Here is a 72,089-nt window from a genome sequence, read left to right as displayed (position 1 = left end):
TTTTTTTCCCTATAACTGTTGCTATGTCACCAAAAGAAATGTTTAGTCTTATTTTTTTCTTGGCTATTAATGAACGTAGCTTTCTGGCTACGTTCATTAATAGACATTGGTGGTTGGGCTTATATATAAAAAAGATTTAATAATGTTTATTCTTTTGTGTCCAGTATATTGGTTACATTTATAGAATCGAATGGAAATCATCGGAATCTTCAACGATATTATCAGTCCACGTAACACTTTCTTGATCTTGTTTGAAAATATCGGTATCTGAATTTCCTTTCCGTGGATGGAAGTTATTATTTTTTCTTCTCAAAAATAAATTCAATACTAGAGAAAAGAGAATTAGGCTCATCGGAAAGCAGTGCAGTACCCTTTGGCATAAGGGTATAAATTCAGATAAGAATCTATACCCGTATGCCAAATTGTTCATGTAAGTTCACCAATAGATTCTGATAAGAATCTATTTATTGAGACTGATGCTGTAACTTTATCGCAGATGTTGATACACAAAGAGCAACATCGACTTTGTCTAGAAAATAGTGAAGCCGTTTATGCCTTATTTTCGAGATCCACTAACACAAGATCATGTGAGAGGTCTTTGTTCGCCAAGAGGCGATTGTGATCTCGAGACAGTGTAAGATCGACGGAGTACGGATAAGCACATTTCCGATGTCTGTTTTTATTCGCAACAGAAAATTTTAGTGAATATTTTGTAGTTTCTATTAGTTAAAGAAATAAGTTTTCGATTATACAAATTAATCCTGATCCTCCGTTCCTTTTTGGAGTGGGGGCGATAAAAATCGTGTAGCTGCTAACTTAAAACATGTTAAGTATTGAGATCCGAATAGGTAATGAAGAGTTCCAGGCAAATAGAACTCAGCTCTTAGCTCATCCAGGAGAGAGTTTTTCTTGGCTTTTCAATGGATCTACTTTGACGTATGCTGAGGTGTGCAAAAAAACGTCCCGATGTTTAAAGCATTCATATCATTCTGCTAAACCTCATCCGATAAGGTTCTGGAATAGTGACAGGAAAAATGCTGCACGATATCTCACGAGTTTCACAGTGAATGACCTTCAACTTACATTTGCTGAATGATTGTCATTATATGCGGCCATGCGCTGCTGGTTATAAAAATCCTTCGAGGGGTATTCCATATAAGGGAGAAGTAACATGATAATTATTTGACTTTTTTATAATTCTACTTCCAACTCGATTTCTACATCTCTAATTATTCACTCCGAATACTATCTTTTTCTTTCTTTCGTAGGGCATGTCGTACTTTTCTGTTTGTTTCTCATTTTCTTTCAGTTTTCATATGCGCGCTTTCCCTTGGAAATTTTAGAAAGAGCTCTATTGTGACACACGTAATGGTAGCTCCTGCGTCTAGATACCGTTGTTGTTCATCTATTTGTGTCATATGAACTGCGAATCCTCGTTATGCTATTAGGGAAGTTTGACGCATATTCTAAAGTGATTTGAACCTATCGCCCCCAGATAGTTCGAAGGTTAACAGACCATTTTATGACTTACGGTAACAACCTGTCGTTCAAACTTACTGGAAATGCAGAGAACGGGAGATTCTCATCTAAACCCTTCACCTTAACCGGGAGAGTGATGTTACATTATCAGAGCATTAGCGATGGATGCCTTCACTACCACAATTTGCCATCTACCACCGTCTGATCATGTTGTCTCCGATGCAATTTGGATCCCCTCCCGAGAAGATATACTGAATCCGGTAAGCGAATTCTACCAGGAATGTGGAGAACCTGCATCTTTTGATAGCTGTTATTAGCAGCACAGACGGCGAGGAATCTGATACTTACAGTTTATATGGACAACATATTCCTGCATCATCTCCATGTACATCAAACTCCTCCCATTAGAGCAGCAGTTAGGTAAATATTCAAAGAAAAATTGGACACTTAAATGTTGTCAACGAAGTAGTTCCTATATCCCTTATGGAATGCCCATTCAAAGTTAGCACGGTTGTTCCTCTTTGCTATTGATGCAACATGTCAGTTCACCAAACCTTTCCATGGTTGAGAGAAAAGCGTTTCCTTCACAGAAGCAAGTTAAAATGTGATTACATTCCTTATCCTGTGAGGTTGACGTCTGCAGTTTCTCCGACAGGTTCTCTTCTTTTATTATGGTCCCTCAGGATATGTATTAAAAGTTTCTAGGGTCTGTTTTCCGAGGTTCTGCTTTTTATTTCTATGTTATCAACTACAAAAGGTAATTGGCAATTACCTTTTGTAGAGCCGATTGGGTCCAAATTGTGAACAGAGCTCTTATCTCCATGCTGAAAATGATCTCTCAGATTTCCCTTTTTGCTTTTCCTCTCAGCATAATTCACCCATCGATTAGAGATCCCTCGACACTTCTGTGCATGTCAGAAAAAGGAGAATTCATTCCGATAATAGGGTAATCAATCTGTCTTCGAGGATGAGTTTGTTTATTATTACAGGTCGGAATATTTAGCTTTTCTTTTACGAACGTTGCTGTTTTTAAAGTGTAGCTATTTTGCTTGTGTAGCAGCTGGGAAAATGTACGTAGAGTATTAACAAATTTAAAAAAGGTATAGCATAAATCAAAAATTTAACTAAGTTTATTTTTAAGAAAGTTTTCTATAAAATAAAAATAATTATACATAAAAAAAAATTTTTTTTTAAATGAACTTCGGTATTCTAAACTTACAGTTGAGAGAACTTAGACACTTTAATGTCCTAATTAATTATTTATGATTTGTTGCGACTCTTTTAACCCATGCAAAAAATACCATTGTCAAATCCTTTTAATCTTCAGAGTCATCTGAATCAGTGTCCGATTCGCCATCATTTTCACTTAAACTGATCACAAAAGGTTTGCATAATCCTTCGATAATTCCGTATCTGTCGCAATACATATATTCCAATGAGGTGACATGCGGGCAATATTATCCCCAGTTTTAAAATGTAATACTTTCAATCGCCTGTTCTGAAAGCTTAAAAAGTTTCGATATGTCAATATCCCCAGTTACGTCGCGATGGCTAATGAAACCTTTCACTTCTGCCAAAACATACTCAATAGCATTAATATCGCAATAATATGGTGGTAGTCTCGAAGCTAGAAATGTTCTTTGAGCATCGTGTCGAATTTAAATAGTTTAGTTGTGGGCGAGTTTCTTTGGACCAAATTAAGCAATTCAATTTTCGCATATCTGGGGAATGAGAAATGTTATTTGCAGAGAGCCAATCCATAATAACTTGCTTCTTATTAGACCAATTTGCAACTTTGTTTAATCGAATAGAGTGATATGAAGCGTTATCAATTAAAACAACAGCATTTTAGGAAGGTTTGGAATCAGTTTTTCTTCTTACCACTTTTCGAAGATCGTAGAATTCATTTCTACATGGAAATCTCCAGTAGTTGAATTGGCTTTGTATAGTAAGTGTGAATTCGGCAAAAAAACCCATTTCTCCACTCGCACACAAAATTATTAATCGCCGAGAGGCATTTCCGGTTTGTAGCACTCCACATTCTTCTTTAGACTGCCACCATTTACCGTAAGTTATATTACTATCAATCCAAATTTCATCCAGATACACAATCGGTCTTTTCTGCTTATTGAAACGTCTTATTGCTCTCAAATACTGCGTTCTAGATTAAGCAATATCATTTCGCTCCATGATAAGTTTCCTTTTATTCTGGGACTTTTTAAAACAAAATCCGATTTCATGGAGTATTTTCCTTAAAGTTTCTCTTTTCCAAGGAAAATTAATTTTTTCTATAAGCACAGGAATCAATTTCGGAACAATTAGCAGTCTTTTCTCGACCACGTAAAATTCGTGAATAGTTCTTATAACGTCTACATCTAAATCATTCAAAGCTACGGTTTCAATGGTTTTCTTTCTCTGGCGCTTATTTTAATTTAAATCAACGCAATTTAAATTTTGCCCACCTTCACCTTTTGATTCCCTACGAATTCTTTTAACAGTCGACCCCGATACTCCAGCAGTGGCACGTTTTATGACTTGAGAAAGGGGAACAAGTAGACGGCCTTCTAACGATCCTTGTTCGCAGAATGTCAGCACATTATTCAATTCTCTTTAGAAAGAGCTACTGAAAAGTTTAACAACAGAACTTGCTGGCTGTATTGGATCCATCATACAAATTAATAATAAAAATATAATGCAAAAAAACGACAACAAAAATCAAGCTAGTAATAGTACAGCGACAGACAAGAAAGCATGTGATTTCGCATGTTGGCGACCAATTCGTACATCCTTCACTTTTTTTTCCTGTTCAGCATGAATCGACTATTCTTGACAAAATGCCAAGGAGAGACCTACAAACAGTGCGCGAACTATAAATATTTTCAATATCTTTTGACTCTTTATTTTCAAAACATCATATGAATCAATATAATTTCCGTTTTATATATATAATCTAATGAAAACCTTCCGATATTGTATGCTGCTAAAAGATGCAATTGAAACTAGAGTGGTTTTTATTTTAAGCCAATCGTAATTCTGAAATAATTCTTTCTGTTTTGTGAAGACCCTTGACATTATATGTCTCGACTTAATGTTCTTTGATACTGCTGCACTTAAAGGTTGGCAAACTTTTCTTTATTTTATTTTTTCTGTTTCTATTTCAAAATTAAGAGCCTCAACAACTGACGGAAGCGAAGTAGTAACTGTTCTTTAAACTATTTTACATATAAGAAAGAGTAAGAAAAAATAACTATTATCCAGTGGTCACGTTTAATTTCAAGACAACAACAAAAAAAAAACGTAGAGAAGAAAGATTACAAACAAACAATGTGGAAAGAAACTTCAGAGCAGACCAGAGAACCTACTTTGCTGCGTACATCGTCAGATTCTGTTGGCTCTGCTCAGTTGAGAGATATTGCCCGAAACGTATGATTTCTAGTGTTAGTGGAGGAGTTCGGATGACATTGCATAATCTTCATCCGATTCTTTAGTTAATCTACAGTTCAATTGCGTGTTCCATGTTTATCAAATCTGATTTTCAATAGTGAAGTATCTCGGTTTAAATGAAATTGTTTATATGCAGTTCTTCAGGAAAAAACCCTTCTGGTGCTCGAACACTCCCTCAGTTTTACCATATCTGCGATTAGCATGTCATACTTGTAGCTACACGTGCGTGATATTGAAATTAAAAAATTAAGTAAATATTGCTTTATTTTATACCAGGTTTTGTTGCTATTTCTGTGTAGAATACCTGTTGGTTACTGCGATAATAATCGTAGGAAGTGGTAGAAGACGTAATATTCAGGAACGGAATAATTGGAGGTTGTAAACTAATAAATAACGCAGAAAATCTGTACATGAAATATTTTACGAATATTGCAGATGGTTACTTATTAGAACTTGAGGATCAAAGCTACCTTTCATTTCAAGTATCTGGTAAAATTCTTTCCTAAATTCTCCTTATAGGCCAATCCAGAAGACATAGTGGTTATGTGTACAATTGCTTCCTCTTCTCTGTCTGTTATATCAAAAATGTTGATGACATAAAATAAGATGGAGGAAAATCTTGTTTTTCGCGTTGTTGCTTTGGCTGTAAAGGCAAGTGGTAATTTTCCATTCTTTTATACAGTCAACAATTCTCCATACTGATTTCTGATTTGGTAGCAGGGGGTCTTAGAGAATGTGATTCCTTGGGGTGTGATGTTAAACTGAATTTCTCCATAGTTGTGATACTGAGATCTGCAGTGTGGAGTTGGTCAAAGCGTGCTACATCGTCCCCATACGCCTGTGTTGAATTCTTCAGTAAGGGAGATGAAATGTGTATTTATTCCTCTTATTGAACAGAAAGTTTCTTTTCATTGGAACGACTCTACAGTTAACGCAAAGAACTCAGGCGATAATCCTCGGATCACTTTTTTAACCTGATCGGGTGTTACACAAACGCATTAATAGTAGACATCCTTCTAAATAATTCCACCTCATATGTCATCTAGCATCTTGTAATAGAATCCCTCCAATATATTATTCGAAATCTCATCAAGCAAAGTGCATAACTTTGCACTCTGACATTCAATTGATAGCGTTATGCTATCAATTGAATTGACAAAGATTTCAGGAGATTGCTCATTTTTTTACCGTTTTCACATGACTGCATATTATTGGATTTGCATGGAAGGCAAATCGTTCCAATAATTTGTCTTCTCATTTTATTACAACCGTATGTCCACCCCCCAATAAATATGAAGCACCGAATAGGTTTTGTTCTCCTCCATTCTTTTAGAACATTTGACTCATCTTAGTAACTCGAAACCGGTTTTTCTCCACCCTAAAATAGTATTAGTAAAAACTCCCTAACAAATGGAAATGCACTGACATCAAAAACAAATCAATGGTTATCCGTTAGACAGTTCCAGCAAGTAAATGAAAGAGTCATATAGCATAGGTAGAAGAAACACCAGCTAACCGTGATCCCGTCTTGTGCTTTGAACCTTTGCGAGTATTCTCCCTCAGCAGAAATCTTCTGTGATGGACGGAAGCACACCGCAGGACATGGGATGGCTGTGTCCGCACAATTCGTCAAATGTTTGGCAGGTAACAGGAAACGATATTAGTTGAGGCAGGACTTGACAGACGGACTTCTCCAGCGAGAATTGTACGAAATGACTTCCAAACTTCCACGAAAATAAAATCGTTACATCAGTGGTTCTTAAACTATGACTCGTGATAAATCCAGTGATTGTAAAGAACATTTTAGAGATCGCAGTAAAAATTGATAAACGTACGTAAATTAAATATTTACTACAATGCTACTGAAATGATTACACTACTACCTTTCATTCTATATTTAGTTTGTTTATTGCAGAAATAAACGTGTAGAGCAGCAAAAATTTTTTTTAAAAAAATGTTCAAAGAATACAAATAATATAAGACCAGAGTATAAAAAACCTAATGGTCAAGCAGTGCTGATGGAGATTACTAATAATTTCGTTTTAAGAAAAGGGATATATCTATCTCTCCGTTCCATCCTATTCAGACGGGTTGGGTTTCCTCCTAACAAGAAGTCACAGCGAAATAATGCTGCCAGCCCGCCACTCCTCTGTTGCATCCCCTATTGAAGGTATTCATGATTGTAGTCCGTCTGTGTGCACGAGGACGGTTTGCTTGCAGGCGGGATGAAAAAAACCTCAGTTAAACTGGGGAGAAAAACCCTGCTGTCCACGCCAAGAATTGGCTATAGCTGAGAAAGATCGAACCTCGGACACTCCTTCCCCAGGCATATGGTCGCGAAGCGCACAGCGAAAAGTCTAACCGCGCAGTCAAGAAAAGGGATAGTAGACAGGAAATGTCAGATGAGTGATGATCGTAGAAGATGACGGTTGAGCTTTGGTGAGAAAAACAGATTTGGAAGGCCGTATTTACAGGTTCACATCATTGTCATTAATGGCCGTTGGTAAAGTTGATGTGGAAGTTTTTTTTTAAACAGAATTTTTATTTTCTGTTGCATTTTTGGATGTATTTTTTGTAATAATGACATCCTATGGAAGTTTACTTGTGGGTTTTTGTGAGAGATTCTTTTCTTAAATCTCAGGAAACCTAAAATTTATTATAATATCTGTTGTGAAAGTGGATAGTTTTCAGAATTGCAGCATGTAGCAAGGTAGAACTTGACTCCTATACAGAAATTTTCCAGACTATTCAAGCTTGGTTTTGACAGTGTCCATAAAAGTGCAATACATGACTTCTTTCATCTACAATTCAGCAAGGTAAGAAGAGGAGGATTATTCACTTCAGCTAATATGGAAGCCCCTATAGTGTTTCCAACGGGTTAGTCCCCGTATACTAATTAGTGACCTGTATTGAACCCTCAAACGTAGGTGATGCTTGCTTTTTGTTAATAAATTAGTGTGAGAAAAGTGCCTGGAAAACCACATGTATTGAAAGGGGGAGGGGGCAGGAACTGGAGATGAAACATAGAAATAACCACATCACGCCTCCAATACGAGGACTATACTGTTGTAGAAAAAATTATCTACAAGCTAGAGGTCTAGTTAGTATTTCCTCCATCTAGAGAAAATATACTTATAAGGCAATATTCGTCTCGCCAGAGCCCCGTTTGTGAAAACAGACCATACACGGGAAGGTGGGGTTGACTTGGCTGGGAGAGGCTGTATATTGCGCTTCTCCAACCCATTAGCGGCCCGAAACAAAGGATGAAATGGCATTAAGCCCAAAGGCAGCCTATCATTTGGATACGAGAATGCTCAAAGATGACCTGGAAATAGTAATGCAAAATTTCCTTATGAGACTACCATGATAATATCCGGAATTGTAAAATTGGATTCCATCGTTAATTTGAAGTAACTTTCAAAATGGACGCAAAGGTGTGTTTATTTTCCTGTATGACATATTAGGTAATTGTCATTCAGAATATTGTATTTCAGTTGGAAAACTTGTCTCATAAAGAATCTTGATGTGGTGGAGAATGCGCAGAGGTGAGCGACCAATATTAATCGCTGGAAAGAGTGAATAGTTCTTACAAAGAATGAAGTTTAATTGTTTGTTATATTTGTTTACACTGTTTATAACAAAAATAAAAAGCCATGTTAAAAATAATTCTAGTTATCGCAAGTGCCTTTGGCACACACGGAAATGATAAAACTCTGTAAGACTTGGTTAAATAATTTTGAGAACAGTAATGACAGAAAATATACAATTTTTCACCATCGGTTTGTTTTTCAACAATACTTTGCCACTACCAATAAGGAGATTTTTAAAAAGGCCCTAATACAAAGAAAAAGTGTAATAATATGCTATGATTTGCAAATTATTACAATTATTCGGTGCCAGTTCACGGCAAAGCAATTGCTTTGAAAAATGTCTGATGTTAAGAACATATTTAAATATATGTGAGCATTGCGATATTCTCTCAACAAGAGCGTGTGGCGATGGAAAACAGTTTTATATTTTATTTCATTCGTGAACAGTATACAAAACACGGTTGACACCAGTTCTAAGTTATCATACAGTCGGAACAGATAAAGAGCGATTGATCAAAGATTAGAGACCACTGGGTTACGAAGAGTTCTACGAACAATGAGGGAAGTGAATCAATGAGTTCAGTAACAGAATCATATTAAAAGTATTGGAGTAAATTAATTTTGTATGAAAGTGCTAATAGAATAGGAATAATGTGAACTAAATCATGTAATATTGGTCTAAAATGAAAACTAATGCAAGATAACATCAATGTACAGGAAAACAGTGGTCACTAGTGTATAAACAAATTAAAATCGAATTGTTGCATTATATAAGAAACCAAAGTAGGAATAATAAATTAACTGAAAATAAAAGTTATACGGAATAGCTTATACTACGTTGTAGAAAGGGAAGCTTCGAGAAATATTATAACTGTTATATTGACCCCGTATGAAAATTCAGCCCTAATCTTATAAAATGGGCTAATTCACCTTCTAGATAATTTCCTTCGCAGTATTTCCGAAAGCAAAAAACAAATATCACGACTACAGGAGCCTAATCCAAGAATACACTCAATTATCTGATATAAGTTTAAATTAACAAAAAAGATGATAACAGAGTTTGTAAGTGGTGGGGATGAAACAAGAATGTTAAGGGAATAAAAAATCTACAACTCCCATTATTTTCCTTAAAATTGGTGATGACAACGGAAACAGAACAGGAACTGCCGCATTACTTTTTGATTATAAGAAATTACAAAAAGGGCGTAACATTCTATAAAACATTTCGAATAAACGACAGAATACTCTCAGCTAATACCTGAAATGAAAAACCTTAATTTGGTATAAAAATATACACGTCAATTTTATATAAAAAATAACAAAATCTCTGCCAGATAATTGGCGTTGTTTTAATTTATCATATATTCTATAATTATAAGCGTCGTCGTTATAAGAATCATATGTCATGAAGATTATCACTTTTCAATAAGATATCGAAATAAAATAAGTAACATATGTAGAATAATTAATATGAAAACTAACATTAATTCATTAACACATATATAATTAAAATTTGTATAATAAAATCTAAAATATTAGAAAACGGATTCAAGCTATATATATATATATATCTACATACCGGAACATTTATAAATAAATAAAAGATAATTCTGTCCTAATCACAAATATAATAATGATATTCAAAAAAAAAAAACATTCATTAATAAACCACATTTTTTTAATAATAAAACACCAAATTTTAAATTTTCAAAAAAAACTGGAAAATACATATTTCTTTTAAAAGACAAAATCTAAAATAGCTTTTGTGATGAAACCTATATCAAATTTTTAGCAATTGCTAAACGTCGGACTTCATAAATTCTTATGATATAACACACGTCTAAATTTTTATTCAACATCATTTAGGTCCATTACTAGGGAGTATCACTTTGCGTTGCTCTCCACTGAAGGATTCGTTGAATTATCTGGTGAAATACCATTTCCCACTTTCTGCTGCATTCGTCTTCGCTGCAAATAAGTCTCCAAAGAAATAACTTTTTTCTTTTGTACTTTTTTTGTCAGCGTCTCAACATTATTTCTTGGTTCACCTGATGCCACCGAATACCCCCTCAGACGAGGATCTTTCCTGATAATCTCAGGTGGTAACTGTTGCAAAATATTTCGGTAATCAACTGCGGAATAAAGCTCATGCTTAATTACAAGGGAAGACGTTGGTAATAAAGGGATTAGTTTAATATTTTCTACCGATATGTTATTACCAGGAGTGTTTCGACTGGGCTTCGAAACAGCGGAACATTCACTGCTCGATTTCGTTCTACATGTTTTTCCTTTTAAGAATCTACGAAGACGAGGATCTCGTTTTGCTATTACAGGATGAATTTTATCCAAAATATCCTTGTAGCCGCTTCTTGCAGGAAGATCAAGTTCAAATAGTTTATACACTACTTTCGAGGAGACCATTTTCTTACTTACTTTGCAGTTCACCTCTTTCTTAATAACAAGAGATTCCTTCTTTGAACGCTCATGTTTTACAGTACTTGTGGTAGGCCAAGAAAATGCTGGGCCATTCGAAATGATCTCCTGGATTTTTCCTAGTATTCTTTCGAAGGGCGATTCCACTTGGCACATTTTCAAAGTGCCATTATTCACGCTTTCAGAAGGTTTAGGTTCAGCAGTACCAGTGACAGATGTGTTAGAAAAAACGTTAAGGCTAGTCTTTTCAGACACGATTGGATTCTTACGTACTATCCCTTTCGGCAGACTACCATCTCCTGCTTTAGCCACATAAATTTCAGACGAAGTACACTGAACTATTCTGCTTTTCAGTTCAGTGGATTTTTTCTGAGGTTGCAAAATGGCTTTCTTATCAGAAGATCGAATAGGATTTCTTTTCTCGGTAACTTTCTTCTGGTTACGTTGAGCAGCACCAGTCGTAAATATAGAAGAAATGCTAAGATGAGTATTTTGAAACACGGCAGCTGTCTCAGGAACGAGACCCCTATGAACATTATTATCTTTCGCTTTTTCCGTGCGAATTTCAGTCGAACTGTGCTGACGTTTTCTGCTTTTCAATTCAGATGATTTGTTACCAATTTGTGAACTTACCTTTCGATCAGCAGATGGAATAGGATTCGATTTCGCAGTAACCTTTTTTAGCTTAAGGAGATGCCCAACGCTCTTCGACATACAGGAAACGTGAAGGGGAGCCTTTTCGGACACAATAGCTGTCTTATCATCGATATTTTTCTGCCGAATGCTACCTTCTGCTTCGACCATACCAACTTCAGCTAAACTACGCGGAGGCTTCTTGCTTTTATGTTTGTGCCCAGACTGAAAACTTGCTTTCTCATCAGTAGATGGAATAGCATTTGTTTTCGTAGTAACTTTGTTAGGCTTAAACTCAGCAGCAGTCTTAGGAGAAATGCGGAAGTGAGTGTTTTCAGAGACGACAGATTTCGTATCAGCGATATCTTTTTGCGGAATAGTGCGTTCTGCTTGCACAGTACGAATTTCAGCCAAACTAAGCTGACGGTTTCTGCCTTTAAAATCAGACGATTTGTGCCCAAATTGCAACCTCACGTTTTGATCATCAGATGGAAGAGGATTTGTTTTCTCAATAGGAACTGTTTTATGTGTACAAGACCTGCCGAAATTAATTTTTTCAAACATGTGATTTTCCTCAACGATGCTTTTGTGCAGATTATCCTCTTTTGATTTACCCACAATAATTTTCGAGGGACTACGTTGAAGTTTTCTGGTTTTACATTCAGAGGATTTTTTCCTAATCAGCGAATTTGTTTTATGCTGACCAGAAGTAATAGCCTTTGTGTTCATGCTAACTTTCTTAATCTTAAGACAAGTATCAGTTATCATTTCAGACTTGAAAACTTTCTCATTATCGAAACCTATCTTAAGTTGACTGCTTTTGATTTCAGAGGATTTGTGCGGAATGTGCAAACCTACCTTTCTTTCAACAACTTTCTTAGTCGTAGGGTTAACAGGAGCAGTCTTAGATTTACAAGAAACACTGAGGTGAGTTTTTTCAGATGGAATAGTTTTCTCATGAACCATACATTTCTGCAGATTAGTATCTACCGCTTTGAAGATTTGAGACGAACTACAGTGTTTCAATTGAGATGATTTGTGCAGATCATTTGAATTTCCTTTTTGATCAGCAGATGGAATAGAAATTTTCTCTTCTTTTTTCCTCTGTAAATAACATTCCAAACTGATGGCCCTTTTAGCCTTCTTTGCGGGATTTTCCGAAGACATTAATTCTGCCCCCAAAAAATAAAAATAAAAAAAAAATAAAGGAATCTGAATTATATATAGATAGATTTGCAGATCTATGAGAAATGTAGTAAAAGTTAGGATGAAATTACAAATAATTGAAAATTCGTATCTTACCTCAATTTTCACTTAAGAAAAACGTCTGCGTGAAGAGAAGCGTCCGACTGCGACGAGTTTAACACAAGATATGAGCCGTGGTACAAAATATATGACTTGCATCATCCCAGTTCTCATATGTCCAACTGACCAATAGGCGATAAACACGTGACTAGGAGATTAGTCACGGTTACCCCCTGAAAACGTAGAACCCTAAAGCAATGAATCAGACAGTTGGAAATAAGACTTCATAAGGAAACTATTGAAAGTAATATAAAATACAAAGCACGTTATAATATAGCAACAATTTCTATTTAATCTAATACATACTATTATATTATGTTTATATTAAAAAAAATTATTCCCTATATTTAATGCGTATTTCATGTTAAATTTATTTTAAATTTGCGCAAGAATTCATCTCTTTTATAAAAAATTTCTGAATATATAAAAAAATCTAGTTATAAGTTTTTCGTAATAGAAGATCTTTTTGTTATTTTTAAACAAAACGTAATTTACGCGTTTAAGTGTTTGAACGTGAACGGCTCTAGCATCAGTACCGTGATACAGTGAATTACGAAAACTAATACAGATGCAACTAAGCGAAGAAAATCAGGTTTCCGTTAGCGGTAATTTGAACTACTTACATTAAGCGAAGAATGAATGAAAAGTGAATGTCAAAATATCTTCCAAATCCACCAGCACTGTAACTTAAGTGTATAATCTAAGTATAATCATTGCTCCTTAAAATAAGTGCTTTCAATATCTCTTTATCTTGGAGGCCCCACCTAGAGAAAAGCAGCTCAACCTCTATTTTGAAAATGAGGGGATATGTTATGTTTCAATTAGGAAGAAGCAACAAACTACTCGAGACAATTTATGTTCACAAAGTGCTTGTTTTGAATTAGTCGATCAGCTTCTTCAGAAAGTTATTCTCGAGTTTCCTAAGGAAAAATTGCAATCTTTGTATGCCATCGTCTACATAACCTTCCTTTGAAAAGGGAAAGTGAGTGCGGAAATATTTTAAGGAACTTTGATGAAATCGAAAGATTTTGAAATTATTCTAATTAAAGCTAAGTGATATGATAAATTACTGATATTGATACTGATAAATACTAATATATACTCGTCAGTAATAAGTCGGAAACATTATCAATGGGGTTCACATCCTGTTTCTGTGTGTCCAGAACTAGTATGTGAGGTGGTGAATGTCGCTGAACCAGTTTTTGCGCGATGGACAGTAGTATTGTCGCCCGTGAAACAACCGTCAACTGATAGATAAAAAATCAACATTACAGGATCAGTAACAATTTCCAGATTTCCTTGATAGATAGCCGAACTTCCAGCAGTATCAAGTTCCACCATCTCCAGTACCTTGAGTTGTGTTTACAAGGAAATCCTAGGTTCATTACTTCATTTGGGTAGTGCAAAACTCTCAGGCCACCGTCGATACAGAAGGAGGAATAGAATGAATCGTGGAACCACATGACTTTTGTTTCAGTACCCAGACACGGAGTTCCCGACGCCAGTGTGCACAAACTTTCTAGTTCATGGCAGAAATCATTGGTTTCTGTATATAGGCATGCGTGCCAATACAGATCCTCTGCACATTTGTTGAGGTATGAATCGAACAGCCTTCATTAAATGCGAAGGTCAATTCCTGTACACAGGAAGTTTTGTTTGTCTGTAAACGTTTTCTCAGACGATGGCAGTGTCTTTCCTGACAAATTGTTTTAGGACCACAGTTACGCCTCTAACACAATGAATGTTTTTTTTCACTAAGTATAGAGCCGAGATATCTCGCCTTTTGAGAAACCAGTCAGCCCTCCTGTTTTCAAAATCGTGGCTGCAGCCAGATGGTCTCCCACAATATGCTTTTTATCGAACTCAAAAAACTAATGTTTTTACCCATTGTGTTCGAAACTATGGATCAGCAACATACTTAAATATATTCGCCTAGAACATGTGCTCATGCATTTGACCATACATACAAGTAATTTGTATGTATGCATGCTGAGTAAATCTCTTTTATATACATGCTCATAAAGTTTTCTAATTCATTGGCTGGTGTGTGTATGTATTTCAAAACAGAAATCGAAATATTCCAATTCCTTCTCTACTTGAAGATACCGAATATTATCATTATCAAATTCCTGCCATGTAACTTCAAGTGTTGTATAGGCTAATATAGTACTATATGAAAAATTTATGTTATTACTAACTTCCTATCTACAATTTTCCTCCAAATCAGTCTGTTACTTGTTAAGACGCCATAATTATTAGATCTTATATTTCTATCTTCTAAGGCACTTTTATCGTATCAATTCACTTATGTCTTGGTCTTCCTCTAGGTCTTTTTCCTGGCAACCAGGAAGAGAACACTTGTTTTGCTAATCTTTCCTCTTCCATTCTGTTTAAGTGACCATACCACCTGAGATTGGCTCTGTTACGCATTCCTGGATGCTGACAATGTCACGTTCTTTCCTAATATCTTCGATTTTAATATGATTATTGCCATTCATGGCATCTCTTCATGACCCTAATCTTTCTCAAGACTCATGTACGGTCTTTATTCTTTGGTAAGTGTTTTACTTCTGACCCAGCTCTCAGATCCATAAATTAAAATTGGTTTGAACACTGTCTTGTATACACTAATTTAGTGTTTTGACTAATTTCTCTTATTCCATATACATTTATTCAGTTGACTTCCTACCATACCAGCTTTGTTGATTCTGTTGTCTATTTCCATATTTAAGCTTCACTAAAAATCGTGCCTAAGTAGCTGAAATGTTTCACTTGCTCCACAGGTTCTACATTTATGATGCAGTTGATAATTTCAATGCTTCTACCTATTTTCATTGTCTTTGTCTTTTTAATGCTGACTTTCATACCATATCTATTACAACAGTTATTCAAGTTAGTCCGGGAATCTTGTAGCGGATTTATTTAGAAGTATAACATCGTCCGCATAAAGCAAAGAGCTGAGATTAACATCTCCAATTTTGAAGATTCCGAAGATCAAATTGAAAGAAATACCGTGACGTCCAAAGAAAGATTCTGGTAAAACAGACTTGTATGAGGTCAACAGATGAATTGCAAACAGCATACTACCGTTCATGAGTAGCTAACTGAAAAGGAAGAATGTTCCACCAATACTGTAAATAAATGACTTCACTCTTTTTATTAAAAAGTTAACTGATTGTTATAAGGTTTGGGTAGACTAAAATTACCTACTTTGACAGAGAAATCTTTCAAAAAATACAGTGGACAGTATTAATTTACTGCGGTCCGTTAAATCACTCATATTGCAACATTCTACACTGCAATTTTCGTGTAAAGCATTTCTTTGTGTAAGGAAAATAAAACGGTTCTGTATTAAGAAGCTGCACTCTTTTGTTATCAGAGGATCTAATACTATCGGGTGCAACGAAAACAAAATGCCTACCTTTTCTTTAATGAGTGCAATTAATAATTGAGTCGCTCACTTTTTTTCATGTGTTTTTTTCCTTTCTTTCTAACATAAAAATCTTGTTAGCAAGAATTTTACGTACTTCTAAATGAGAAGATAACACTGTTTGTCTGCTCTTTTAATGCTTAAGACCCATCACATTGGATCTTAAGCATTCAAACCTTTTTTCTTTGGCTGAAATGTGATGTCAGTGTAAGAATTTTCTAAATTCTTCCCAATACCCAGGCAAAGGGAAATATAGGAGGGAACTATTCATGTTGTTTTTTCCAGACGGGCAGCAATGTAACTTCATCCATTGAGGTTATATTCTCAAATTTTTATTATTTCCTATTCAGGATAAGGCGACAGTCGATCAAATGCCTTCAGCAAAAGCCGCAAAAATTGGGATTTAAGGGGTTAATTCCAAGCGATTAATGAGATGAGCGGTACGACCGTGTGGGGAAATTCAGAATTGTTTACTTTAGTTATACTGTCGAACCGTTTTTTTGTTCACAAATCTCTGAGGTCTAATACAGTATTTTCATTTCCAGTACGACGGTGCGTTTTTTTTTTTTTTTTGCTAATGTTCCATAATGCTCTGTATTCTGCTTGTGTAAGATTTTGAGGTGTGGAGCAAGCATTTTAAAGAACTAACGCTATTCAAATCCAGGCTACATTTGTAATTATAGTCTAATTTGACTTTTATATAACAACTAATACGACAAGAATGAACACACGACATAAGAAAATACTTAGCGTGGCTCATTTGCATACACAACTGATAGCGCTGCTCTTTTGTATATGAAAAGCACACTCTTCCTTACTCTTTATGTAATGCACTTGAATTTTTCATGCGTTTCTTTTTTTTCCCTTTGTCACTCGACATATCGCGATTTGTCTGTGTGTTTCTTAATTTATGGAAACAAGTGTATTACTAAGGGAAAGGTATGGCTTGTAACGTTTTTCGATGTTTTGTTAGGTATAACTTCTTTAAAAACGAGCATGGTGTCTCTCACCAGCGCAGTTTGATACTTAAGTTCTATCTCATCGAACTTACAGGACTTCTCTAGTGTATTTGAGGGTAACCTTTTCTTTCAGTCACTACTTTTTTTCATGTTCTCACTAACGCCTAAAGCTCGTTGGCAAGAATTTGGAACTCCAAAATTAGAAGAAAACTTAGTTCGAATTTCCATACCGTTTGTTTTGTAAACAGACTGTTTTCATTTCGTTGAAATGTGATGTCAGTGTAAGAGTTTTGTTTTGAATTTATTTAGTTAGTTTCCTACGGAACAGGGAAAGATAGGAGGGAACTGTTGATTTTTTTCCAGAAAGAGCAACACCAATTTAACTTCATCCAGTGAGTATTTCTTCTCACATTTTTACACTTATTTCCTATTCCGGATACAGTTTGACTGTTGATCGAATGCTTTCGGCGAAAGCGTAAGAAATTGGGACGTAAGGGATTAATGCGATGAGGGTTGTGATTGTGTGGGGAAATTCAGAATTGTTCACTTTATTTATTCTTGTTCACAAATCTCTAGTGTCTAAAACAGTATTTGCATTTAGAGTATGCTGTCATCGTTCGTAATGCTCTGTATTCTGCTTGTGTAACGGTTTGGTGGTGGTCAAGCATTTAAAAGAACTAATGGCCAACTAAATCCAGGTTTGCATTTAGCGAATTATTCATAGTGTAACTTGACTCTTGTATAACACTGATACAAGAAGATAAAGCACACGAAAACTAATCCTGTTCTTTGTTTTAAGTATCGATCCTTTCCTTGAATTGCGATTTGACTGATATTTGACAATGCAAACTCTTCGCTGGTCTGTATATTTGAATTATACCTTGATAGGAATTTTTCGTAGAAAATACAAAACAGTGCGGCTAATATATTTTACATTGTAATGTTTCGCTTCCGATTTCGTTACATTAACTGTCTTAGATGATAAAACAATGTGCAAATGCTGTTCAGTGAGTAATGCAACTCTGTTCGTAGATAAAATCTAAACTCCGTAATAATAAAGACCAACCGAGATTTGATAAGTAAAAGATTAACAACATTAACTATTCGAGCTTAGGAATTCCGATTTGTTACTTCTTATGACTCTTTCTACAGCAGCTAATAACGGTAGTAGGAAATGCTGCAGAGAAGGTTCGCAGATCCTGAAAGGAAATTCTCTCACCAGTTGTAAAAATATATTTCTAAAAAGTAGATGGAATAATCCATTATGGCATGGCAATACTTCAGCATTGAAGTACTTTGTAGGAGTACTTTAGTAGAATTTCGCAAAAATGTGCTGAGGTCATTTGCGATCTGCAAGAACAACCAAACCCTTGACCGTTTCCAGACTGATGGGTTTGGTTGGAATTACAACACGTTTATCTGCATTTGTTGGATTAATAACTAGTAGTTACCACGCTGTCACTTTCGTATGAGACGTGCTTACTAATTGTCAGTTGAAAAGCTCTTATAAAGAATATTCTAGTCCCGATTCGAACCTAGGTGTTTCCATTCTTATGATGCACACATGTTTGCTAACATGTAGCTAGAGTTGTGTATCTGGCGTACCAGGAATGGTGTAATAATCAGACAATTGCAAGCCAACAGCAAACTTTCCTTCTGTGGATGGGAACAGTCATTGATTCGTGTGGTCAGAGAAGAATGGTAAGGACGGTGATGGTGACAGGACAGCTACAACCAGTCAGATCACAACTCAGTACCACAATGGTGGGCGGTAGAACCGTAACTTGAATGGCACAATTCGTTGCACGACATCTTGGATGGGATACAGAAGTAGAATACTATTCTAGGTCCCAAATCTCTCAACTCAGAACAGAAATATGCACCTTTCTGTTCCGAACAGAAAGATGCTGTTACAAATAATCCACAAATTTGGCATGAATATCAGCACATATGAAACAGATTACAGTCATATCCAAGAGTTACGTCCCGTTGGTTCCAGAAAATTGGCAAAACTCTAAAATGTCTGTAAGTCAAAGCACTGTTGAAATTTGAAGACTCTGCAGTTATGACTGAAATTAAAACCGAAAGACAGTAAAACTGGTTTATTGAATGAATTCGTGTACTGAAATGACATCTGTTGCTGGTAAGGCAAAGTCATATCTGTATATGTCTTCTATGTTTGATGAGATTTGGTTGATGTTCTATTATATAGTGAAACCTATGCAGTATTAATAACTACAAATTCACACGTATACCACAGGAATTAAATTTTAATAATATGTAGATATTTCGTCTTGAATATCTTAAAACATGATCATTACAGTTATTACAAACGATACTAAGAATTACATTCAAAGGAACAGTTACTGCGCATGCTTACATTGGTAAAATTTAGTCTTTTTTACGTAAAAATGGATGGCATTGTGGGTGTTGCCTTCACAAAAGACTCATTTATGACGAGTCAACTTTTCGCTTAAATTACCTGAACTGTAATTACCTGAGAATATTGGCGACAGAACATACACATGCAAACATCGAACATGAAAAACCATCAAAAGTGAATGTGTTTTGTTTAATTTCTCACAGACAAATTTAATGGGCTTTTTTTCTTTGACAAGGCAAATAGTAACTGGATGTCATACCTCAATATGTTACAAATCTGGTTGTTCCCTCAACTTGAAGATAACTTAACTTTTATGCAACATGGGGCCCCACCTCTTTCAATGTAATTATTTCCAATGCAACTCTTCCTAACCAGTGGAAGGGTCGAAGTGGGAGAGATGATCTTGTACTGTCAAAGAACACATTTTTTTCTGATATACATATATATTTGTTTATGAGTTATGTTCTTCCCAGCAATATAAACATGATTTATGTCATCTGACAGGAAAACTGGCATATATTCATTCGTGTGTAGAAGCATAAGTGCTGTCATGATGGAGGCTTAATGGAATTTTTACAACAATCAAAAAAGAATTAAAATAGAATTTAATACTTCCTATATTTCGTCCTAGTCACTAGGACATCTACGGGGATTACGAAAACAGTTAATGTAACACACACACACAAATAATAAACAATACTGAGTCCAACCACGTGGGTGACACTAAAGTCCTATCTAGTTGGAGCGCCCTCCAAGGGCAGTAGTAGGTGGCCTGGAACGTAAGGTGGGACCTGTGGTGATGAGTGTTTCCCAAATCTTCGGAAGCTTAATACAACCGTATTTATTCAGATTTGGTTAGTTTTTGAGAGCTGTTGCTGCTTCCAAGAGAAATCTCTCTTTCTTAAATTAGCTGTGGCGGAGCATGGTGGATTTCTTCCAAGATTCCCTGTGGGTGGTATCCAAAACATGGTCAGCCAAGCCTGAATGGCCATAGTTGTGTTTGCAGATGTAAGACTTGTGTTCCTCTAGGCGGATGGATGCTGATCTGCCTGTCTGTCTAAAGTACGCCAGCTTACAGGAACAGGGTAAATTGTAAACTCCAGGCAGAGAGAGAGGAGGGAGCTGATCTTTCGTAGAACTGATAAGGGTAGCAAGTTTGCGGTGGGGCTTATATGCTGTGCTTAGCTTGTGCTTTTTTAGTATCTTGGCTATTTTTTCGGATGTGTCTCCCGGGGAAGAGTTCTGACAAATAGGCTCTAGAACCACGTGATGTGTGGCAGGTTGCTCTGTCCTGTTTAAATACCACGTCATCCATAGTTTAACAGTATTCCGGCATCAGTCGTTGCTGTTAAACTATGAATGACGTACGAGAAGGCAAGCTTCATATTTTGTACTGAACGCCTCGGTATCCCAAGTTTTATTGCGTTGATTGTTTGGTAGACTATACCACTTGCTTTAGCACATTTCCGTGCTGCGGAGCAAATGTTACAGTTCGTAATCTCCTCGACTGCCGTTTACATTGTGGCAGAAGTCGTGGTACGTCGGAACCTCTCGATTAAAGCAATGATGACACTATTACTAGGGGCAGGCTTACAGAAATGAAGTACAAACTGCTCACAAAGATGTTGTAGGCTTGGACTATTTGCTCTACCAACTCCACAGGAATGATAATAATGCTGAACAAGAAACGTCTTTTCTTCCAACATCAACACCATTGCAACAGCTAAGTGTAATGGCGTAGACTTTACACGTGCTCTTCTATTAAAGTGCATGCAGTTGAACGGCATATCTCATAGCCCGTGTACTGAAGGGTATATCGAAGTTCAGTGCTGTTTTTTTTTGTTTATTTGTTTTCGCCATACTGTGTGCGCGTAAAGCGAGGAGAAATACTATATGTTTGTCGGATTTTTTGAATAATCATTATTCAAAGGTTTTTTCATAATCTATGAATGCCATAGATTATGAAAAATATCTATGTCTGTAAACTGAATATTTTTATGTGGTTAGTGACAAGTCTTGTATATTATATGCTGTATTAATAAGTTAATATCGCCTGTAAAAAAACTTCTGTCTCCCGTCTTAAAAGCTGATATTAACATTTTGCCATTCTTGGTATATATTTCAGGTAATACATCAACAATTTAACACATGCAAGAATTCAATTACTCTGTGGAAATTCAATCTGTTCCTGTTATTATTTTCCTCTATTTTTTCCTTCAATAAGAGATGGGTTTCTCCATTGTTGTTTGCAATGTTTTAGTGCTTTTTTTCCCCTTTCACATTACTGTAATTTCTGCCACATCTTTTTCTGAATATCCAATTGATAAGCAATGTTTTGATAATCATATAAATTATTTTAAATATTACTAATAAATCTGCCCAAACATCTTGGTGAGCCTTTCTTAAAATATTTTTTTTGCAATATTTCTTTTTTAGTTCTTTAAGCTTCTAGTGATTCCGGTTTGTTTTTCTAAGTGTAGCTTCTAAACCTTGTTTTTTTCCCTATAACTGTTGCTATTTCATCAAAACAAATGTTTAGTCTTTTTTTTTTCTTGGCTATTCATGAACGTAGCTTTCTGGCTACGTACATTCAACGATATTGCCAGTCCACGTAACACTTTCTTGATCTTGTTTGAAAATATCGGCATCTGAATTTCCTTTCCGTGGGTGGAAGTTATTATTTTTTCTTCTAGAAATAAATCCAATACTAGAGAAAACAGAATTAGGCTCATCGGAAAGCAGTGCAGAACCCTTTGGTATACGGGTAGAGATTCTGATAAGAATCTATACCCGTATGCCAAATTGTTGATGTAAGTTCACCAATCGATTCTGATAAGAATCTATTTATTGAGACTGATGCTGTATCTTTATCGCAGATGTTGATACACAAAGAGCAACATCGACTTTGTCTAGAAAATAGTGAAGCCGTTTATGCCTTATTTTCGAGATTCACTAACACAAGATCGTGTGAGAGGTCTTTGTTCACCAAGAGGCGATTGCGATCTCGAGATAGTGTAAGATCTACGGAGTACGGATAAGCACATTTCCGATGTCGGTTTTTATTCGCAACAGATAATTTTAGCGAATATTTTGTAGTTTCTATTAGTTAAGGAAATAAGTTTTCGATTATACAAATTAATCCTGATCATCCGTTCCTTTTTGGAGTGGGGGCGATAAAAATCGTGTAGCAGCTAACTTAAAACATGTGAAGTATTGAGATCCGAATAGGTAATGAAGAGTTCCACGCAGATAGAACTCAGCTCTTAGCTCATCCAGGAGAGAGTTTTTCTTGGCTATTCAATGGATCTATTTTGACGTATGCTGAGGTGTGCAAAAAAACATCCCGATGTTTAAAGCATTCATATCATTCTGCTAAACCTCATCGGAAAAGGTTCTGGAATAGTGACGGGAATAATGCTGCACGATATCTCACGAGTTTCACAGTGAATGACCTTCAATTTACATTTGCCGAATGATTGTCACTATATGCTCCTCATTATAAAAAGCCTTCGAGGGGTATTCCATATAAGGGAGAGGCAACATGATAATTTTTACTTTTTTGTAATTCTACTTCCAACTCGATTTCTACATCTCCTAATATTCACTGCGAATACTATCTTTTTCTTTCTTTCGTAGGGTATGTAGTACTTTTCTGTTTGTTTCTCATTTTCTTTCATTGTTCATATGCGCGCTTTCTCTTGGAAATTTTAGAAAGATATCTATTGTGACACACGTAATGATAGCTAATGCGTCTAGATTCCGCATTAGCGCAGCAGTTAGGTAAATATTAAAGTAAAAATTGGACATTTAAATGTTGTCAACGAAGTAGTTCCTATTTCCCTTATGGAATGCCCATTCAAAGTTACCACGGATGTCGCTCTTTGCTATTGATGCAACATGTAAGTTCACCAAACCTTTCCATGGTTGAGGGAAAAGCGTTTCCTTCACAGAATCAAGTTCAAATGTGATTACATTCCTTATCCTGTGAGGTTGACGTCTGCAGTTTCTCCGACAGGTTCTCTTCTTTTATTATGGTCCCTCAGGATATGTATTAAACGTTTCTGGGGTCTGTCTTCCGAGTTCTGTTTTTTATTTCTATGTTATCAACTCCTTGTCGTCCCTTACAAAAATGCGCTCTCCGCGAGTTTGACTGTGAATTTTCAATCATTTTGTGCGCACGATGATGGTGTTCTTGAGCTCATGTAATATTCTGTGCTAAGTTGTATGATTCGCACCAAAAACAGATATACTGGAGTTGCCTCGTAATTCCAAGGTAATTGGCAATTACCTTTTGCAGAGCCGATTAGGTCCAAATTGTGAACAGAGCTCTTGATCTCCATGCTGAAAATGATCTCAGAGATTTCCCTTTTTGCTTTTCTTCTCAGCATAATTCACCCATCGATTAGAGATCCCTCGACACTTCTGCGCATGACAGAAAAAGGAGAATTCATTCCGATAATAGCGTAATCAATCCGTCTTCGAGGATTAGTGTGTTTATTATTACAGGTCGGAAAATTTAGCTTTTCTTTTACTACCATTGCCTATAAGGTATAGCCTAAAACAAAAATTAAAAATGGTATAGCATAAATCAAAAATTTAACTAAGTTTATTTTTAAGAAAGTTTTCTATAAAATAAAAATAATTATACATAAAAACAAATTTTTTCAAATGAACTTGGGTATTCTAAACTTAAAGTTGAGAGAACTGAGACACTTTGATGTCCTAATTAATTATTTATGATTTGTTGCGACTCTTTTAACAAACCCATGCAAAAAAATACCATTGTCAAATCCTTTTAATGTTCAGGGTCATCTGAATCAGTGACCGAATCGCCATCATTTTCACTTAAAGTGATCACCAAAGGTTCGCATAATCCTTCGATAATTCCGTATCTGTCGCAATACATATATTCCAATGAGGTGACATGAGGGCAATATTATCCCCAGTTTTAACATGTAATACTTTCAATCACCTGTTCTGAAAGCTTAAAAAGTTTCGATATGTCAATATCCCCAGTTACGTCGCGATGGCTAATGAAACCTTTCACTTCTGCCAAAACATACTCAATAGCATTAATATCGCAATAATATGGTGGTAGCCTCAAAGCTAGAAATATTCTTTGAGCATCGTGTCGAATTTAAATAGTTTATTGTGGGCGAGTTTCTTTGGACCAAATTAAGCAATTCAATTTTCGCATATCTGGGGAATGAGAAGTGTTATTTGCAGAGAGCCAATCCATAATAACTTGCTTCTTATTAGACCAATTTGGAACTTTGTTTAATCGAATAGAGTGATATGAAGCGTTATCAAATATAACAACAGCATTTTAGGAAGTTTTGGAATCAGTTTTTCTTCTTCCCACTTTTCGAAGATCGTAAAATTCATTTCTACATGGAAATCTCCAGTAGTTGAATTGGCTTTGTATAGTAAGTTTGAATTCGGCAAAAAAACCTACTTCTCCACTCGCACACAAAATTATTATGCGCCGCGAGGCATTTCCGGTTTGTAGCACTCCACATTCTTCTTTAGACTGCCAACATTTTCCATAAGTTATATTACTATCAATCCATATTTCATCTAGATACACAATCGGTCTTTTCTCCTTCCTGAAACGTCTTTTTGCTTTCAAATACTGCGTTCTAGATTAAGCAATATCATTTCGCTCCGTGATAAGTTTCCTTTCATTCTGGGACTTTTTAAAACAAAATCCGATTTCATGAAGAATTTTCCTTAAAGTTTCTCTTTTCCAAGGAAAATTAATTTTTTCTTTAAGCACACGAATCAATTTCGAACAGTTGTCAGTCTTCTCTCGACCACGTAAAATTCGTGAATAGTTCTTCTTATAACGTCTACATCAAAATCATTGAAAGCTACGGTTTCGATGGTTTTCTTTCTCTGGCGCTTATTTAAATGAAAATTTAAATAAGCGCCATTTAAATTTTGGCTCACCTTCACCTTTTGATTCCCTACGAATTCTTTTAAAAGTCGACCCCGATACGCCCGCAGTTGCACGTTTTATGACTTGAGAAAGGGGAACAAGTAGACGGCCTTCTGAGGAACCTTTTACGCAGAAAGTCAGCACATTATTCAATTCTCTTTAGAAAGAGCTACTGAAAAGTTTAACAACAGAACTTGCTGACTGTATTGGATCCATCATACAAATTAATAATAAAAATATAATGCAAAAAAGTCACAACAAAAATCAAGCTAGTACTAGAACAGCGACAGACAAGAAAGCACGTGATTTCGCATGTTGGCTACCAATTAAAACATCCTTCACTTCTTTCTCCTGTTCAGCATGAATCGACTATTCTTGACAAAATGCCAAGGAGAGACCTACAAACGGTGCGCGAACTATAAATATTTTCAATATCTCTTGACTCTTTATTTTGAAAACATCATATGAATCAAATTAATTTCCGTTTTATATATATAATCTAATGAAAACTTTCCGATATTGTATGCTGCTAAAAGATGCAATTGAAACTAGAGTGGTTTTTATTTTAAGCCAATCGTAATTCTAAAATAATTCTTTCTGTTTTGAAGACCCTTGACATTATATGTCTCGCCTTAATGTTCTTTGATACTGCTGCATTTAAAGGTTGGCAAACCTTTCTTTATTATTTTATTTTTTTCTGTTTCTACGTCAAAATTAAGAGCCTCAACAACTGACGGAAGCGAAGTAGCTACTGTTCTTTAAACTGTTTTACATATAATAAAGATTAAGAAAAAAATACCTATTATGCAGTGGTCACGTTCAATTTCAAGACAACAACAACAAAAAAGTAGAGACGAAGGAGTACCAACAAACAATGTGGAAAGAAACTTCAGAGCAGACCAGAGAACCTACTTTGCTGCGTACATCGTCAGATTCTGTTGGCTCTGCTCAGTTGAGAGATATTGCCCGAAACGTATGATTTCTAGTGTTAGTGGAGGAGTTCGGATGACATTGCATAATCTTCATCCGATTCTTTAGTTAATCTACAGCTCAATTGCGTGTTCCATGTTTATCAAATCTGATTTTCAATAGTGAAGTATCTCGGTTTAAATGAAATTGTTCATATGCAGTTCTTCAGGAAAAACCCTTCTGGTGCTCGAACACTCCCTCAGTTTTACCAGATTTGCGATTAGCATGTCATACTTGTAGCTACACGTGCGTGATATTGAAATTAAAAAATTAAGTAAATATTGCTTTATTTTATACCAGGTTTTGTTGCTATTTCTGTGTAGAATACCTGTTGGTTACTGCGATAATAATCGTAGGAAGTGGTAGAAGACGTAATATTCAGGAACGGAATAATTGGAGGTTGTAAACTAATAAATAACGCAGAAAATCTGTACATGAAATATTGTACGAATATTGCAGATGGTTACTTATCAGAAGTTGAGGATCAAAGCTACCTTTCATTTCAAGTATCTGGTAAAATTCTTTCCTAAATTCTCCTTATAGGCCAATCCAGAAGACATAGTGGTTATGTGTACAATTGCTTCCTCTTCTCTGTCTGTTATATCAAAAATGTTGATGACATTAAAATAAGATGGAGGAAAATCTTGTTTTCGCGTTGTTGCTTTGGCTGTAAAGGCAAGTGGTAATTTTCCTTTCTTTTATACAGTCAACAATTCTCCATACTGATTTCTGATTTGGTAGCAGGGGGTCTTAGAGAATGTGATTCCTAGGGGGTGAGGTTAAACTGAATTTCTCCATAGTTGTGATACTGAGATCTGCAGTGTGGAGTTGGTCAAAGCGTGCTACATCGTCCCCATACGCCTGTGTTGAATTCTTCAGTAAGGGAGATGAAATGTGTATTTATTCCTCTTATTGAACAGAAAGTTTCTTTTCATTGGAACGACTCTACAGTTAACGCAAAGAACTCAGGCGATAATCCTCGGATCACTTTTTTAACCTGATCGGGTGTTACACAAACGCATTAATAGTAGACATCCTTCTAAATAATTCCACCTCATATGTCATCTAACATCTTGTCATAGAATCCCTCCAATATATTATTCGAAATCTCATCAAGCAAAGTGCATAACTTTGCACTCTGACATTCAATTGATAGCGTTATGCTATCAATTGAAATGACAAAGATTTCAGGAGATTGCTCATTTTTTTACCGTTTTCACATGACTGCATATTATTGGATTTGCATGGAAGGCAAATCGTTCCAATAATTTGTCTTCTCATTTTATTACAACCGTATGTCCACCCCCCCCATTAAATATGAAGCACCGAATAGGTTTTGTTCTCCTCCATTCTTTTAGAACATTTGACTCATCTTAGTAACTCGAATAGGGTTTTTCTCCACCCTAAAACAGTATTAGTAAAAAGTCCCTAACAAATGGAAATGCACTGACATCAAAAACAAATCAATGGTTATCCGTTAGACAGTTCCAGCAAGTAAATGAAAGAGTCATATAGCATAGGTAGAATAAACACCAGCTAACCGTGATCCCGTCTTGTGCTTTGAACCTTTGCGAGTATTCTCCCTCAGCAGAAATCTTCTGTGATGGACGGAAGCACACCGCAGGACATGGGATGGCTGTGTCCGCACAATTCGTCAAATGTTTGGCAGGTAACAGGAAACGATATTAGTTGAGGCAGGACTTGACAGACGGACTTCTCCAGCGAGAATTGTACGAAATGACTTCCAAACTTCCACGAAAATAAAATCGTTACATCAGTGGTTCTTAAACTATGACTCGTGATAAATCCAGTGATTGTAAAGAACATTTTAGAGATCGCAGTAAAAATTGATAAACGTACGTAAATTAAATATTTACTACAATGCTACTGAAATGATTACACTACTACCTTTCATTCTATATTTAGTTTGTTTATTGCAGAAATAAACGTCAAACATAATTACATAATCACAATTTTAATAATCACTCCTATAATTAACTAAGATAAAACTAATGATTTCCATTAGTTCCAAAGAGCAGCAAAAATGTTTTAAAAAAATGTTCAAAGAATACAAATAATATAAGACCAGAGTATAAAAAACCTAATGGTCAAGCAGTGCTGATGTAGATTACTAATAATTTCGTTTTAAGAAAAGGGATATATCTATCTCTCCGTTCCATCCTATTCAGACGGGTTGGGTTTCCTCGTAGCAAAAAGTCACAGCGAAATAATGCTGCCAGCCCGCAACTCCACTGTTGAAAAGATTGTGGTCCGTCTGTGTGCACGAGGACGGTTTGCTTGCAGGCGGGATGAAAAAAACCTCAGTTAAACTGGGGAGAAAAACCCTGCTGTCCACGCCAAGAATTGGCTATAGCTGAGAAAGATCGAACCTCGGACACTCCTTCCCCAGGCATATGGTCGCGAAGCGCACAGCGAAAAGTCTAACCGCGCAGTCAAGAAAAGGTATAGTAGAGAGGAAATGTCAGATGAGTGATGATCGTAGAAGATGATAGTTGAGCTTTGGAGAGAAAAACAGATTTGGAAGGCCGTATTTACAGGTTCACATCATTGTCATTAATGGCCGTTGGTAAAGTTGATGTGGAAGTTTTTTTTTAAACAGAATTTTTATTTTCTGTTGCATTTTTGGATGTATTTTTTGTAATAATGACATCCTATGGAAGTTTACTTGTGGGTTTTTGTGAGAGATTCTTTTCTTAAATCTCAGGAAAGCTAAAATTTGTTATAATATCTGGTGTGAAAGTGGATAGTTTTCAGAATAGCAGCATGTAGCAAGGTAGGACTTGACTCCTATACAGAAATTTTCCAGACTAATTCAAGCTTGGTTTTGACAGTGTCCATAAAAGTGCAATACATGACTTCTTTCATCTACAATTTAGCAAGGTGGGAAGAGGAGGATTATTCACTTCAGCTAATATGGAAGCCCCTATAGTGTTTCCAACGGGTTAGTCCCCGTATACTAATTAGTGACCTGTATTGAACCCTCAAACGTAGGTGATGCTTGCTTTTTGTTAATAAATTAGTGTGAGAAAAGTGCCTGGAAAACCACATGTATTGAAAGGGGGAGGGGGCAGGAACTGGAGATGAAACATAGAAATAACCACATCACGCCTCCAATACGAGGACTATACTGGTGTAGAAAAAATTATCTACAAGCTAGAGGTCTAGTTAGTATTTCCTCCATCTAGAGAAAATATACTTATAAGGCAATATTCATCTCGCCAGAGCCCCGTTTGTGAAAACAGACCACACCACGGGAAGGTGGGGTTGACTTGGCTGGGAGAGGCTGTATATTGCGCTTCTCCAACCCATTAGCGGCCCGAAACAAAGAACGAAATGGCATTAAGCCCAAAGGCAGCCTATCATTTGGATACGAGAATGCTCAAAGATGACCTGGAAATAGTAATGCAAAATTTCCTTATGAGACTACCATGATAATATCCGGAATTGTAAAATTGGATTCCATCGTTAATTTGAAGTAACTTTCAAAATGGACGCAAAGGTGTGTTTATTTTCCTGTATGACATATTAGGTAATTGTCATTCAGAATATTGTATTTCAGTTGGAAAACTTGTCTCATAAAGAATCTTGATGTGGTGGAGAATGCGCAGAGGTGAGCGACCAATATTAATCGCTGGAAAGAGTGAATAGTTCTTACAAAGAATGAAGTTTAATTGTTTGTTATATTTGTTTACACTGTTTATAACAAAAATAAAAAGCCATGTTAAAAATAATTCTAGTTATCGCAAGTGCCTTTGGCACACACGGAAATGATAAAACTCTGTAAGACTTGTTAAATAATTTTGAGAACAGTAATGACAGAAAATATACAATTTTTCACCATCGGTTTGTTTTTCAACAATACTTTGGTACTTCCAATAAGGAGATTTTTAAAAAGGCCCTAATACAAAGAAAAAGTGTAATAATATGCTATGATTTGCAAATTATTACAATTATTCGGTGCCAGTTCACGGCAAAGCACTTGCTTTGAAAAATGTCTGATGTTAAGAACATATTTAAATGTATGTGAGCATTGCGATATTCTCTCAACAAGAGCGTGTGGCGATGGAAAACAGTTTTATATTTTATTTCATTCGTGAACATTATACAAAACAGTTTTATATTTTATTTCATTCGTGAACATTATACAAAACAAGGTTGAAACCAGTTCCAAGTTATCATAGAGTCGGAACAGATAAAGAGCGATTGATCAAAGATTAGAGACCACGGGGTTACGAAGAGTTCTACGAACAATGAGGGAAGTGAATCAGTGAGTTAAGTAACAGAATCATATTAAAAGTATTGGAGTAAATTAATTTTGTATGAAAGTGCTAATAGAATAGGAATAATGTGAACTAAATCATGTAATATTGGTCTAAAATGAAAACTAATGCAAGATAACATCAATGTACAGGAAAACAGTGGTCACTAGTGTATAAACAAATTAAAATCGAATTGTTGCATTATATAAGAAACCAAAGTAGGAATAATAAATTAACTGAAAATAAAAGTTATACGGAATAGCTTATACTACGTTGTAGAAAGGGAAGCTTCGAGAAATATTATAACTGTTATATTGACCCCGTATGAAAATTCAGCCCTAATCTTATAAAATGGGCTAATTCACCTTCTAGATAATTTCCTTCGCAGTATTTCCGAAAGCAAAAAACAAATATCACGACTACAGGAGCCTAATCCAAGAATACACTCAATTATCTGATATAAGTTTAAATTAACAAAAAAGATGATAACAGAGTTTGTAGGTGGTGGGGATGAAACAAGAATGTTAAGGGAATAAAAAAATCTAGAACTCCCATTATTTTCCTTAAAATTGGTGATGACAACGGAAACAGAACAGGAACTGCCGCATTACTTTTTGATTATAAGAAATTACAAAAAGGGCGTAACATTCTAGAAAACATTCGAAAAAACGACAGAATACTCTCAGCTAATACCTGAAATGAAAAACCTTAATTTGGTATAAAAATATACAGGTCAATTTTATATAAAAAATAACAAACTCTCTGCCAGATAATTGGCGTTGTTTTAATTTATCATATATTCTATAATTATAAGCGTCGTCGTTATAAGAATCATATGTCATGAAGATTATCACTTTTTAATAAGATATCGAAATAAAATAAATAACATATGTAGAATAATTAATATGAAAAAAAAACATTAATTCATTAACACATATATAATTAAAATTTGTATAATAAAATCTAAAATATTAGATAACGGATTCAAGCTATATATATATATCTACATACTGGAACATTTATAAATAAATAAAAGATATTTCTGTCCTAATCATAAATATAATAATGATATTAAAAAAAAAACATTCATTAATAAACATTAAAAAACATTCATTAATTTTTATTAATAAAAATTAATAAAAAAATCATTTTTTTAATAATAACACACCAAATTTTAAATTTTCAAAAAAAAACTGGAAAATACATATTTCTTTTAAAAGACAAAATCTAAAATAGATTTTGTGATGAAACCTATGGCAGATTTTTAGCAATTGCTAAACGTCGGACTTCATAAATTCTTATGATATAACACACGTCTAAATTTTTATTCAACATCATTTAGGTCCATTACTAGGGAGTATCACTTTGCGTTGCTCTCCACTGAAGGATTCGTTGAATTATCTGGTGAAATACCATTTCCCACTTTCTGCTGCATTCGGCTTCGCTGCAAATAAGTCCCCAAAGAAATAACTTTTTTCTTTTGTACTTTTTTTGGCAGCGTCTCAACATTATTTCTTGGTTCTCCTGATGCCACCGAATACCCCCTCAGACGAGGATCTTTCCTGATAATCTCAGGTGGTAACTGTTGCAAAACATTTCGGTAATCAACTGCGGAAGAAAGCTCATGCTTAATTACAAGGCAAGACGTTGGTAATAAAGGGATTAATTTAATATTTTCTACCGATATGTTATTACCAGGAGTGTTTCGACTGGGTTTCGAAACAGCGGAACATTCACTGCTCGATTTCGTTCTACATATTTTTCCTTTTAAAAATCTACGAAGACGAGGATCTCGTTTTGCTATTACAGGGTGAATTTTATGCAAAATATCCTTGTAGCCGCTTCTTGCAGGAAGATCAAGTTCAAATAGTTTATAAATACTTTCGAGGAGACCTTTTTCTTACTTACTTTGCAGTTCACCTTTTTCTTACTTACTTTGCAGTTCACCTTTTTCTTACTTACTTGGCGTAGACGTTACACGTGCTCTTCTATTAAAGTGCATGCAGTTGAACGGCATATCTCATAGCGCGTGTACCGAAGGGTATATCGAAGTTCAGTACTGTTTTTTTTTTGTTTATTTGTTTTCGCCATACTGTGTGCGCGTAAAGTGAGGAGAAAAGCTATATGTTTGTCGGATTTTTTGTATACTCATTATTCAAAGGTTTTATTCATAGTCTATGAATGCCAGGTATGTCTGTAAACTGAATATTTTTATGTGGTTAGTGACAAGTCTTGTATATTATATGCTGTATTAATAAGTTAATATCGCCTGTAAGTTTTACATAAACTTCTGTCTCCCGTCTTAAAAGCTGATATTAAAATTTTGCCATTCTTGGTATATAATTCAGGTAATACAGCAACAATTTAACACATGCAAGAATTCAATTACTCTGTTGAAATTCAATCTGTTCCTGTTATTATTTTCCTCTTATATATATAAAAAAGATTTAATAATGTTTAATCTTCTGTGTCCAGTATATTGGTTACATTTATAGAATCGAATGGAAATCATCGTGATCTTCAACGATATTGTCAGTCCACGTAACACTTTCTTGATCTTGTTTGAAAATATCGGCATCTGAATTTCCTTTCCGTGGGTGGAAGGTATTATTTTTTCTTCTAGAAATAAATCCAATGCTAGAGAAAACAGAATTAGGCTCATCGGAAAGCAGTGCAGAACCATTTGGCATACGGGTATAGATTCTGATAAGAATCTATACCCGTATGCCAAATTGTTGATGTACGTTCACCAATAGATTCTGATAAGAATCTATTTATTGAGACTGATGCTGTAACTTTATCGCAGATGTTGATACACAAAGAGCAACATCGACTTTTTCTAGAAAATCGTGAAGCCGTTTATGCCTTATTTTCGAGATCTACTAACACAAGATCGTCTGAGAGATCTTTGTTATTATATACCCGTATGCCAAATTGTTCATGTAAGTTCACCAACGTATGCCAAATTGTCCATGTAAGTTCACCAATAGATTCTGATAAGAATCTATTTATTGAGATTGATGCTGTAACTTTATCGCAGATAAAGTTATATACCCGTATGCCAAATTGTTCATGTAAGTTCACCAACGTATGCCAAATTGTCCATGTAAGTTCACCAATAGATTCTGATAAGAATCTATTTTTTGAGATTGATGCTGTAACTTTATCGCAGATGTTGATACACAAAGAGCAACATCGACTTTTTCTAGAAAATCGTGAAGCCGTTTATGCCTTATTTTCGAGATCTACTAACACAAGATCGTCTGAGAGATCTTTGTTATTATATACCCGTATGCCAAATTGTTCATGTAAGTTCACCAACGTATGCCAAATTGTCCATGTAAGTTCACCAATAGATTCTGATAAGAATCTATTTATTGAGATTGATGCTGTAACTTTATCGCAGATGTTGATACACAAAGAGCAACATCGACTTTCTCTAGAAAATAGTGAAACCGTTTATGCCTTATTTTCGAGATCCACTAACACAAGGTCGTGTGAGAGGTCTTTGTTCGCCAAGAGGCGATTGTGATCTCGAGACAGTGTAAGATCGACGGAGTACGGATACGCACATTTCCGATGTCTGTTTTTATTCGCAACAAATAATTTTAATGAATATTTTGTAGTTTCTATTAGTCACGGAAATAAGTTTTCGATTATACAAATTAATCCTGATCATCCGTTCCTTTTTGGAGTGGGGGCGATAAAAATCGTGTAGCTGCTAACTTAAAACATGTTAAGTATTGTGAACAGAATAGATAATGCAGAGTTCCAAGCATATAGAACTCAGCTCTTAGCTCATCCAGGAGAGAGTTTTTCTTGGCTTTTCAATGGATCTACTTTGACGTATGCTGAGGTGTACAAAAAAAGTCCCGATGTTTAAAGCATTCATATCATTATTATTATTATTATTTTTTTTACCGCGGGCTACTCCAGGAGTCCTTAGACTCATCGAGGGAGGCCCCAAACATCATGTTCACACAGCTGTTCAACATTCTCACAGTATCTATCATACCTTGCCTTGAACTCGCTCACTGTCATAGCACCCACAGCAGACTCTGGCAGATTATTCCACTCATTGACCACTCTAAAAGTAAAGAATCCAGCTCTAACACCCCTGCCAACCACGCTCTTGCCCAGCTTCCCTGGGTGTCCCCTAGTTCTCCCACCACCAGTCCTGATCTCAAATATATCCTCTGAATTAATCCTATAGAATCCTTTTAGCAATTTGAATGTCTCAATCATATCTCACCTTTTCCGCTTATCAACTAGTTTCTGCAACCCACAAATCTTCAACCTGTTCTCATATGGTTCATTCCATAGACCTGCTATCATCTTAGTCACTCGCCTCTGGATCCTCTCAACCTCCTCCCCATTAAGAAGGAACCGAGGTGACCAAATCTGGGCACAATAGTCGAGATGAGGTCTTATCAGGGTTCGGTGCAGAGTTACAATAACTTGTTTTTCTCTGCTCGTCAAGGTATTTTTCAACAACCAAGTGAGTTGATTTAGCTACTTTCGCAATGTGCCCCCTAAACTTCATCTCCCTATCCACCAACACTCCCAAGTCCCTGGCCTCATCAATCTCTTGGAGTACAGTTCCACCTATGTGGTATACTCCTGCTAATCGTTTCACTCCGAAATGCATAACCTTGCATTTTGTCACATTAAATTTACATCCATTCTCCTTAGTCCAGAATTACAATCTATCTAAGTCATCTTGCAAGACTGTGACATCTTCTGCATTCACTATCGCCCTACCCAACTTTGCATCATCAGCGAACAAATGAACTGTCCCACTTAGACCCTTCCCTATATCGTTAATGAACAGATTAAACAGCAGTGGTCCAAGAACAGAACGCTGTGGCACATCACTAGTCACAAATGCCGTTTTTTAGACTCTACTCCTGAATAAACTACTCTTTGATATCTCTCCATCAACCACCCAGCTATCCATCTCACCAACCCTATATCCATTCCCATATGTTGTAGTTTACGGATTAGAATTCCATGTGGTATCCTGTCAAACGCCTTTGCCAGGTCCAGCAGAATCACTGTAAACCCATTTCCCTTATCCAGTTCAGCCGTCACCTTGTTATAAAACTTGAGCATGTTACTGAGGCATGATCTACCCTTCATAAAGCCATGCTGTCCTCTGTACAGTATCTCATTTTCATCAATCCATTCCTGTATTTTTCCCTTGACTACTTTCTCCAAGACCTTGACAACGACTCCTGATATGCGATATGCTGATCGGTCGGTAATTTGCAACCATAGTCTTGGATCCTCCTTTATGCAGTGAACTTATTTTCCCCTCTTTCCACGCCTTCGGGAATAAGCCAGACCTGTGACCCAGATTAAACAACCATTCTGCTAAACCTCATCGGATAAGTTTCTGGAATAGTGACAGGAAAAATGCTGCACGATATCTCACGAGTTTCACAGTGAATGACCTTCAACTTACATTTGCTGAATGATTGTAATTATATGCGGCTATGCGCTGCTGATTATAAAAAGCCATCGAGGGGTATTCCATATAAGGGAGAAGCAACATGATAATTATTTGACTTTTTTGTAATTCTACTTCCAACTCGATTTCTACATCTCTAATTATACACTTCGAACATTATCTTTTTCTTTCTTTCGTAGGGTATGCCGTACTTTTCTGTTTGTTTCTCATTTTCTTTCATTGTTCATATGCGTACTTGCTCTTGGAAATTTTAGAAAGGGCTCTATTGTGACACACGTAATGGTAGCCCCTGGGTCTAGATACCGTTGGTATTCATCTATTTGTGTCATATCAACTGCGAATCCTCGTTATACTGTTAGGGAAGTTTGACGGAAATTCTGAAGTGATTTGAACCTTTCGCCCCCAGATAGTTCGAAGGTTAACAGACCATTTTATGACTTACGGTAAAAACCTGTCGTTCAAACTTACTGGAAATACAGAGAACGGGAGATTCTCATCTAAACCCTTCACCTTAACTGGGAGGGTGATGTTGCATTATCAGAGCATTAGCGATGGATGCCGTCACTACCACAATTTACCATCTACCACCGTCTGATCATGTTGTCTCCGATGCAATTGGATCCACTCCTGAGAAGATATGCTGAATCCGGTAAGAGAAGTCTTCCAGGAATGTGGAGAACCTGCATCTTTTGATAGCTGTTATTAGCAGCACAGACGGCGAGGAATCCGATACTTACAGTTTATAGGGACTACATATTTCTGCATCATCTCGATGTACATCAAACTCCTCCCATTAGAGCAGCAGTTAGGTAAATATTTAAGGAAAAATTGGACACTTAAATGTTGTCAAGGAAGTAGTTCCTATTTCCCTTATGGAATGCCCATTCAAAGTTAGCACGGGTGTCCGTCTTTGCTATTGATGCAACATATCAGTTCACCAAACCTTTCCATGGTTGAGAGAAAAGCGTTTCCATCACAGAAGCAAGTTAAAATGTGATTACATTCCTTATCCTGTGAGGTTGACGTCTGCAGTTTCTCAGACAGGTTCTCTTCTTTTATTATGGTCCCTCAGGATATGTATTAAAAGTTTCTGGGTTCTGTCTTCCGAGGTTCTGTTTTTTATTTCTATGTTATCAACTCCTTGTCTCCCCTTACAAAAATGCGCTCTCCACGAGTTTGACTGTGAATTTTCAGTCATTTCGTGCGCACGATGATGGTGTTCTTGAGCTCATGTAATATTCTGTGCTAATTTGTATGATTCCACCAAAACAGTTATACTGGAGTTGCCTCGTAATTCCAAAATATTTGGCAATTACCTTTTGCAGAGCCGATTAGGTCCAAATTGTGAACTGAGCTCTTGATCTCCATGCTGAAAATGATCTCTCAGATTTCCCTTTTTGCGTTTCTTCTCAGCATAATTCATCCATCGATTAGAGATCCCTCGACACTTCTGCGCATGTCAGAAAAAGGACAATTCTTTCCGATAATAGGGTAATCAATCTGTCTTCGAGAATGATTTTGTTTATTAATACAGGTCGGAAAATTTAGCTTTTCTTTTAGGAACGTTGCTGTTTTTAAAGTGTAGATATTTTGCTTGTGTAGCAGCTGGAAAATGTACGTAGAGTATTAACAAAATTAAAAAAGTATAGCATAAATCAAAAATTTAACTACGTTTATTTTTAAGAAAGTTTTCTATAAAATAAAAATAATTATACATAAAAAAATTTTTAAATGAACTTCGGTATTCTAAACTTACAGTTGAGAGAACTGAGACACTTTAATGTCCTAATTAATTATTTATGATTTGTTGCGACTCTTTTAACCCATGCAAAAAATACCATTGTCAAATCCTTTTAATCTTCAGAGTCATCTTAATCAGTATCCGAATTGCCATCATTTTCACTTAAACTGATCACCAAAGTTTTGCATAATCCTTTGATAATTCCGTCTCTGTCCCAATACATATATTCCAAAGAGGTGACATGAGGGCAATATTATCCCCAGTTTTAACATGTAATACTTTCAATCACCTGTTCTGAAAGCTTAAAAAGTTTCGATATGTCAATATCCCCAGTTACGTCGCGATGGCTAATGAAACCTTTCACTTCTGCCAAAACATACTCAATAGCATTAATATCGCAATAATATGGTGGTAGTCTCAAAGCTAGAAATATTCTTTGAGCATCGTGTCGAATTTAAATAGTTTATTGTGGGCGAGTTTCTTTGGACCAAATTAAGCAATTCAATTTTCGCATTTCTGGGGAATGAGAAATGTTATTTGCAGAGAGCCAATCCATAAGAACTTGCTTCTTATTAGGCCAATTTGCAATTTTTTTTTAATCGAATAGAGTGATATGAAACGTTATCAATTATAACAACAGCATTTTAGGTAGGATTGGAATCAGTTTTTCTTCTTCCCACATTTCGAAGATCGTAGAATTCATTTCTACATGGTAATCTCCAGTAGTTGAATTGGCTTTGTATAGTAAGTTTGAATTCGGCAAAAATACCCATTTCTCCACTCGCACACAAAATTATTATGCGCCGCGAGGCATTTCCGGTTTGTAGCACTCCACATTCTTCTTTAGATTGCCAACATTTTCCATAAGTTATATTACTATCAATCCAAATTTCATCTAGATACACAATTGGTCTTTTCTGCTTCCTGAAACGTCTTATTGCTCTCAAATACTGCGCTCTAGATTAAGCAATATCATTTCGCTCCATGATAAGTTTCCTTTTATTCTGGGACTTTTTAAAACAAAATCCGATTTCATGAAGTATTTTCCTTAAAGTTTCTCTTTTCCAAGGAAAATTAATTTTTTCTTTAAGCACAGGAATCAATTTCGAACAGTTGTCGGTGTTTTTTCTCGACCACATAAAATTCGTGAATAGTTCTTCTTATAACGTCTACATCAAAATCATTGAAAGCTACGGTTTCGATGGTTTTCTTTCTCTGGCGCTTATTTAAATTTTAATTTAAATCAGCGCCATTTAAATTTGGCTCACCTTCACCTTTTGATTCCCTACGAATTCTTTTAACAGTCGACCCCGATACCTCCGCAGTTGCACGTTTTACGACTTGAGAAAGGGGAACAAGTACACGCCCTTCTGACGATCCTTTTTCGCAGAATGTCAGCACATTATTCAATTATCTTTAGAAAGAGCTACTGAAAAGTTTAACAACAGAACTCGCTGGCTGTATTGGATCCATCATACAAATTAGTAATAAAAATATAATGAAAAAAGCGACAACAAAAATCAAGCTAGTAATTGTACAGCGACAGACAAGAAAGCACGTGATTTCACATGTTGGCGAACAATTCGTACATCCTTCACTTCTTTCTCCTGTTCAGCATGAATCGACTATTCTTGACAAAATGCCAAGGAGAGACCTACAAACGGTGCGCGAGCTATAAATATTTTCAATATCTTTTGACTCTTTATTTTGAAAACATCATATGAATCAATATAATTTCCGTTTTATATATATAATCTATTGAAAACCTTCCGATATTGTATGCTGCTAAAAGATGCAATTGAAATTAGAGTGGTTTTTATTTTAAGCCAATCGTAATTCTGAAATAATTCTTTCTGTTTTGAAGACCCTTGACATTATATGTTTCGACTTAATGTTCTTTGATACTGCTGCATTTAAAGGTTGGCAAACTTTTCTTTATTTTATTTTTTCTGTTTCTACTTCAAAACTAAGAGTCTCAACAACTGATGGAAGCGAAGTAGTTACTGTTCTTTAAACTGTTTTACATATAAAAAGAGTAAGAAAAAATAACTATTATCCACTGGTCACGTTTAATTTCAAGACAACAACAACAACAAAAAAAAAAACGTAGAGACGAAGGTTTACAAACAAACAATTTAAAAAGAAATTTCAGAGCAGACCAGAGAACCTACTTTGCTGCGTACATCGTCAGATTCTGTTGGCTCTGCTCAGTTGAGAGATATTGCCCGAAACGTATGATTCCTAGTGTTAGTGGATCAGTTCGGATGACATTGAATACTCTTCATCCGATTCCTCAGTTAATCTACAGCTCAATTGCGTGTTCCATGTTTATCAAATCTGAATTTCAATAGTGAAGTATCTCGGTTTAAATGAAATCGTACATATGCAGTCCTTCAGGAAAAAACCCAATAATTTGTCTTCTCATTGTATTTTATTACAACCGTATGTCCCCCCCCCCATTAAATATGAAGCACCGAATAAGTTTTGTTCTCCTCTATTCTTTTAGAACATTTGACTCATCTCATTAACTCGAAACCTGTTTTTCTCCACCCTAAAAGAGTATTTGTAAAAACTCCCTAACAAATGGAAATGCACTGACATCAAAAACAAATCAATGGTTATCCAATAGACAGTTCCAGCAAGTAAATGAAAGAGCCATATAGCATAGGTAGAAGAAACACCAGCTAACCGTGATCCCGTCTTGCGCTTTGATCCTTTGCGAGTATTCTCCCACAGCAGAAATCTTCTGTGATGGACGGAAGCAGGGCATGGGATGGCTGTGTCCGCACAATTCGTCAAATGTTTCGCAGGTAACAGGAAACGATATTAGTTGAGGCGGGACTTGACAGACGGACTTCTCCAGCGAGAATTGTACGAAATGACTTCCAAACTTCCACGAAAATAAAATCGTTACATCAGAGGTTCTAAAACTATGACTCGAGATAAATCCAGTGATTGTAAAGAACATTTTGGAGATCGCAGTAAACATTGATAAACGTACGTAAATTAAATATTTACTACAATGCTACTGAAATGATTACACTACTACCTTTCATTCTACATTTAGTTTGTTTATTGGAGAAATAAACGTGAAGAGCAGCAAAATTAAACTAAAAAAATGTACAAGAGTACAAATAATATAAGACCAGTGTATACAAAACGTAATGGTCAAGCATGCTGATGGTGATTACTAATAATTTCGTCTTAAGAAAAGGTATATATCTATCTCTCCGTTCCATCTTATTCAGACGGGTTGGGTTTCCTCATAACAAGAAGTCAGCGAAATAAAGCTGCCAGCACCCATTTCCTCTGTTGCCTCCCCTATTGAAGGTATTCATGATTGTAGTCCGTCTGTCTTCACGAGGCCAGTTTGCTTGCACGCAGGATAAAAAAACCTCAGTTAAACTGGGGAGAAAAACCCTGCTGTCCACGCCCAAGACTTGGGTATAGCTGAGAAAGATCGAACCTCGGACACTCCTTCCCCAGGCATATAGTCGCGAAGCGCACAGCGACAAGTCTAACCGCGCAGTCAAGAAAAGAGATAGTAGACAGGAAAGCTTAACCCGTTAAAATACAAAGACGTCTGTGATACGCAGCAAAGTTTTGAATTGCTGCGTGTTTATTTTATTTATTGCACCAAAATTGGTTTTGAATTTTGGTTTCACATATAAATACAACCGAATATAGACGCTAGATAATCTTGTGCCCATTTCCTTTCAGCCGAGAAAAGTTGCCAACGGCGTGTATCGGCAATTTCGTTTGCACAAATTCAACATAATTTTTCAAATAATGATGAATTTGATACAGCAAATCCCCCCCTCGCCCAAACAATCGACAGAAAAACCGCTTTCTAATTTTTAATTAGTACGTTAAGGGGATAAGAACGTTTGTATTACATCACCCATGCTTTATGAGTAAATGTCAGATGAGTGATGATCGTAGAAGATGACAGTTGAGGTTCGGTGAGAAAAACAGATTTGGAAGGCCGTATTTACAGGTTCACATCATTGTCATTAATGGCCGTTGGTAAAGTTGATGTGGAAATTTTTTTTCCACAGAATTTTTATTTTCTGTTGCATTTTTGGATGTATTTTTTGTAATAATGACATTCTATGGAAGTTTACTTGTGGGTTTATGTGAGAGATTCTTTTCTTAAATCTCAGGAAACCTAAAATTTGTTATAATATCTGTTGTGAAAGTGGAAAGTTTTCAGAATTGCAGCATGTAGCAAGGTAGGACAAAGATAAATACATGACTTCTTTCATCTACAATTTAGCAAGGTAGGAAGAGGCGGATTATTCACTTCGCTAATAAGTAAACCCCTATAGTGTTTCCAACGGGTTAGTCCCCGTGTACTAATTAGTGACCTGTATTGAACCCTCAAACGTAGGTGATGCTTGCTTTTTGTTAATAAATTACAGTGTGAGAAAAGTGCCTGGAAAACCACATGTATTGAAAGGGGGGGGGCAAGAACCGGAGATGAAACATAGAAATAACCATATCACGCCTCCAATACGAGGACTATACTGTTGTAGAAAAGAATTATCTACAAGCTAGAGGTCTATTGGCATTTCGTTAAACTAGTGAAAATATACTTAAAAGGCAATATTCGTCTCGCCAGAGCCCCGTTTGTGAAAACAGACCATACCACGGGAAGGTGGGGTTGACTTGGCTGGGAGAGGCTGTATATTTCGCTTCTCCAACCCATTAGTGGCCCGAAACAAAGGACGAAATGGCATTAAGCCCAAAGGCAGCCTATCATTTGGATACGAGAATGCTCAAAGAAGACCTGGAAATAGTAATGCAAAATTTCCTTATGAGACTACCATGATAATATCCGGAATTGTAAAATTGGATTCCATCGTTAATTTGAAGTAACTTTCAAAATGAACGCAAAGGTGTGTTTATCTTCCTGTATGAAATATTAGGTAATTGTTATTCAGAATATTGTATTTCAGTTGGAATACTTGTCTCATAAAGAATCTTGATGTGGTGGAGAATGCGCAGAGGTGAGCGACCAATATTAATCTCTGGAAAGAGTGAATAGTTCTTACAAAGAATGAAGTTTAATTGTTTGTTATATTTCATTACACTGTTTATAACAAAAATAAAAAGCCATGTTAAAAATAATTCTAGTTATCGCACGTTCTTTTGGCACCCACTGAAATGATAAAAACACTGTAAGACTTGATAAATAATTTTGAGAACAATAATGACAGAAAATATACACTTTTTCTCCATAGGTTTGTTTTTCAACAATACTTTGCTACTACCAATAAGGAGATTTTTTAAAAGGCCATAATATAAAGCAAAAGTGTAATAATATGCTATGATTTGCAAATTATTACAATTATTCGGTGCCAGTTCACGGCAAAGCACTTGCTTTGAAAAATGTCTGATGTTAAGAACATATTTAAATATATGTGAGCATTGCGATATTCTCTCAACAAGAGCGTGTGGCGATGGAAAACAGTTTTATATTTTATTTCATTCGTGAACAGTATACAAAACAAGGTTGAAACCAGTTCTAAGTTATCATAGAGTCGGAACAGATAAAGAGCGATTGATCAAAGATTAGAGACCACGGGGTTACGAAGAGTTCTACCAACAATGAGGGAAGTGAATCAATGAATTCAGTAACAGAATCATATTAAATGTATTGGAGTAAATTAATTTTGTATGAAAGTTCTAATAGAATAGGAATAATGTGAACTAAATCATGTAATATTGGTCTAAAATGAAAACTATTGCAAGATAACATCAATCTACAGGAAAACAGGGTTCTCTAGAGTATAAACAAATTAAAATCGAATTGTTTCATTATATAAGAAACCAAATTAGGAATAATAAATTAACTGAAAGTAAACGTTATACGGAATAGCATATACTACATTCTAGAAAGTGAAGCTACGAGATATTTTATAACTATTATATTGAACCCGTATGAAAATTCAGCCCTAATCTTATAAAATGGGCTAATTCACCTTCTAGATAATTTCCTTCTCAGTATTACCGAAAGCAAAAAACAAATATCACGACTACAGGAGCCTAATCCAAGAATACACTCAATTATCTGATATTAGTTTAAATTAACAAGAGATGATAACAGAGTTCGTAGGTGGTGTGGATGAAACAAGAATGTTAAGGGAATAAAAAAATCTAGAACTCCCATTATTTTCCTTAAAATTGGTGATGACAACAGAAGCAGAACATGAACTGCCGCATTACTTTTTGATTATAAGAAATTACAAAAAGGGCGTAACATTCTATAAAACCTTTCGAAAAAACGACAGAATACTCTCAGCTAATACCTGAAATGAAAAACATTAATTTGGTATAAAAATATACAGGTCAATTTTATATAAAAAATAACAAAATCTCTGCCAGATAATTGGCTTTGTTTTAATTTATCATATATGCTATATTTATAAGCGTCGTCATTATAAGAATCATATGTCATGAAGATTATCACTTTTCAATAAGATATCGAAATAAAATAAAAAATAAATAACATATGTAGAATAATTAATATGAAAACTAACATTAATTCATTAACACTTATATAATTAAAATTTATATGATAAAATCTAAAATATCAGATAACGGATTCAAGCTATATATATATATATCTACATACCGGAACATTTATAAATAAATAAAAGATATTTCTGTCCTAATCATAAATATAATAATGATATTCAAAAAAAAAAAAAACATTCATTAATAAACCACATTTTTTTATTAATAAAACACCAAATTTTAATTTTTCAAAAAAAACTGGAAAATGCATATTTCTTTTAAAAGACAAAATCTAAAATAGCTTTAGTGATGAAACCTATGTCAAATTTTTAGCAATTGCCAAACGTCGGACTTCATAAATTCCTGTGATATAACATATGTCTAAATTTTTATTCAACATCATTTAGGTCCATTACTAGGGAGTATCATTTTGTGTTGCTCTCCACTGAAGGATTCGTTGAATTATCTGGTAAAATACCATTTCCCACTTTCTGCTGCATTCGTCTTCGCTGCAAATAAGTCTCCAAAGAAATAACTTTTTTCTTTTGTACTTTTTTTTCCAGCGTCTCAACATTATTTCTTGGTTCACCTGTTGCCACCGAATCAACTGCGGAATAACGCTCATGCTTAATTACAAGGGAAGACGTTGGAAATAAAGGGATTAGTTTAATATTTTCTACCGATATGTTATTACCAGGAGTGTTTCGACTGGGCTTCGAAACAGCGGAACATTCACTGCTCGATTTCGTTCCACATGGTTTTCCTTTTAAGAATCTACGAAGACGAGGATCTCGTTTTGCTGTTACAGGATGAATTTTATCCAAAATCTCCTTGTAGCCGCTTCTTGCAGGAAGATCAAGTTCAAATAGTTTATACACTACTTTCGAGGAGACCTTTTTCTTACATACTTTGCAGTTCACCTTTTTCTTACTTTGCAGTTCACCTTTTTCTTACTTACTTTGCAGTTCACCTCTTTCTTACTAACAAGAGATGCCTTCTTTGAACTCTCATGTTTTACAGTACTTGTGGTAGGCCAAGAAATTCTGGGTCATTCGAAATGATCTCCTGGATTTTTCCCAGTATTCGTTCAAAGGGCGATGCACTTGGCACATTTTCAACGTGCCATTATTCACGCTTTCAGAAGAGCAAATGGACCGAGGAATTCTGTCGGTTATCATTTCTTCAGGAGGCTTTCTTTCAAAGAATGTTACAGAGCAAATTTGAAAAGGGGCAATGTTGACAGGTGTGGAAAAACAAATATATCGAGGGATGACTTCGGTAATAATTTCTGCTTTGTGTATTTTCAAAGACAGACGTCTATTATCCCCAGTAACATTCTCATGTTTAGGTTCAGCAATACCAGTGACAGATGTGGTAGAAAAAACGTTAAGGCTAGTCTTTTCAGACACGATTGGATTCTTACGTACTATCCCTTTCTGCAGACTACCGTCTACTGCTTTATTCACATAAATTTCAGACGAAGTACACTGAACTTTTCTGCTTTTCAGTTCCGTGGATTTTTTCTGAGGCTGCAAAATGGCTATTTTATTAGAAGATAGAATAGGATTTCTTTTCTCGGTAACTTTCTTCTGGTAACGTTGAGCAGCACCAGTCGTAAATATAGAAGAAATGCTAAGATGAGTATTTTGAAACACGGCAGTTGTCTCAGGAACGAGACCCCTATGCACATTATTATCTTTCGCTTTTTTCGTGCGAATTTCAGTCGAACTGTGCTGACGTTTTCTGCTTTTCAATTCAGATGATTTGTTACCAATTTGTGAACTTACCTTTCGATCAAGAGATTGAATAGGATTCGATTTCGTAGTAACCTTTTTTAGCTTAAGGAGATGCCCAACGCTCTTGGACATACAGGAAAAGTGAAGGTGAGCGTTTTCGGACAAAATAGATGTCTTATCATCGATATTTTTTTGCCGAATGCTACCTTCTGCTTCAACCATACCATCTTCAGCTAAACTACGCTGAGGCTTGTTGCTTTTATGTTTGTGCCCAGTCTGAAAACTTGCTTTCTCATCAGTAGATGGAATAGCATTTGTTTTCGTAGTAACTTTGTTAGGTTTAAACTCAGCAGCAGTCTTAGGAGAAATGCGGAAGTGAGTGTTTTCAGAGACGAGAGATTTCGTATCAGCGATATCTTTTTGCGGATTAGTGCTTTCTGCTTGCACAGTACGAATTTCAGCCAAACTAAACTGACGGTTTCTGCCTTTAAAATCAGACGATTTGTGCTCAAATTGCAACCTCACTTTTTGATCAGCAGATGGAGGAGGATTTGTTTTCTCAATAGGAACTGTTTTATGTGCACAAGACCTGTTGAAATTAATTTTTTGAAACATGTGTTTTTAGTCAACGATGCTTTTGTGCAGATTTTCCTCTTTTGATTTACCCACAATAATTTTCGAGAGACTACGTTGAAGTTTTCTGGTTTTACATTCAGAGGATTTTTTCCTAATCAGCGAATTTGTTTTATGCTGACCAGAAGTAATAGCCTTTGTGTTCATGCTAACTTTCTTAATCTTAAGACAAGTATCAGTTATCATTTCAGACTTGAAAATTTTCTCATTATCGAAACCAATCTTAAGATGACTGCTTTTAACTTCAGAGTATTTGTGCGGAATGTGCAAACCTACCTTTCTTTCAACAACTTTCTTAGTCGTAGGGTTAACAGGAGCAGTCTTAGATTTACAAGGAACACTGAGGTGAGTTTTTTCAGATGGAATAGTTTTCTCATGAACCATACTTTTCTGCAGATTAGTATCTACCGCTTTGAACTTGGCTCTTTCATTTACTTGCTGGAACTGTCTAACGGATAACCATTGATTTGTTTTTGATGTCAGTGCATTTCCATTTGTTAGGGAGTTCTTTACTAATACTCCTTTAGGGTGGAGAAAAACCGGTTTCGAGTTACAAAGATGAGTGTAATATTGTAAAAGAATGGAGGAGAACAATACTTATTCGGTGCTTCATATTTAATGGGGGGGGGGACATAGGGTTGTAATAAAATACAATGAGAAGACAAATTATTGGAAGCATTTGCCTTCAATGGAAATCCAATAATATGCAGTCATGTGAAAACGGTAAAAAAATGAGCAATCTCCTGAAATCTTTGTCAATTCAATTGATAGCATAACGCTATCAATTGGATGTCAGAGTGCAAAGTTATGCACTTTGGATTGATGAGATTTCGAATAATATATTGGAGAGATTCTATTACAAGATGTTATATGACATATGAGTACAGTCTTTTACAATCATGGTTGGGTTCCTGCAATTCCACATCTCCAAACGGAAAGGATTAGGAAGCATGTCATCTAATAAACGGAGGAATTATTTAGAAGGATGTCTACTAGTAATGCGTTTATATAACACCCGATCAGGTTAAAAAAGTGATCCGAGGATTGTCGCCTGAGTTCTTTGCGTTAAATGTAGAGTCGTTCCAATGAAAAGAAACTCTGTTCAATAAGAGGAATAAATACACATTTCATCTCCCTCACTGAAGAATTCAACACAGGCGTATGGGGACGATGTAGCACGCTTTGACCAACTCCACACTGCAGATCTCAGTATCACAACTATGGAGAAATTCAGTTTAACCTCACACCCTAGGAATCACATTCTCTAAGACCCCCTGCTACCAAATCAGAAATCAGTATGGAGAATTGTTGACTGTATAAAAGTATGGAAAATTACCACTTGCCTTTACAGCCAAAGCAACAACGCGAAAAACAAGATTTTCCTCCATCCTATTTTATATCATCAACATTTTTGATATAACAGACAGAGAAGAGGAAGCAATTGTACATATAACTACTACGCCTTCTGGATTGGTCTATAAGGAGAATTTAGGAAAGAATTTTTCCAGATACTTGAAATGAAAGGCAGCTTTGATCCTCAAGTTCTGATAAGTAACCATCTGTAATATTCGTGAAATATTTCATGTACAGATTTTGTGCGTTATTTATTAGTTTACGACCTCCAATTTTTCCGTTCCAGAATATTACGTCTTCTACCACTTCCTACGATTATTTTCGCAGTAAGCAACAGGTATTCTACACAGAAATAGCAACATTACCTGGTATAAAATAAATCAATATTTAATTAATTTTTAAATTTCAATATCACCTGTAGCTACAAGTATGACATGCAAATCACAAATCTGGTAAAACTGAACGAGTGTTCGAGCACCAGAAGTGTTTTTTCCTGAAGACCTGCATATGAACAATTTCATTTAAACCGAGATACTTCACTGTTGAAAATCAGATTTGATAAACATGGAACACGCAATCCAGCTGTAGATTCACTGAAGAATCTGAGGAATATTATGCAATGTCATCCGAACTCCTCCACTAACACTAGAAATCATACGTTTCGGGCAATATCTCTCAACTGAGCAGAGCCAACAGAATCTGACGATGTACGCAGCAAAGTAAGTTCTCTGGTCTGCTCCGAAGTTTCTTTCCACATTGTTTGTTGGGAATCCTTCGTCTCTACGTTTTTTTTTTTGTTGTGGTTGTCTTGAAATTAAACGTGACCACTGGATAAGCAAAATAGCTGCACTTTAAAAACAACAATGTTCGGTAAAAGAAAAGCTAAATTTTCCGACCTGTAATAATAAACAAACTCATCCTACAAGACAGAGTGATTACGCTATTATCGGAATGAATTCTCCTTTTTCTGACATGCGTAAAAGTGTCGAGGGATCTCTAATCGATGGGTGAATTATGCTGAGAAGAAAAGAAAAAGGGAAATCTGAGAGATCATTTTCAGCATGGAGATCAAGAGATCTGTTCACAATTTGGACCTAATCGGCTCTGCAAAGGGTAATTTCCAATTACCTTGGAATTACGAAGCAACTCCAGTATAACTGTTTTTGGTGCGAATCATATAACTTAGCACAGAATATTACATGAGCTAAAGAACACCATCATCGTGCGCACAAAATGATTGAAAATTCACAGTTAAACTCGCGGAGTGCGCATTTTTGTAAGGGGCGACAAGGAGTTGATAACATAGAAATAAAAAAACAGAACCTCGGAAGACACACCCCAGAAACTTTTAATACATATCCTGAGGGACCATAATAAAAGAAGAGAACCTGTCGGAGAAACTGCAGACGTAAACCTCAGTGGATTAGGAATGTAATCACATTTTAACTTGTTTTGTGAAGGAAACGCTATTTACTCAACCATGGAAAGGTTTGGTGAACTTACATGTTGCATCAATAGCAAAGAGGGACACCCGTGCTAACGTTGAAAGGGCATTCCATAAGGGAAATAGGAACTACTTCGTTGACAACATTTAAATGTCCAATTTTTCCTTAAATATTTACCTAACTGCTGTTCTAATGGAAGGAGTTTGATGTACATGGAGATGATGCAGGAATATGTAGTCCCTATAAAGTGTAAGTATCGGATTCCTCGACGTCTGTACTGCTAATAACAGCTATCAAAAGTTGCAGGTTCTCCACATTCCTGGAAGACTTCTCTTTCCGGATTCGGTATATCTTTTCAGGAGGGGATTCAACTGGATCGGAGACAACATGATCAGTCGGTGGTAGATGGCAAATTGTGGTAGTGAAGGCATCCATCGCTAATGCTCTGATAATGTAACATCACCCTCCAGGTTAAGATGAAGAGTTTCATTGAGAATCTCCCGTTCTCTGTATTTCCAGTAAGTTGGAACGATAGGTTGTTACCGTAAGTCATAAAATGGTCTGTTAACCTTCGAACTATCTGGGGGCGAAAGGTTCAAATCACTTCTGAATTTGCGTCAAACTTCCCTAACAGTATAACGATGATTCGCAGTTGATATGACACAAATAAATGAACACCAACGTTATCTAGACGCAGGAGCTACCATTACGTGTGTCACAATAGAGCTCTTTCTAAAATTTCCAAGAGCAACCGCGCATATGAACAATGAAAGGAAAGGAGAAACAAACAGAAAAGTACGACATATCCTACGAAAGAAAGAAAACGATACTATTCGGAGTGAATAATTAGAGATGTATAAATCGGGTTGGAAGTAGAATTACAAAAAAGTTAAATAATTATCATGTTGCTTCTCCCTTATATGGAATACCCCTCGAAGGCTTTTTATAATCAGCAGCGCATGGCCGCATATAATGACAATCATTCAGCAAATGTAAGTTGAAGGTCGCCATTGACTGTGAAACTCGTGAGATATTGTGCAGCATTTTTCCCGTCACTATTCCAGAACCTTATCCGATGACGTTTAGCAGAATGATATGAATGCTTTAAACATCGGGTAGTTTTTTTGCAAACCTCAGCATACGTCAAAGTAGATCCATTGAAAAGCCAAGAAAAACTCTCTCGTGGATGAGCTAAGAGCTGAGTTCTATCTGCCTGGAACTCTTCATTACCTATTCGGATCTCAATACTTAACACGTATTAAGTTAGCAGCTACACGATTTTTATCGCCCCCACTCCAAAAAGGAACGGATGATCAGGATTAATTTGTATAATCGAAAACTTATTTCCATAGCTAATAGAAACTACAAACTGTGCACTAAAATTATCTGTTGCGAATAAAAACAGACATCGGAAATGTGCTTCTCCGTACTCCGTCGATCTTAAACCGTCTCGAGATCACAATCGCCTCTTGGCGAACAAAGACCTCTCACACGATCTTGTGTTAGTGGATCTCGCAAATAAGGCATAAACAGCTTCACTATTTTCTAGAGAAAGTCGATGTTGCTCTTTGTGTATCAACAACTGCGATAAATTTACAGCATCAATCTCAAAAAATAGATTCTTATCAGAATCTATACCCGTATGCCAAAGGGTTCTGCACTGCTATCCGATGAACCTAATTCTGTTTTCTCTAGTATTTGATTTATTTTTGAGAAGAAAAAATAATAACTTCCACCCACGAAAAGGAAATTCAGATACCGATATTTTCAAACAAGATCAAGAAAGTGTTACGTGGACTGACAATATCGTTGAAGATTCCGATGATTTCCATTCGATTCTATAAATGTAACCAATATACTGGACACAGAAGATTAAACATTATTAAATCTTTTTTATATATATAAGCCCAACCACCAATGTCTATTAATGAACGTAGCCAGAAAGCTACGTTCATTAATAGCCAAGAAAAAAAAAGTCTAAACATTTGTTTTCGTGAAATGGCAACAGTTATAGGAAAAAAAAAACAAATTTTAGAAGCTACACTTAGAAAAACAAACCGGAATCCCTAGAAGCTTAAAGAACTAAAAAAGAAATATTGCAAAAAAATATTTTAAGAAAAGCTCACCAAGATGTTTGCGACAGATTTATTAGTAATATTTAAAATAATTTATATTATTATCAAAACATTGCTTATCAATTGGATATAAATTCAGAAAAAGATGTGGCAAAAAGGTAATATCAGCTTTTAAGATGGGAGACAGAAGTTTATGTAAAACTTACAGGCGATATTAACTTATTTAGTACTGCATATAAATTATACAAGACTTGTCACTAACCACATAAAAATATTCACTTTTGAGACATAACTGGCATTCATAGATTATGAAAAAAAAATTTGAATAATGTGTATACAAAAAATCCGACAAACATATAGCTTTTCTCCTCGCTTTACATGCACATAGTATGACGAAAACAAACAAACAAAAAAAAACAGTAATGAATTTCTATATACCCTTCAGTACACGCGCTATGAGATATGCCGTTGAACTGCATGCACTTTAATAGAAGAGCACCTGTAAAGTCTCCGCCATTATATTTAGCTGTAGCAATGGTGTTGATGTTGGAAGAAAAGACGTTTCTTGTTGAGCATTATTTTCATTCCTATGGAGTTGGTAGAGCAAATGGTCCAAGCCTACATCATGTTTGTGAGAATTTTGTACTTCATTTCTGTAAGCCTGCCCCTAGTAATAGTGTCATCATTGCTTTAATCGAGAGGTTCCGACGTACCAGGGGTTCTGCCAAAATGTAAACGGCAGTCGAGGAGATTACGAACTGTTACATTTGCTCCACAGCACGGAAATGTGCTGAAGTAAGTGGTATAGTCTACGAAACAATCAACGCCATAAAACGTGGGATACCGAGGCGTTCACTACAGAATATGAAGCTGGTTTCCTTCTCGTACGTCATTGATAGTTTAACCTCAACGACTGATGTCGGAATACTGTTAAACTATGAATGACGTGGTATTTAAACAGGACAGAGAAACCTGCCACACATCACGTAGTTCTAGAGCTTATTTGTCAGACATCTTACAAGGGAGACACATCCGAAAAAATAGCCAAGATACTAAAAAACCACAAGATAAACACAGCATATAAGCCCCCCCGCAAACCTGTTTCCCTTATCCGTTCTAAGAAAGATTAGCTCCCTCCTCTCTCTCTCTTCCTGGAGTTTACAAAGTACCCTGTTCCTGTAAGCTGGCGTACTTTGGACAGACAGGCAGATCAGCATCCATCCGCTTAGAGGAACACAAATCTTACTTCTGCAAACACAACGATGGCCATTCACGCTTGGCTGACCATGTTTTGGATACCACCCACAGGGAATCTTCTAAGAAAACCACCATGCTCCACCACAGCAAATTTAAGAAAGAGAGACTTCCCTTGGAAGCAGCAACAGCTCTCAAAAACCAACCAAATCTGAATAAATACGGTTGTAGTAAGCTTCCGAAGATTTGGGAAACACTCATCACCACAGGTCCCACCTTACGTTCCAAGCCACCTAATACTGCCCTTAGAGGGCGCTCCAACTAGACAGGAGTTTATTGTCACCCACGTGGTTGGGTTCAGTATTGTTTATTATTTGTGTGTATGTTACATTAACTGTTTTTATAATCCGCGTAGATGTCCTAGTGACTAGGACGAAATATAGGAAGTATTAAATTCTATTTTAATTCTTTTTTGACTGTTGTAAAAATTCCATTAATCCTCCAACATGATGTCCTCACAGCACTTAAGCGTCTACACACGAATGAATATATGCCAGTTCTCCTGTCAGATGATATCACTCATGTTTATATTGCTGGGAAAAACATAATTCATAAACAAATATATATGGATATCAGAAAATTTTTTCTTTGACAACACAAGATCATCTCTTCCACTTCGACCCATCCAGTGGTTAGGAAGAGTTGCATTGGAAATAATTACACTGAAAGAGGTGAAGCCCCATGTTGCATAAAATTAAGTTATCTTAAAGTTGAGGGAACAACCAGATTTGTAACATATTGAGGTATGACATCCACTTACTATTTGCCTTGGCAAAGAAAAAAGGCTATTAAATTTTTCTGTGAGAAATTACACAAAACACATTCACTTTTGATGGTTTTTCATGTTCGATGTTTGCATGTGTATGTTCTGTCCCCAATATTCTCAGGTAATTACAGTTCACTTAAGCGAAAAGTTGATTCGTCATAAATGAGTCTTTTGTGAAGGCAACGCCCACAATGCCATCCAGTTTTACGTAAAAAAGACTAACTTTTTTTTTCTTTGTCCCAGGGGTATAGTATTAATGCAAGTCTCCTGAGAACATGACAGCCACGTCGCTATTTGAGGAATTCCTTGTTCCTTTCTTGGGCTTCGTACAAATGCTTGTTGGCCTTTCAACATTATCGGAAACATCTGGATGACCTGAACGTTTTCCTTTATAGATGCATTCCTCTTCTTAAAATGTTTTGTTCCATGAGTAAATCTTTTTGTGAAGAGGAGATTCTCTCATAAGAGTGTGAAATTTATATTGAACTGTAAATTAGCCATTTTTGTTAATTCGTTGAGCCAGCAATTGAAAGAACTTTTTGTTTCAAGTGCCTAACCACAATTTGAAAGAAATTCAAAAGTAAACTCTAATATTGTAAGCATCAAGCCCGTTACATCAAAATCTACAGAGACAAGAAACGACAATCGAACTCGCATACAACCTTAAACAGGTACTTCCGAAAAAGTTCAGTGCCAGCAACATCTATTGGAAATTATCTCTAACATCAACCAAAACCAATGTAAGCATGCGCAGTAACTGTTCCTTGGAATGTAATTCTTAGTATCGTTTGTAATAACTGTACTGATCATGTTTTAAGATATTCAAGACGAAATATCTACATATTATTAAAATTTAATTCCTGTGGTATACGTGTGAATTTGTAGTTATTAATACTGCATAGGTTTCACTATATAATAGAACATCAACCAAATCTCTTCAAACATAGAAGACATATACAGATATGACTTTGCCTTACCAGCAACAGATGTCATTTCAGTACACGAATTCATTCAATAAACCAGTTTTACTGTCTTTCGGTTTTAATTTCAGTCATAACTGCAGAGTCTACAAATTTCAACAGTGCCTTGACTTACAGACATTTTAGAGTTTTGCCAATTTTCTGGAACCAACGGTGACGTAACTCTTGGGTATGACAGTAATCCGTTTCATATGTGTTGATTTTCATGCCAAATTTGTTGATTATTTGTAACAGCATCTTTCTGTTCGGAACAGAAAGGTGCATATTTCTGTTATGAGCTGAGAGAATTGGACCTAGAATAGTATTCTACTTCTGTATCCCATCCACGACGGAGTGCAACGAATTGTGCCATTCAAGTTACGGTTCTACCGACCACCATTGTGGTACTGAGTTGTGATCTGACTGGTTGTAGCTGTCCTGTCACGATCACCGTCCTTACCATTCTACTCTGACCACACGAATCAATCACTGTTTCCATCCACAGAAGGAAAGACAACCGTTAGTTTACAATTGCCTGATTATTACACCATTCCTGGTACATCCTAAACATTATCAAGCGTGAAAATCGAGAAACAGTAGACGTTTGTGAGATACTAGCATCAGTGCAATCATACGACACTGAATAACGCCTCTCACTCATTCTGATGCATCAGGCACAAATAATAGAACTCTGGTACGGCTGTCGGCCTGATTGATATAGCAAACGGCAGCCACATTATTCATTAAAAATCCTCAGGAACAGTCTATTTTCCTAAAATTGGGAGACGTCCCTAATAAAGTGGCGACTCAGTGCACCAAATTCGTTTCCCTCAACCAGATATGGACTATAAGAAACTGAGATTTACAGTTAGATTAAGGTAGAAGCTCAACAGGAAGATAGACTTGGATTTAAGACACCAGATATACAACTCTAGCTCTATGTTAACAAACATGTGTGCATCATAAGAATGGAAATACCTAGGTTCGAATCGAGTCTAGAATATTCTTTATAGAGCTTTTCAACTGAAACTGAGTAAGCAACGCTCATACGAAAGTGACAGCGTTGTAACTACTAGATATATATCCAACAAATGCAGATAAACGTGTCATAATTCCAACCAAACCCATCAGTCTAGAAACGGCCAAGGGTTTGATTGTTCTTGCAGATCGCAAATGACCTCAGCACATTTTTGCGAAATTCTACTTCAGTACTCCTACAAAGTACTTCAATTCTCAGGTATTGCCATATCATAATGGATTATTCCATCTACTGTTTAGAAATATATTTTTACAACTGGTGAGAGAATTTCTTTTACCGTTATTAGCTGAGGTAGAAAGAGTCATAAGAAGTAACAAATCGGATTTCCTAAGCTCGAGTAGTTAATGTTGTTAATCTCCCTTACAGATCAAATCTCGGTTGGTCTTGTTTATTATTACTCAGTTTAGATTTTATCAACGAACAGAGCTGCATTACTCACTGAACAGCATTTGCACATTGTTTTATCATCTAAGACAGTTAATTTAACGAAATCGGAAGCGAAACATTTCAATGTAAAATATATTAGCCACACTTTTTTGTATTTTCTACGAAAAATTACTATCAAGGTATAATTCAAATATACAGACAAGCGAAGGGTTTGCATTGTCAAATATCAGTCAAATCGCAATTCAAGGAAAGGATCGATATTTAAAACAAAGAACAGGATTATTTGTCGTGTGCTTTATCTTCTTGTATCAGTGTTATACAAGAGTCAAGTTACACTATGAATAATTCGCTAAATGCAAACCTGGATTTAGTTGGCCATTAGTTCTTTTAAATGCTTGACCACCACCAAACCATTACACAAGCGGAATACAGAGCATTACGAACGATGACAGCATACTATAAATGCAAATACTGATTTGGACACTGTAGATTTGTGAACAAGAATAAATGAAGTGAACAATTCTGAATTTCCCCACACAATCACAACACTCATAGCATTAATCCTTTACGTCCCAATTTCTTAGGCTTTCGCCGAAAGCATTCGATCAACAGTCAAACTGTATCCGGAATTCGAAATAAGTGTAAAAATGTGAGAAGAAATACTCACTGGATGAAGTTAAATTGGTGTTGCTCTTTCTGGAAAAAATTCAACAGTTCCCTCCTTCCTTTCACTGTTCCCTAGGAAACCAAAAAAATAAATTCAAAACAAAACTCTTACACTGACATCACATTTCAACGAAATGAAAACAGTCTATTTACAAAACCAACGGTATTGAAATTCGAACTAAGTTTTCTTCTAATTTTGTGTATCAAATTCTTGACAACGAGCTTTAGGGGTTAGAGAGAACCTGAAAAAACAGTAGGGACCTAAAGAAAAGGTTACCCTCAAATACACTAGAGAAGTCTTGTCAGTTCGATGAGATAGAACTTAAGTATCAAACTGCGCTGGTCAGAGACACCATGCTCGTTTTTAAAGAAGTTATACCTAACAAAACATCGAAAAACGTTACAAGCCATACCTTTCCCTTAGTAATACACTTGTTTCCATAAATTAAGAAACACACAGACAAATCAGGATATGTTGGGTTAGAAAGGGAAAAAAAAGAAACGCATGAAAAATTCAAGTGCATTATATAAAGAGTAAGGAAGAGTGTGCTTTTCATATACAAAAGCAGCGCTATCAGTTGTGTATGCAAATGAGCCACGCTAAGTATTTTCTTATGTTGTGTATTAATTCTTGTCGTATTAGTGTTATATAAAAGTCAAATTAGACTATAATTATAAATGTAGCCTGGATTTGAATCGCATTAGTGTTTTAAAATGCTTGCTCCACACCTCAAAATCTTACACAACAGAATACAGAGCATTATGGCACATTAGCAAAAAAAAAAAAAAAAAACGCACCTTCGAACTGGAAATGAAAATACTGTATTAGAAAATACGGACGATGTTATATTTCTAAATAAATCCGCTACAAGATTCCAGGACTAACTTGAATAACTGTTGTAATAGATATGGTATGAATGTCAGCATTAAAAAGACAATGAAAATAGGTAGAAGCATTGAAATTATCAACTGCATCATAAATGGAGAACCAGTGGAGCAAGTGAAACATTTCGATACTTAGACACGATTATTAGTGAAGATAGTAAGTTAAATATGGAAATAGACAACAGAATTAAAAAGCTGGTATGGTAGGAAGTCAACTGAATAAATGTATATGGAATAAGAGAAATTAGTCAAAACACTAAATTAGTGTATACAAGACAGTGTTCAAACCAATTTTAATTGATGGATCTGAGAGCTGGGTCAGAAGTAAAACACTTACCAAAGAATAAAGACCGGACATGAGTCTTGAGAAAGATTAGGGTCATGAACAGATGCCATAAATGGCAATAATCATATTAAAATCGAAGATGTTAGGAAAGAGCGTGACATTGTCAGCATCCAGGAATGCGTTAGCAGAGCCAATCTCAGGTGGTATGGTCAATTAAACAGAATGGAAGATGAAAGATTAGCAAAACAAGTGTTCTCTTCCTGGTTGGCAGGAAAAAGACCTAGAGGAAGACCAAGACATGAGTGAATTGATACGATAAAAGTGAATTAGAAGATAGAAATATAATATCTAATAATTATGCCGTCTTGAAAGGTAACAGACTGATTTGGAGGAAAATTGTAGATAGGAAGTTAGTAATAACATAAATTTTTCATATAGTACTATATTAGCCTATTCAACACTTGACGGTACATGGCAGGAATTTGATAGTGATAATATTCGGTATCTTCAAGTAGAGAAGGAATTGGAATATTTCGATTTCTGTTTTGAAATACATACACACACCAGCCAATGAATTAGAAAACTTTATGAGCATGTATATAAAAGATATTTACTCAGCATGCATACATACAAATTACTTGTATGTATGGTCAAATGCATCAGCGCATGTTCTAAGCGAATATATTTAAGTATGTTGCTGATCAATAGTTTCGAATACAATGGGTAAAAACATTAGTTTTCTGAGTTCGATAAAAAGCATATTGTCGGCGACCATCTGGCTGCAGCCACGATTTTGAAAACAGGAGGACTGACTGGTTTCTCAGAAGGCAAGATATCTCGGCTCTATACTTAGTGAAAAAAACATTTATTGTGTTAGGAGCGTAACTGTGGTCCTTAAACAATTTGTCAGGAAAGACACTTCCATCGTCTGAGAAAACTTTTACAGACAAACAAAACTTCCTGTGTACCGGAATTGACCTTCGCATTCAATGAAGGCTGTTCGATTCATACCTCACCAAATGTGCAGACGATCAGTATTAGCACGCATGCCTATATACAGAAACCAATGATTTCTGCGAAGATCTAGAATGTTCGTGCACAGTGGCGTCGGGAACTCCGTGTCTGGGTACTGAAACAAAAGTCATGTGGTTCGACGAGTCATTCTATTCCTCCTTCTGTATCGACGGTGGCCTGAGAGTTTTGCACTAGCCACATGAATTTATGAACCTAGGTTTTCCTTGTAAACACAACTCAAGGTACTGGAGATGGTGGAACTTGATTCTGCTGGAAGTTCGGCTATCTATCAAGGAAATCTGGAAATTGTTACTGATCCTGTAATGTTGATTTTTTATCTATCAGTTGACGGTTCTTTCACGGGCGACTATACTACTGTTCATCACCCAAAAACTGTTCCAGCGACATTCACCACCATCACATACTAGTTCTGGACACACAGAACCAGGATGTGAACGCCACTGATAAAGTTTGCGACATGTGAGCAAAACAGATCCGCGAACAAAGTCGCTTCGTCAATGACTGTCCGGTATATCTCATATGTTGTAGATGTAGATGCAATACAACACCTTGTGGAATCTATGCTAAACTTCATATGCACTGCAATTCGGGATAAAATAGGTTCAATATGGTATAAAAAGTTTCTAATTCAGTGGGCGGTATTTACGTGTATAATGGTATGCTGACACAGTTAAGAGTATTCTACGTTTCATCTAGTCCATGAATTTCAAGAACTTTTCCTATCTGCCAGTTCTCGGTATTCTACATGGTAATGGACCTCATTAATTATTATTATATCACATCTAACAACAAAGTGAATAAAAATGATTTCTGCTTGAATGACAAGCGTGAGATCAGAGGAAGCTCTGGTCGACCGATTGAATATTTCCTCATTACGGCCCTATATATAACAATATGACAGAGTCTCACTGCGAGATGAGAAATTTCTAATATACTCGTCAGTAACAAATTTACTTATTACTGATGAGTATATATTAGTATTTATCATATCACTTAGCTTTAATTAGAATAATTTCAAAATCTTTTGATTTCATCAAAGTCCCTTAAAATATTTTCCCACTCACTTTTCCTTTTCAAAGGAAGGTTACGTAGACGATGACATACAAAGATTGCAATTTTTACCTTAGGAAACTCGATAATAACTTTCTGAAGAAGCTGATCGACTAATTCAAAACAAGCACTTTGTGAACATAAATTGTCTCGAGTAGTTTGTTGCTTCTTCCTAATTGAAACATAACATCTCCCCTCATTTTGAAAATAGATGTTGAGCTGCTTTTATCTAGGCGGGGCATCCAAGATAAAGAGATATTGAAAGCACTTATTTTAAGGAGCAAAAATTATACACTTAAGTTAGAGTGCTGGTGGATTTGGAAGATATTTTGACATACACTTTTCATTCATTCTTCGCTTAATGTAACTAGTTCAAATTACTGCTAACGGAAACCTGATTTTCTTCGATTCGTTGCATCTGTATTAGTTTTCGTAATTCACTCTATCACGGTACTGATGCAAGAGCCGTTCAAGTTCAAACACTTAAACGCGTACATTTTGTTTAAAAATAACAAAAAAATCTTCTATTACGAAAAACTTATAAGTAGATTTTTTTTATATATTCAGAACTTTCTTATAAAAGAGATTAAATCTTGCGCAAATTTAAAATAAATTTAACATGAAATACGCATTAATATAGGAAATAATTTTTACTACATTTCTCATAGATCTGCAAATTTATCTATATATAATTCAGATTCCTTTATTTTTTTATTTTTATTTTTTGGGGACAGAATTAATGTCTTCGGAAAATCCCGCAAAGAAGGCTAAAAGGGCCATCAGTTTGGAATGTTATTTACAGAAGAATAAAGAAGAGAAAATTTCTATTCCATCTGCTGATCTTAAAGGAAATTCAGATGATCTGCACAAATCATCTCAATTGAAACACTGTAGTTCGTCTCAAATCTTCAAAGCGGTAGATACTAATCTGCAGAAATGTATGGTTCATTTTTCTTCTCTTCTTTTTTCCTCTGTAAATAACATTTCAAACTGATGGCCCTTTTAGCGTTCTTTGCGGGATGATCAGAAGATATTAATTCTGCCCCCAAAAATTAAAAATAAAAAAATAAAGGAATCTGAATTATACATAGATAGATTTGCAGATCTATGAGAAATGTAGAAAAAGTTAGGATGAAATTACAAATAATTGAAAATTCGTATCTTACCTCAATTTTCACTTAAGAAAAACGTATCTTCCAAATCCACCAGCACTGTAACTTAAGTGTATAATCTAAGTATAATCTTTGCTCCATAAATTAAGTGCTTTCAATATCTCTTTATCTTGGATGCCCCACCTAGAGAAAAGCAGCTCAACCTCTATTTTGAAAATGAGGGGAGATGTTATGTTTCAATTATGAAGAAGCAACAAACTACTCGAGACAATTTATGTTCACAAAGTGCTTGTTTTTAATTAGTCGATCAGCTTCTTCAGAAAGTTATTCTCGAGTTTCCTAAGGAAAAAATTGCAATCTTTGTATGTCATCGTCTACATAACCTTCCTTTGAAAAGGGAAAGTGAGTGGGAAAATATTTTAAGGGATTTTGATGAAATCGAAAGATTTTGAAATTATTCTAATTAAAGCTAAGTGATATGATAAATTACTGATATTGATACTGATAAATACTAATATATACTCGTTATTAATAAGTAAATTTGTTACTGACGAGTATATTAGAAATTTCTCATCTCGCAGTGAGACACTGACACATTGTTATATATAGGGTCGTAATGAGGGAATGTTCAATCGGTCGGGCAGAGCATCCTCTGATCTAACGCTTCTCATTCAAGCAGAAATCATTTTTATTCACTTTCTTGTTAGATATGATATAATAATAATGAGGTCCATTACCATGTAGAATACAGAGAACTGGCAGATAGGAATACGTTCTTGAAATTCATGGACTAGATGAAACGTAGAATACTCTTAACTGTGTCAGCATACCATTATACACGTAAATACCGCCCACTGAATTCGAAACGTTTTATACCATATTGAACCAATTTTAGCCCGAATTGCAGCGCATATGAAGTTTAGCATAGATTCCACAAGGTGTTGGATTGCATCTACATCTGCAACATATGAGATATACCGGACAGTCCTTGACGAAGAGAACTTTGTTCGCGGATCTGTTTTGGTCACATATCGCAAACATTATCAATGGGGTTCACATCCCGGTTCTGTGTCCAGAACTAGTATGTGAGGGAGGTGAATGTCGCTGAACCAGTTTTTGCGCGATGGACAGTAGTATTGTCGCCCGTGAAACAACCGTCAACTGATAGATAAAAAATCAACATTACAGGATCAGTAACAATTTCCAGATTTCCTTGATAGATAGCCGAACTTCCAGCAGTATCAAGTTCCACCATCCCCAGTACCTTGAGTTGTGTTTACAAGGAAAACCTAGGTTCATAAATTCATGTGGCTAGTGCAAAACTCTCAGGCCACCGTCGATACAGAAGGAGGAATAGAATGACTCGTCGAACCACATGACTTTTGTTTCAGTACCCAGACACGGAGTTCCCGACGCCACTGAGCACGAACATTCTAGTTCTTCGCAGAAATCATTGGTTTCTGTATATAGGCATGCGTGCCAATAACGATCGTCTGCACATTTGGTGAGGTATGAATCGAACAGCCTTCATTAAATTCGAAGGTCAATTCCTGTACACAGGAAGTTTTGTTTGTCTGTAAACGTTTTCTCAGACGATGGCAGTGTCTTATCTGACAAATTGTTTTAGGACCACAGTTACGCCTCTAACACATTGAATGTTTTTTTTCACTAAGTATAGTGCCGACATATCTCGCCTTTTGAGAAACAAGTCAGCCCCCCTGTTTTCAAAATCGTGGCTGCAGATAGATGGTCACCCACAATATGCCTTTTATCGAACTCAGAAAACTAATGTTTTTACCCATTGTGTTCGAAACTATTGATCAGCAACATACTTAAATATATTCGCCTAGAACATGCGCTGATGCATTTGATCATACATACAAGTAATTTGTATGTATGCATGCTGAGTAAATCTCTTTTATATACATGCTCATAAAGGTTTCTAATTCATTGGCTGGTGTGTGTATGTATTTCAAAACAGAAATCGAAATATTCCAATTCCTTCACTACTTGAAGATACCGAATATTATCATTATCAAATTCCTGCCATGTACCCTCAAGTGTTGTATAGGCTAATATAGTACTATATGAAAAATTTATGTTATTACGAACTTCCTATCTACAATTTTCCTCCAAATCAATCTGTCAAGACACCATAATTATTAGATCTTATATTTCTATCTTCTAAGACACTTTTATCGTATTAGTTCACTTATGTCTTGGTCTTCCTCTAGGTCTTTTTCCTGGCAACCAGGAAGAGAACAGTTGTTTTGCTAATCTTTCCTCTTCCATTCTGTTTAAGTGACCATACCACCTGAGATTGGCTGTGCTAACGCATCCTGGATGCTGACAATGTCACGTTCTTTCCTAATACCTTCGATTTTAATATGATTATTGCCATTCATGGCATCTGTTCATGACCCTAATCATTCTCAAGACTCATGTACGGTCTTTATTCTTTGGTAAGTGTTTTATTTCTGACCCAGCTCTGAGATCCATAAATTAAAATTCGTTTGAACACTGTCTTGTATACACTAATTTAGTGTTTTGACTAATTTCTCTTATTCCATATAGATTTATTCAGTTGACTTCCTACCATACCAGCTTTGTTGAATCTGTTGTCTATTTCCATATTTAATTTACTATCTTCACTAGAAATCGTGCCTAAGTAGCTGAAATGTTTCACATGCTCCACAGGTTTTCCATTTATGATGCAGTTGATAAATTCAATGCTCCTACCTATTTTCATTGTCTTTGTCTTTTTAATGCTGACTTTCATACCATATCTATTACAACAGTTATTCAAGTTAGTACGGGAATCTTGTAGCGGATTTATTTAGAAGTATAACATCGTCCGCATAAATCAAAGAGCTGAGATTGACATTTCCATTTTTGAAGTTTCAGAAGATCAAATTGAAAGAAATACCGTGACTCCAAAGAAAGAATCTGGTAAAACAGACTTGTTTGAGGTCAACAGATGAATTTGCAAACAGCATACTACAGTTCATGAGTAGCTAACTGAAAAGGGAGAATGTTCCACAAATACTGTAATGCAACATTCGTATAAAGGATTTCTTTGTGTAAGGAAAATAAAAGGGTTCTGTATTAAGAAGCTGCACTCTTTTGTTATCAGAGGATTTAATACTATCTGGTGCAACGAAAACAAAATGCCTAACTTTTCTTTAATGAGTTCAATTAAAAATTGAGTCACGCACTTTTTTTCATGTGTTTTTTTCCTTTCTTTCTAACATCAAAATCTTGTTAGCAAAAATTTTAGGTACTTCTAAATGAGAAGATAACACTGCTTGTCTGCTCTTTTAATGCTTAAGACCCATCACATTGGATCTTAAGCATTCAAATCTTTTTTCTTTGGCTGAAATGTGATGTCAGTATAAGAATTTTGTAATTTCTTCCCAATACCCAGGCAAAGTGAAATATAGGAGGGAACTATTCATGTTGTTTTTTCCAGACGGGCAGCAATTTAACTTCATCCATTAAGGTTATATTCTCAAATTTTTATTATTATTTCCTATTCTGGATAAGGCGACAGTCGATGAAATGCCTTCAGCAAAAGCTACAAAAATTAGGATGTAAGGGGTTAATTCCAAGCGATTAATGAGATGAGCGGTACGACCGTGTGAGGAAATTCAGAATTCTTTTTTACTTTAGTTATACTGTCGAACAGTTTTTTTGTTCACAAATCTGTGAGGTCTAATACAGTATTTTCATTTCAGTACGACGGTGCGTTTTTTTTTTTTTTTTTTTTTTGTTAATGTTCCATAATGCTCTGTATTCTGCTTGTGTAAGATTTTGAGGTGTGTAGCAAGCATTTTAATGAACAAACGCCATTCAAATCCAAGCTACATTTGCAATTATAGTCTAATTTGACTTTTATATAACACCTAATACGACAAGAATGAACACACGACATAAGAAAATACTTAGCGTGGCTCATTTGCATAGACAACTGATAGGCTGCTCTTTTGTGTATGAAAAGCACACTCTTCCTTACTCTTTACTTAATGCACTTGAATTTTTCATGCGTTTCTTTTTTTCCCTTTGTCACTCGACATATCGCGATTTGTCTGTGTGTTTCTTAATTTATGGAAACAAGTGTATTACTAAGGGAAAGGTATGGCTTGTAACGTATTTCGATGTTTTGTTAAGTATAACTTCTTTAAAAACGAGCATAGTGTCTTTCACCAGCGCAGTTTCATACTACAGTTCTATCTTATCGATCTGACAAGACTTCTCTAGTGTGTTTGAGGGTAACCTTTTCTTTCAGTCACTACTTTTTTTCGTATTCTCACTAACCCCTAAAGCTCGTTGGCAAGAATTTGGTACTCCAAAATTAGAAGAAAACTTAGTTCGAATTTCAATACCGTTTGTTTTTATAAACAGACTGTTTTCATTTCGTTGAAATGTGATGTCAGTGTAAGAGTTTTGTTTTGAATTTATTTTGTTGGTTTCCTTGGGAACAGTGAAAGATAGGAGGGAACTGTTGATCTTTTTCAAGAAAGGGCAACACCAATTTAATTTCATCCCGGGAGTATTTCTCACATTTTTACACTTATTTCCTATTCCTGATACAGCTTGACTGTTGATCGAATGCTTTCGGCGAAAGCGTAAGAAATTGGGACGTAAAGGATTTATTGCGATGAGGGTTGTGAATGTATGGGGAAATTCAGAATTTTTTATTTTATTTATACTTGTTCATAAATCTCCAGTGTCTAAAACAGTATTTGCATTTATAGTATGCTGTCATCGTTCGTAATGCTCTGTATTCCGATTGTGTAACGGTTTGGTGGCATTTAGCGAATTATTCATAGTCTAACTTGACTCTTGTATAACACTGATACAAGAAGATAAAGCACACGACAAATAATCCTGTTCTTTGTTTTAAATATCGATCCTTTCCTTGAATTGCGATTGGAATTATATTGGCAATGCAAACTCTTCGATTGTCTTTATATTTGAATTGTACCTTGATAGGAATTTTTCGTAGAAAATACAAAAAAGTACGGCTAATATTTTACGTTGAAATGTTTCGCTTCCGATTTCGTTAAATTAACTGTCTTAGATGATAAAACAATGTGCAAATGCTGTTCAGTGCGTAATGCAACTCTGTTCGTAGATAAAATCTAAACTCAGTAATAATAAAAAAAACCAACCGAGATTTGATCTGTAAAGGAGATTAACAACATTAACTACTCGAGCTTAGGAAATCCGATTAGTTACTACTTATGACTCTTTCTACCGCAGCTAATGACGGTTTTTGGAAATGAAGAGAAGGAAATGCAGAGAAGGTTCGCAGATCCTGAAAAGAAATTCTCTCACCAGTTGTTAAAATATATTTCCAAAAGGTAGATGGTATAATCCATTATGGCATGGCAATACTTCAGCATTGAAGTACTTTGTAGGAGTACTTTAGTAGAATTTCGCAAAAATGTGCTGAGGTCATTTGCGATCTGCAAGAACAACCAAACCCTTGACCGTTTCTAGACTGATGGGTGTGGTTGGAATTACAACACGTTTATCTGCATTTGTTGGATTAATATCTAGTAGTTACAACGCTGTCACTTTCGTATGAGACGTACTTACTCATTTTCAGTTGAAAAGCTCTTATAAAGACTATTCTAGACCAGATTCGAACCTAGGTTTTTCCATTCTTTTGATGCACACATGTTTGCTAAAATTTAGCTAGAGTTGTATATCTGGTCTCTTAAATCCAAGTCAATCTACCTCTACAGCATGTAACTTTATCTAAATGTAAATCTCAGTTTCTTATAGTCCTCATCTGGTTGAGGAAGAAGAATGTGGTGCACTGAGTCCCCACTTTATTAGGGACGTCTCCCTATTTTAGGAAAATAGACTGCTCCTGAGGATTTTTAATGAGTAATATGGCTGCCGTTTGCTATATCAATCAGGCCGACAGCCATACGACAGTTCTATTATTTGTGCTTGATGCATCAGAATGAGTGAGAGGCATTACTCAGTGTCGTATGATTGCGCTGATGCCAGTATCTCACAAACGTCTACAGTTTCTCGATTTTCACGCATGGTATTGTTCTGGGTGTACAAGGAATGGTGTAATAATCAGACAATTGCAAACTAACGGTAGTCTTTCCTTCTGTTAATGGAAACAGTGATTAATTCGTGTGGTCAGAGAAGAATGGTAAGGACGGCGATCGTGACAAGATATCTACAACCCGTCAGATCAAAACTCAGTACCACAATGGTGGTCGGTAGAACCGTAACTCGAATGGCACAATTCGTTGCACTCTATCGTGCATGGGATACAGAAGTAGAATACTATTCTAGGTCCCAATTCTGTCAGCTCAGAACAGAAATATGCACCTTTCTGTTCGAACAGAAAGATGCTGTTACAAATAATCAACAAATTTGACATGAAAATCAGCACATATCAAACATATTACATATGTTTATCTAAGAGTGACGTCAACGTTGGTTCCAGAAAATTGGCAAAACTATAAAATGTCTGTAAATGAAGGCACTGTTGAAATTTGAAAACTCTGCAGTTATGACTGAAATTAAAACCGAAAGATATGAAAATTGGTTTATTGAATGAATTCGTGTACTGAAATGACATCTGTTGCTGGTAAGGCAAATTCATATCTGTATATGTCTTCTATATTTGATGAGAATTTGTTGATATTCTATTATATAGTGAAACCTATGAAGTATTAATAACTACAAATTCAAACGTATACCACAGGAATTAAATTTTAATAATATGTAGATATTTCGTCTTATATATCTTAAAACATTATCAGTACAGTTATTACAAACGATACTAAGAATTACATTCAAAGGAACAGTTACTGCGCATGCTTACATTGGTTTTGGTTGAAGTTAGAGATAATTTCCAATAGATGTTGAGGGCACTGAACTTTTTCGGAAGCACCTGTTTAAGGTTGTATGCGAGTTGGATTGTCGTGTCTTGTCTCTGTAGATTTTGATGTAACGAGCTTGATGCTAACAATATTAGAATTTACTTTTGAATTTCTTTCAAATTCTGGTTAGGCACTTGAAACAAGAAAGTTCTTTCAATTGCTTGCTCAACGAATTAACAAAAATGGCGAATTTACAGATCAATATAAATTCCACATTCTTAAGAGAGAATCTCCTCATCATAAAAGGATTTACTCATTTAACAAAACGTTTTAAGAAGAGGGATGCATCAATAAAGAAAAGGTTCAGGTCATCCACATGTTTCCGATAATGTTGAAAGAACAACAAACATTTGTCCGAAGCCCAAGAAAGGAACAAGGAATTCCTCAAATAGCGACGTGGCTGTCACGTTCTCTGGAGACTTGCATTAATACTATACCCCCTGGGACAAAGAAAAAAAAAGTTAGCCTTTTTTATGTAAAAATGGATGACATTGTAGGCGTTGCCTTCACAAATGACCCAATTATGACGAATCAACTTTTCGCTTAAGTGAACTGTAATTACCTGAGAATATTGGGAATGGAACATACACATGCAAACATCGAACATGAAAAACCATCAAAAGTGAATGTGTTTTGTGTAATTTCTCACAGAAAAATTTAATAGCCTTTTTTTCTTTGCCAAGGGAAATAGTAACTTTATGTCATACCTCAATATGTTACAAATCTGGTTGTTCCCTCAACTTGAAGATAACTTAATTTTTATGCACCATGGGGCTCCACCTCTTTCAGTGTAATTATTTCCAATGCAACTCTTCCTAACCACTGGATGGGTCGAAGTGGGAGAGATGATCTTGTGCTGTCAAAGAAAAAATGAACTGGCGTATATTCATTCGTGTGTAGACGTTTAAATGCTGTGAGGACATCATGTTGGAGGCTTAATGGAAATTTTACAACAATCAAAAAAGAATTAAAATAGAATTAATACTTCCTATATTTCGTCCTGTTCACTAGGACATCTACGGAGATTACAAAAACAGTTAATGTAACATACACACAAATAATAAACAATACTGAGTTCAACCACTTGGGTGACACCAAAGTCCTATCTAGTTGGAGCGCCATCTAAGGGCAGTAGTAGGTGGCCTGGAATGTAAGGTGGGACCTGTGGTGATGAGTGTTTCCCAAATCTTCGGAAACTTAATACCACCGTATTTATTCAGATTTGGTTGGTTTTTGAGGGCTGTTGCTGCTTCCAAGAGAAGTCTCTCTTTCTTAAATTTGCTGTAATGGAGCATAGTGGTTTTTCTTACAAGATTATCTGTGGGTGGTATCCAAAACATGGTCAGCCAAGACTGAATGGCCACAGTTCTGTTTGCAGATGTAAGACTTATGTCCCTCTAAACGGATGGATGCTGATCTGCCTGTCTGTCCAAAGTACGCCAGCTTACAAGAACAGGGTACTTTGTAAACTCCAGGAAGAGAGAGAGAGGAGGGAGCTAATCTTTCTTAGAACGGATAAGGGAAACAGGTTTGCGGGGGGCTTATATGCTGTGTTTATCTTGTGCTTTTTTAGTATCTTGGCTATTTTTTCGGATGTGTCTCCCTTGTAAGAGTTCTGACAAATAAGCTCTAGAACTACGTGATGTGTGGCAGGTTGCTCTGTCCTGTTTAAATGCCACGTCATTCATAGTTTAACAGTATTCCGTCATCAGTCGTTGAGGTTAAACTATCAATGACGTACGAGAAGGAAACCAGCTGCATATTCTGTAGTGAACGCCTCGGTATCCCACGTTTTATGGCGTTGATTGTTTCGTAGACTATACCACTTACTTCAGCACATTTCCGTGCTGTGGAGCAAATGTAACAGTTCGTAATCTCTTCGACTGCCGTTTACATTTTGGCAGAACTCCTGGTACGTCGGAACCTCTCGATTAAAGCAATGATGACACTATTACTAGGGGCAGGTTTACAGAAATGAAGTACAAAATGCTCACAAACATGTTGTAGGCTTGGACCATTTGCTCTTCCAACTCCATAGGAATTAAAATAATGCTCAACAAGAAACGTCTTTTCTTCCAACATCATTGCTACAGCTAAATATAATGGCGTAGACTTTACAGGTGCTCTTCTATTAAAGTGCATGCAGTTGAACGGCATATCTCATAGCGCGTGTACTGAAGGGTATATCGAAGTTCATTACTGTTTTTTTTTGTTTGTTTGTTTTCGCCATACTGTGTGCGCGTAAAGAGGAGAAAAGCTATATGTTTGTCGGATTTTTTGTATACACATTATTCAAAGTTTTTTTTTCATAATCTATGAATGCCAGGTATGTCTGTAAAGTGAATATTTTTATGTGGTTAGTGACAAGACTTGTATAATTTATATGCTGTACTAAATAAGTTAATATCGCCTGTAAGTTTTACATAAACTTCTGTCTCCCATTTTAAAAGCTGATATTACCTTTTTGCCATTGTTGGTGTATATTTCAGGTAATACAGCAACAATTTAACACATGTAAGAATTCAATTACTCTGTGCTAATTCAATCTGTTCCTGTTATTGTTTTCCCCTATTTTTTCTTCAATTAGAGATGGGTTTCACCATATTTGTTTCTAATCTTTTAGTGCTTTTTTCCCCTTTCAAATTACAGTAATTTCTGCCACATCTTTTTCTGAATTTATATCCAATTGATAAGCAATGTTTTGATAATCATATAAATTATTTTAAATATTACTAATAAATCTGTCCCAAACATCTTGGTGAGCTTTTCTTAAAATATTTTTTTGCAATATTTCTTTTTTAATTCTTTAAGCTTCTAGTGATTCCGGTTTTTTCTAAGTGTAGCTTCTAAAATTTTTTTCCCTATAACTGTTGCTATTTCATCAAAACAAATGTTTAGTCTTTTTTTTTCTTGGCTATTAATGAATGTAGCTTTCAGGCTACGTTCATTAATAGACATTGGTGGTTGCTCTTATATATATAAAAAAGATTTAATAATGTTAATCTTCTCTGTCCAGTATATTGGTTACATTTATAGAATTGAATGGAAATCATCGGAATCTTCAACGATATTTTCAGTCCACGTAACACTTTCTTGATCTTGTTTGAAAATATCGGTAACTGAATTTCCTTTCCCTGGGTGGAAGTTATTATTTTTCTTCTCAAAAATAAATCCAATACTAGAGAAAACAGAATTAGAGTCATCGGAAAGCAGTGCAGAACCCTTTATCATACGGGTATAGATTCTGATAATAATCTATACCCGTATGCCAAACTGTTCATGTAAGTTGACCAACGTATGCCAAATTGTCCACGTATGTTTGTTTGTCCACGTATGTCTGATAAGAATCTATTTATTGACATTGATGCTCTAACTTTATCGCAGATGTTGATACACAAAGACCAACATCGACTTTCTCTAGAAAATAGTGAAGCCGTTTATGCCTTATTTTCGAGATTCACTAACACAAGATCGTGTGAGAGGTCTTTGTTCAGCAAGAGGCGATTGCGATCTCGAGAATGTGTAAGATTGACGGAGTACGGATAAGCACATTTCCGATGTCTGTTTTTATTCGCAACAGATAATTTTAGTGAATATTTTGTAGTTTCTATTAGTTAAGGAAATAAGTTTTCGATTATATAAATTAATCCTGATCATCCATTCCTTTTTGTAGTGGGGGCGATAAAAATCGTGTAGCTGCTCTTAAAACATGTTAAGTATTGAGATCCGAATAGGTAATGAAGAGTTCCATGCAGATAGAACTCAGCACTTAGCTAATCCACGAGAGAGTGTTTCTTGGCTATTCAATGGATCTACTTTGACATATGCTGAGGTGTGCAAAAAACGTCCCGATGTTTAAAGCATTCATATCATTCTGCTAAACCTCATCGGATAAGGTTCTGGAATAGTGACGGGAAAAAT

At 35.7% G+C, this 72,089-nt stretch overlaps 1 long non-coding RNA gene across 1 annotated transcript; it reads left to right on the top strand.

The window, feature by feature from the left end:
• The first annotated feature begins 17,547 nt into the window (after positions 1-17,547).
• On the top strand, positions 17,548-54,703 carry LOC150108148 (uncharacterized). The gene is made up of 2 exons (XR_016550645.1): positions 17,548-17,665; positions 54,079-54,703. It is a non-coding gene; the product is annotated as an uncharacterized LOC150108148 (long non-coding RNA).
• The last annotated feature ends 17,386 nt before the right edge of the window (positions 54,704-72,089 follow it).

The sequence above is a fragment of the Typopeltis vanoorti genome, chromosome 3 (assembly GCF_054136105.1).
Source record: "Typopeltis vanoorti isolate ZY-2024b chromosome 3, IOZ_Tvanoo_1.0, whole genome shotgun sequence".
NCBI lineage: Eukaryota > Metazoa > Arthropoda > Arachnida > Uropygi > Thelyphonidae > Typopeltis > Typopeltis vanoorti.
The sequence above is the reverse complement of the archived record's forward strand: the minus strand, read 5'-3'. Positions and strand labels throughout refer to the sequence as shown.